Source organism: Varanus komodoensis, unplaced genomic scaffold, assembly GCF_004798865.1.
Source record: "Varanus komodoensis strain SLA01 unplaced genomic scaffold, ASM479886v1 scaffold25, whole genome shotgun sequence".
In the NCBI taxonomy this organism is placed as follows: Eukaryota; Metazoa; Chordata; class Lepidosauria; order Squamata; family Varanidae; genus Varanus; species Varanus komodoensis.
Window position 1 is genome coordinate 15,960,441 of NW_025335661.1, and position 71,801 is coordinate 16,032,241.

At 45.9% G+C, this 71,801-nt stretch overlaps 1 protein-coding gene across 1 annotated transcript; it reads left to right on the forward strand.

Annotated features, from left to right (window-relative positions):
* The first annotated feature begins 425 nt into the window (after window positions 1-425).
* Window positions 426-28,477, forward strand: LOC123024762 (TCDD inducible poly(ADP-ribose) polymerase). Its single transcript, XM_044432897.1, has 6 exons — window positions 426-862; window positions 3,517-4,508; window positions 23,975-24,143; window positions 25,520-25,701; window positions 26,544-26,813; window positions 27,728-28,477. Exons 2-6 carry the CDS (start codon window positions 3,598-3,600, stop codon window positions 28,173-28,175), a joined length of 1,980 nt encoding a protein of 659 aa, XP_044288832.1. The 5' UTR covers window positions 426-862; window positions 3,517-3,597; the 3' UTR covers window positions 28,176-28,477.
* Window positions 28,478-71,801: the final 43,324 nt, after the last annotated feature.

A 71,801-nucleotide genomic window follows, 5' to 3' on the forward strand; every position in this document is an offset into this window, starting at 1 on the left:
ATATGGGTAAAAGAGTCTTTTTACGTGCAAAGACTTTACTCTCTTTTCCTGCCTCTCCAAGGTGCAAAGTGACCCTTTGCAAACTAGCAATTCTTGCACGCACCCTCCTGCGTGCGTGTCCGGATGCTGTTTCCTCTCCACCCCAAGCCGCGTGGAGAATCCAGCATCCGAGCCATGCGAATAATTCCAGCTGAGCAGCACACAGTCTCCTCCTCTGCTCCCGCCCCGCTCAGGCGGGAGCGGCGAGGCGGGAAGCAGAGGCGGAGCCTGCTCTGGAATGTCGCTCCGGACTGGGAGCAGCACGGGGGGAAGAAGCGGAGCCCTGTCGGTGCTTTGCAGAGCTCCTCCCCCGAATCGTGCAGCTGCCTGGCCGAGGGCTTTTCAGGAAGCGGTATTTAAACGGCTCCGGCGGAACATGTGAGAAGCAGCTATCGGCGTCGCGAGGCTCGGAGGAGGAGAGTGCCGAGCGGGGCTGGCCTGGAATTGCTGCCGCTGCCGCCGCCTCCTCCGCCGGCGCTCTCCCGCTCTCTCCCTCCGCTGGCCGGAATGGGTGCTTTGTCACGCACGGGGAGGCGGAAAACAAGCAAGGCTGCTGGCCCAGCCTAAGCGGCGGCGCCGTCCTTTACAAAGATCGCGCTGAGAGAACAGGGAGACAAGGCTGCTTTTGCTCTCGACGCCGTCGCTTACTCTTCTTCCTCCTCCTCCTCCAGGCTTTTTTCCCATCTGTCGAGCGCGCCCCGAAGAAAAGGACACCCCTCCGCCCCCCTTCTTCGGGCTGGCTTCGCATTGTTTTAGCTGCTGGTGCTGGTCGCCGCGCAGCGGGAAAGTCGAGCGTCCTCCTTCCTTGCAGCAGCAGACTCGGGTAACTTTCCTCGAGGCTTTAGCTCGAATCCTTTCTTTTTTATTTCTTTAGAAATATAACATCCCTTTTAAGCGGGAGAAGGGGTGGGGAGTCTCTTTGTGGCTTGAAAAAGTCCTTCCTTGCTAAGGCTCTTCTGCGAGTTTTGTGTGCGCTCTTGCTCGGAAGCAAACGCCCTTGGAACGTGTGGGGTTTACTTCTGCGTAAAGATGCCAGGAATAGCCTGCAAAGCAACAGATCCGGGGCTGCGAAGGAGAGCTGAGCCCCGGTGGAACGACCTTCCCTCGGTGACCGTTTGTGTGTATATATGCATTTAACCACCCGATCCTGTGTACTCGACCAGAGAGCCCTTTTTGAAATTTATTACTTTGGTGGTAGAGCTTTCCAAGGACTGCAGTCTCAAATGCTTTTACTAGGAAGTCGAGTCCCATTTGAGCTCTGTAAGACTTGACTCCCAAGATAGAATGTGTGTTGCAAACTCCCAGTCCAGTGTGGGTTTCCTCTGACCTCCCCAGAAGGACTTCGCAGCTGCCTGTTGGAAGAGGGAAGTTACTGAGTCCCAGCCTTGTACGAGTGAAGTGCTCTAGTTCAGGAGTGAATGAAATTTGGAGCCATGTAAAATTGGAGTGTAGGTTATGAAGCTTAATCGCCCGATCGTGGCTTAGTTCGTAGCTCTCGCGCTATTCTATTTTCTTTTATATTCTAGAAGAATCACTGTTTTTTCTGCCTTCGTGCCTGCTAAAATCTGGATTAGAAACTTCACCAGTCTTCTATGGCACTCCAAAAGAATGGAAAAATACGAATTATTTTCATTTCTACCGCTCTTAGGCTTCTCTGATGTATGTTGCGGAGCAAAGGGGGGGGTAGCTAATTGTTTAATGATTCTGAGCTTCCGTTGCCAAAAAATAATAGATTCTCTTGCAATGTGGTATGCCTCTTCCCTCTGTTGTAGGAGGGCTCTCCCCAGGTCCATGCTTAATTCTCATTCTCTCCCTCTCCCTCTTGTGTGTGTGTTTAAGGAGCTGGTGGCAGTGTTCCTAGGTCTCCCCCTACTTATTGCTGGGAACTTCCTTGCATCAAAGTGATCTTGCATTGCCACCCAAGCTGCTAGACTCTTTGGGATTTGCATGGGGAGGCAATTTAGCTGGCAGCCCCTCAAGACTCAGACTGTTTGCTCTAGGATAGAACTTCATAGTTAACTTGGGTGTAGCTCACTTGAACGTTCTTGTATTTTCCGTATCATTATTTCTTTCCTTATGGTGATTGAACTCCTTGTGACTAGAAAAGGAAAAAAAGCTGGCAGGATGTCAAGCAATAAAGGCTAGTGTTGTGAAGAAAACATAAAGCATGTGTAATCTTTACCCTGATATTACAGATAAGGCAATTTCAGACATGTTGTTATATATCTGAGTCTAGGCAAAGACTTGGTTTGGGTGAAAAGTGAAGATCCAGATCTGCCCATCAAAGCTCCTGGGAATATGTAGTCCTAATTAATAGCATTGTGTCTTTGGATTGTTTCTAATGTGTTGGAGGAGCAAAGCTTTAAATGCCATAAAGTGTTTCTAAAACTGGCCTTTTAAATGAGCCCGCAAACGTTGCTAGCCTCTTGATGGGGGCTGGCAAAGAAAAAAATGGGGAGTTCTACCCCCCTTTTAACAGTTAATGCTTTGTCTGCTTCCACTCCTTTATTGAGTCCTCTAGCTACCAGGTGACCACTTAAGGACAAAGCCGGAGAAACTTGTTTGAATAACCTTCTTGCCTCCCTCCACCTTCACTTATGTGTCTGCCCATTCAGTGTAAATACTGAAGTTCTTTCTAACTGAGTGATTGTCTTTTCCCAAGCCAGGATTGTGGAAGAATTCTTGGCCAGCCCCAGCACATTTCACAGTTCCCCACTGCAAACTTTTGAAGGCTGCAGTAGCTACGTAGCCCGGTGGGTGGCAGGCGAGCTTACCCTCTGGTGCCATGCAATCAGAAGAGGCTGAGTTCTTGATCTGTGATTCAGACCAAATGAGTGACAGCATGTGGGAATGTGAAACTACTGAAAAGGGCTTGGCGCTTGGCGGAGGGAGTGACAAGGCAGTTCTGGTGCGCGTGAGTGACAGAAACAACATCTCTTTGAGAAACGAATCCATCTGAGGGAGAGCCTTTTCAAACAGTTTCACATTCTCACATGCTCTTAGTCATTCGTCCTGAATGTGATAACTTGTGAGGCTGGGGATCAGCCTGACTCTGGGGACATGTCTTTGTATACAGACACTCTGCATCTCGGTGGGTCCGGGGTGGGGGGAGTCAGTTGGCATGTGTTTTCTTTTGCCATGATGTGTTTCCTATCTCCATGAGCCTCTGGGAGAATGGAGAAGAGAGGACAACACAGCACATGCATATAAAAGAAGCCAGGGTCCTGTGTAAATAGAGGAGGAGCTGGAGAAAGGCAGGCCCAGGCCTTTTGGTGGAGGAGGAGAAGGGTGAATATGTTTGTTTGGGGGATTAAGTCTTGCATTTTCAGCTGCTTTCAAGTTTTTGTGTATGCAGGGGTTGCCCCAGTCACAGTAAAGATGGTGGAGTGGAGTGTCAGTTGCTGTCTTGGGGGGGGGGGTTGTTTTGTGTCAACCCTTGCAATGAAAGAGATTAACTGTCCCTTGCTTTTGCCTTAGGTTGGCTCTTGCACAGTACTGGGAAGTTGGAAGTGTCTCAGAAGGGGGTGAGACTGAGGGAAACAGAAGACTCCACGAAAGATGGAGACTGAGCTGGAACCTCCATGTGCTGTTCCGCAGGCTCACTGCCAGGAAATGCAGCACTCGGCCCCTTCAGAGGTCTTCCCTCCTCCTCTGAGGATCCCTGAAAAGATACCACCAGTCAAGCCTTGCTTTAAGAAAAAACAGCAGATGCAGAAAAGGCTGGATACAGAAGCACTCAGGGCTTTGCATCCCATCTTCACCAGTCTGCTTGGTGCAGGCACCTTGGATGCCATCTTTGTGCCCAGGGGGCAGAACTCTGACCATGGTAACCTCTGTGAGCCTGTTGCAAAAAAGAACTTGGGGATTGCGTCTCCGTGCCCACCACCGAATAACAGTGTGCCAGTTCTGATGCCAGGAGCTCCAGGAGCTCAGGGGCAAATATCCGAGGGTCCTCCTGAGCAGGGAGCCCAGCCCGGGGAGCAGAGCTTCCCCTCCGCTACCTCTCCAGCTAATGAGCCATTCCAGGACCGCTCCTTGCATGCTGCCTCTGGTGATGCTGCTGCCTTTCCTTTGTGCCCTGGGAAGATACTTGAAGGTTACCCACCTGGGGTGCTCCCAGACAATAATAGCTGCCTGGTCCGGTGTAACGGGAACCCAAGCGATAAGTTTGGAGCAGGGCTTTTCCAGAACAAAAGTGAGGAAGCTTCCCTTGACCTTGTGTTTGAACTCTTGAACCAGCTGCAATATCACACCCACCAGAAGGACAGGGTTGACATCTGTGTGGATTTCCTACAAGGCATGTGTATATTTGGCAGCGACTGCCCTAAGCATCACACAGTCCTGCCATATCACTGGCAGGTCAGGAGGACGGCTACCCAGATATGGCAGAGTGTGACCACCGACTCTCAGGAGCATCTGGAAAGACTCTACTGCAATCCGGACAATGACAAAGTCAAAATAAGATATCGGTAAGTCATAACCACATTACCGTACTTCAGGTGGGCTTGAGAATGTGTGCAGAGAAATCTTTGAATTTTGAAAGCACCATCTTAAAAGCACAGGTATCCTTGTATCCTCTCTTCTAGCTAGAGTTTTTAATCTACTGAATTTCTGTCTTCACTTGGTAACTTTTCAGGTGAGGTCTTTACATCCTTTTCTTTTAAAGCAAATAAGCAAACACACCAAAATATCCTGCCTTTAAAAGTCTCTTAAGTAACTGAGGGTGGCAGTAACAAGATGGTGCTGATTGATAAAATGATTCAAGTTTTTCTATTTGTCCCAGTTGATTGGTCCTGATAGCCTGTTTAGAAACAGTGCCCCCGTCAAATCAGCCAAACTGTAGTTTGATAAGAGTTGGGGGTTAGGAGGTGCATGTGCGTATTTAACCAAGAAGCCCATACAATAATCAGTTGATTCCAAGGGATATATAGTATGTATTCTTTCTAGTTAAGTTGTTTGCTCTGCTCTCCACAATTCCATGCAAATACAGTGGGGTTTTGAGGGGCTTCAAGCAGGGGTTGTTTTTTTTTTTTTTACCAAACTCTGGAGGCTGTCCCATAACATCTGTAATATGCTCAAGGCTTGTATCAACAACCAAATCACCAACCCAAAAGGCATGTGTTTAAGACTCACTGGGAGCAGACATCCCACCATTTGAGACTGGTTAGTTTGGTAGCATTTTGGAAGCAGAATATAAACATTGTTCAGATTCTTCCCGTTTGTGCCAGTTGTCTCATAGAATGGGAGAAAATGTCAACTCACCAGTTGTCTATTTCTCGCACAGCTGAAAGCGATATGGAATGTCTCTTTCTAGCCAGTCTCCAAAGGATGCCAAGAGAAACCCCTTGAAGCTAAGCAAATGTTTTAATAACTGAGCTTCATCTTTGCAAATACATCTCTGCTCTTTTGCTGCTGCAGTTGCCCTGTTAAGATGGCATTGCCTTATTGTTTGATTATTGCACCTGTTCGTGCTCCTGGGCTGGTGTGCAGAACCCACAGTTTGCTGGGCTTGACCTATGCGCTTGCACTGCTTCAGAGGAACTGCCCCATAAACAAGACACCTATTGTTTTGATTGGTAGAAGATAAGGTGCAGAGTTGGGGAAGGGATGGGTTCCACAGATGTTCAGCCCTAGCCCAGGGCATCTTGCCATATAAAACAGCTGTGCTGCATGATGGAAGCTTTGCTAAATGATGTCACAAGGATCCTGGGACATACCACTGGGATTGCGCACTGTCTCATAGGCACTTTTAAAAACGATTGATTTATTTCATTTTTATACTGCCCAATAGCTGAGGCTCTCGGGGGGGGGGGGGGGTTAACAAAAGTTAACATTAAACGAAAGTTAGAAACCCGCACATTAATATAAAAGAACAAGACTATAATCGTAATAGCAATTCATCCTAGAATCATAGCAGCAGTATAGGATGAAATGAAATATATAAACACAAATTTAAAGTTAAGCTGTTCATATGTTGGAAATAAAAAGGTCTTCACCTTGTGCCAAAAAGAATACAAAGTATCCCCCAGAGACACCTCTTTCAAGAGCTCATTTAAAAAGTGGGGTGCCACAGTCAAAAAGATCTCCTCCTTTGGAAGTGGCTCCCGAGAAGGACCCCCAAAGATGACCTCAGGGTACAGATAGGTACTCATGGGAGAAGGCGATCCTTCAGATGTTGCCATGAGCATTTGCTTTAGTTGCTTGTGCAGTTGGGCTGGTCATACAGGCACTGCTTGGATTCTGGACTCCAGTGTAAAAAGAGTAGCAAAGGAAATCCTACAGTACTTTTGCTGTTGAGGGAGGAGCAAACACTGGGGTTTAATATGGTGCAGTGATGCTTCTGAAGACAGGAGCGAGGAGGTATATCTGATAGTTGGAACAGCTGGGTGGCTGAACAGTTGTCTGGAGCTTTATGGAATTTCTCTGTCCAGATTTAAGGAGAAATAAGATGACCTTCTATTGGAGGTAGCTTGAATCTGAGGGGGGGGGGTGTTATGTGCCATCAACCCCAACCTTCCAAAATGTACTATGTGTGGGTTGTTTAACTCACGGATCATTGGGGTTGAGGAGCAGTGAGTGACTGCATTTCCCTGCATGCTCATTACTTCAGCTTTCAAATAATTTTATTGTAGTGCCTTTTGGGGTAGCCTTCTTCACAAACCTTACTTAAAAAACCAGCCCCCTTAATAACTCTTTGCATGTACTTAATGTATCACAGTTTGGCTTCTTCCTGGCTTGCAATGTTCTGGAACTCTAAACTTTGGGAGTCCATGCAAGTCTCTTATGCTGTCGTCTTGTCATTGCAACCTGACTTTGCCCTATCGTCCCAGATGGTGCTGCGTATCCTGGCAACTCCATGCAGATAGTGGTGTCCGCTGTGAGCTGCTTGAGCTTATTTGCGAGCCTCCCAGTTCACATGGTTACCACTTCTGTTTGGCTAAAACTATTAATCCCTTTTGGTCTGCCTAGTTTTAGGGGCCGCCTTCTAAAGCTTGCTTGCATGCAGCAAGGAAACATTGGGCTCAGCTCTCCTGAGGATCCAAGGAGGGACAAGCTGAAGCCAGCCTGGGTGGTAGCCAGCAGGGGGTAGTTGTTTGTTTCTTCTTTTGCATTGAATGCAGCTTGCATGGCACAGTGACCCATCGCTGCTCTCCCCACGTCCATAATATCTTCATTGTTCAGTGCCTCTAACAAGTTCATAGTCCTAAGCCATTGGCTCAAGCAGGCACTTAAGAACTATGCGGCCTACAAAGACCTCATATTTCCATAACTCTTCTTCCCTGCATATTCTAAAGTGTGTGTGCATTCACGTTTAGGTGGGCTTCCCCCCACACGTATCTATTAAATACAAGACCACCTTCCTCTTTCTGGATGACAAGTTCTGTTTGTGTGAGTAGAGTCAGAGGCATGTGTCCATCCAGGAATGGTGCTGTGAGTAGGTACTGCTGGGCAACTGCCAAGGTCCACAATAAATCTGTGGGCGTGCTGCTGATATGTGAAGCTTCCAGATTGTTCTGCTCCTCTTCTTCACTGTCATTGCCTGGTCGGCCATCCCTTCAATGGATTCTGGCAGTAGCAGAAGTGAGGGATAGTGGATAGTACAGCACCCTATGCATGCCTTGCACACATTCTCTCTTTAGATGGTCATCCACCATTTTTCATCGTATCAAGGTGCTTGCACTGTCTTGCCCGTCTGCCATTTTAGTCTCACAATAACATGCCAATGAGCCTATTAATTTTATTTCAGTTGAGGGTCACTGACCACCCCAAAGTTGCACAGTGAGCCGCATATCCAGGCAGGGACTAGAACCCATGTCTCCCAAGTTTCAGTCTCATTACTCTAACCACTGCACCATATGGGCAGTTATGCGGGTTGGGGCCAGAAGAAGAGGACCACAAAGGGATGAGGCGCACTGAGGTGCTCTTGCCCGTGCCTCAATACCTGGAGCTGCTCCTTTGTACATGGTTGATGCCTGTGCACTCTTGTTCATCATCCCCTTATTTCTGCAGTGTCGTTATAGCAGCTACTGTTTCTTTACAAATGTGTCCTCTACTATCTTAATACGTTTGGATAAAGATGCCTTCAATTGCTGCTGTTTGGCTGCTACCCAAGCAATATAATACATTTCGATGTCCTTTCACAATTTGTGTAGCTCAGAGTCACATACCTATGCAAGATAGAGGACCTTCAGGCATCAGTCCTTTACCCACTTACCTGGAAGTCACCTTTACACACAGTGGGGTTTACATTTGAGTAAAACAAGCATGCACATTTGGTGGATTTCAAAATGTCAAGTGTTATGTACAACCCTTGGAATACTAGTTAGTTAATGTTGTTTTTCAAATGCCAAATGCCTTTAGCCTATCTTGAGAGCTTAGGTTGCAAAATTCTGGGTTAATTCTCAGTGACACCATCAGTGTTAAGTTGCTCACTTTGCATTTCATCTGAAACCACAGTATCAACAATGTTCATCTGAAGTCTGGAGCAGTATAATCCGTTCTATCATTTTGCGATTCTTGCACCTCATTCTATTGCATATATAGGCCCAGTGCCATGTAAATCATTCTTCCCTGTTGTATTGGAACAGGAAGTCCAAAGGTTTTGTGCTAATCAGCTTTTCAAAACTGAATGTAGTAATTACATTCCTGGCAACATACAAAGGTGCATAAAACCACTCCTGTTGAGACAGTGAGTTTGCTATTTTAGCAGCAGGTGTCCTGATGGCTTCTTCGGAAAACATTCTTGTGAATAATGGAACTTCATTTTTATTTTTGTTTGCATCTGCTGCACAATATGTTTAGAGTCTGGCTGCTGTGACTGACACTGATGCTGTCTTTTCCTTGCTTCTAGTACAGTTTAGTAGGAAATACTAAGCATTTCTGGACCCAAGCATTTCTGGATCTGGACCCATTTCAGTCTGGCTTCAGACCTGGGTATGGTACTGAATCTGCCTTGGTCGCCCTGTATGATGACCTGTGCAGGGAGAGAGACAAGGGGGGTGCATCCCTGTTGGTTCTCCTGGGCCTCTCTTTGGCTTTCGATACCATCGACCATGGTATCCTTCTGGATAGGCTAGCGGGATTGGGGGTCGGAGGCACTGCTTTGCAGTGGTTCCGCTCCTATCTCAATGGCTGATTCCAGAAGGTGGTGCTGGGGGACTATGGCTCTGCACCATGTCAGCTATGCCATGGAGTACCACAGGGGTCCATTTTGTCCCCCTTGCTATTCAACATCTACATGAAACTGCTGGGAGAGGTCATTAGGAGGTGTGGGCTGCAGAATCATCAGTACGCTGATGATACCCAGCTCTACCTCTCTTTTTCAACCAATCCAGGCTGTACTGAACCAGTGCCTGGCCAAGGTAATAGGCTGGATGAGGGCCAATAAACTGAAGCTCAATCCAGACAAGATGGAGGTCCTGTTGGTAGGTGGTTCGGGCTTCGGGGTGGGGGACCTGGACCTTGTTCTGAATGGGGTTGCACTCCCTCTTAGGGACAAGGTTCACAGCTTGGGAGTGCTCCTCGACCCTGAGCTGTCTTTAGAAGCTCAGGTGATGGTGGTGGCGAGGAGCGCTTTCCTTCAGCTTTGGCTGATCCATCAGCTGCATCCCTACCTGGAGAATGATTGCCTGGCAACAGTGACACATGCACTGGTAACTTCCCGATTATACTTCTGTAATGCGCTCTGCGTTGGGCTACCCTTGAAGAAGGTCCGGATACTTCAATTGGTTGTAAAATATAGCTGCCAGGTTGCTGAGGGGACTGGGCGTTGTTCTCATATAACCCCAGTTCTCCGTCAGCTTCACTGGCTTCCCATTGAAGTCCAGGCCCAAGTCATGGTGTTGGTTATCACCTATAAAGCCCTCAACGGCTTGGGACCTGGTTATCTAAAGGAGTGCTTGTGTCCATATATGCCCTCCTGCCCCTTGAGATCGGCAGCAGAGGCCCTTCTCCGGGAACCCTCCATGAATGATATTAGGAGGGTGAGCACCCGGAGGAGGGCCTTCTCTGCGGTGGCACCCCACCTATGGAGTGCTTTCCCCAGAGAGGTCCGCCTGGCGCCGTCACTATTTGTTTTTCGTCGCCAGGCTAAGACCTTTTTATTTAAAAGTTATTTTAATTGTTAATTTATTGATTGTATTTATTGGGTTTTTACATTCGTGCTGAGATGTTTCCGGTTTTTTAAGTCTAATTATATAATTGTTTGTTTATGTTGTAAGCCGCCCTGAGGCTTATTGCGAATGGGGCGGCATAGAAATGGTTTAAATAAATAAATAAATTTCTGATGTGGGGGAAGGAAGCCTTTTGTATTTTTAAAAGTGTTGTTTTAGGTATAGGGGAGGTTTTTTTTTGCGTAAGTCTAACGTTATCCTAGTTCCAGCATTCTGCCAGGGTGCAGAGTTTGGCTCTGCTTTAACAGCTAGAACTAGTGGTCTGTACAGTTGTTGCAGTGAGGAAGATAACCTATTACGAATCAGAGTAGATGAATTTGACTTCAGCCTTGTGACTCCTGGGATGCTTCTTAGAATGCATTCAGCTGTGCGCTTTTGTGAGGAGGGGTAGGGAACGACTTGCGAAAGCAAGGATCTAAAGATTGCTAATCTCTGGTGTTATGAGTTTGTGTAAATTCTCTGGTTCCCTGTCTGCATTTACATTGGAACAAAGCAATTGACTTTTCTCTGCATTAGATTCTGTATAATTTTAGGCAAGTTGAAAGGCACATAGAAGCTGAAGGAGGGGTGAGTGATAGAAGAATTGTCAACAGTCTCCTATTTACTCCGGTTACTATGCAGATAAGATTTGGGAAGCAGCTGTCACCTGGCTTCAGGTCTAGGTCAGCCTGTTCTTTGTGTGCTAGTAATAAAAGTGTGCCATGTTTACAGGAAAAGACTGTATAGGTATACCCAGCAATCTGGCTTAACCCTTTATAAACAGTTTTTCTAAGAAGTCTTGATACACAATTTACTATAGTCTCTTCTTTGTTTTTAAGTGTCAGTGTTGTTGTGGTATTCTTAATCTAAGAGATATTAAGTGTGGTATTCTTAATCTGAGAGTGAAACAAAATGGGCTGGCAGCAGCTCTGTGTTTACAGATAGGCATCTCCCCCAAATGCATAGCAGGGGTGGTCTGTGTGGTGCAAAGCAAGAAGGGTTGCAGGGGTCAGGGGTTTACTGCCCCCTGCACTGAGCCTCACAAGTGTTCCTCACCCAGCCAGAGCCACTTCAGGTAGTGCAGCTTAGCTGGAGAGAAAACTGCCCGAGCACTGAGCTGCAGAGTGAAGAGAGATGAGCATGTTCCAAGCTTCTCACTCCATGCAAACAGTTTGCTGTTTAAAACTGGCCCTTCTCTCCCACTCGGTACAGTTGGAGTAGTTTCGTGTTCTCACTTCATAAATCTGTCATGTCATGCCACTGGCATCCCATTGTTGAGACAGGCTCTGGGTACCTAGTAGAAGGGGCATTCCGCATGTGTTTGGATCCTTGGTTTTCTGTTTTAATATAGGCCTTGGTTCTTATAAATTTCCCTTTCCTTTTTCCCGTAACGAGGTCTCAATACCTGGTTATTGAACAGCTTTGCCTAATTAGGAAGGGAAAATATGGCAGAGATTGGCAAAGCTTGAGTCATTTAACATTAGCCTGTACCTTTCTACCTGTATCTTGTAATTTTTAAGAGATCAAGGGTGCGACATAAGTTGTACAAAGTTGGGACACTTTAAAAAGAAAGAAGGTGGGATAGCCAGAATGGACCACATGGGATGGAGCTGACCTACCTTTAGACTGCTGGAAAAGCCAGCCTGGGACTTGGCATTGGCTGTGCTTTTTGGTCTCTCAACTAGAGAAATTGGTCATTGTTGGTTTATCATATTTTAATCTTAAAAAAGGATCATCCCAGATATTGGAAAAGTAATTTGTGAGTAACATGAACTCATTTTATGCACATTTCTATATATGTTTTGCATACCTTTTTGCAAGCAATTTTCTTAATTTAATAAACATGGAATATTTTCAGTAATATGAATATGTATATGCACTTTTGCCTAACATACAAATCCTTGTGCACATTTTTTGATTTGGCAAGCTCCACTGGAAAGTTTGGATAAGTAGACATTTTGAAGGGTTCCTGAATTTCAGTTCTCAGGTTGGTTTGAAGATGAGAAGCTAGGTTCACCTTGTGAATTGAACAAACTGTTTCCTCCATCTTTGCTTTCTCATATTTGGAAACCTGCATTGGGCTCTTGACTTCTGCCCCGAGCGTGAACATGAAGGAGGCTGTTCTTTGCATCAGATTTTTGGGCTCCACAAAACATGCAGTCTGCTGTGTACAGTGACCTTTGTGAAGCTCAAACAGGCATGTGTAGCAAAACCTGTATAAAGGTGAGTTTGACTTTAAATTTGGACAAGAACAGCTAGCAGAAGGAGACAACTCCATTTCTGCTCTGTAAGTGATTTCAATTAATGCTTTACATGTACTTTGTATACTATAGATGTGTGAACACCTATGTAAATTTGAGTTTGAATGATGGAAATACTGTGTCTGTAAGACAGTAATTTAATTCTTTAGATCTTTGAATATTTATGACTTTGTTGTTGTTGTTAGTCACGAAGTCGTGCCCGACCCATCGCAACCCCATGGACAACATTTCTCCAGGCTCCCCTGTCCTCCACCATCCCCTGGAGTCCACTTAAGCTCACACCAACTGCTTCAGTGACTCCATCTAGCCACCTCATTCTCTGCTGTCCCCTCCTTCTTTTGCCATCTATTGTTCCCAGCATTAGGCTCTTCTCCAGGGAGTCCTTCCTTCTCATTAGGTGGCCAAAGTATTTGAGTTTCATCTTCAGTATCTGGCCTTCTAAAGAGCAGTCAGGGTTGATCTCCTCTAGGACTGACCGGTTTGATCGCCTTGCGATCCAAGGGACTCACAGGAGTCTCCTCCAGCACCACAATTCTAAGGTCTCAGTCCTTTGGCGCTCAGCCTTCCTTATGGTCCAGCTTTCACAGCCATACATTGCAACTGGGAAAACCATAGCCTTGACTATACACACTTTTGTTGGCAGGGTGATGTCTCTGCTTTTTAGTATGCTGTCTAGATTTGCCATCGCTTTCCTCCCCAGGAGCAAGCGTCTTTTAGTTTCTTGGCTGCGCTCCCTGTCTGCGGTAAACTTGGAGCCCAGGAAAATAAAATCTGTCACTACCTCCATTTCTTCCCTATCTATTTGCCAGGAAGTGATAGGACCTGATGCCATGAACTCAGTTTTCTTAATGTTGAGTTTCAAGCCAACTTTTGTGCTCTCCTCTTTCACCCGCATCAAGGCTTTTTTGTTATTTATTTATTTATGTCTAGGTTATAACAAAACCTTGGCCAGATTATTAAAAAAAAGAAGTGGCTCTATTTATAGATGCGCTGTAACACCTGTATGGCTTTAGAAACTGATTTCTTGATTTGAAAACAACCTTTACTCTGGTGAGGTCTTTCTTCAAAGCAACTGCACCATAAACTGTAAAAATTAGCTGTTTCTTATTAGGGAATATTAATATTTATCTTCAGTATTTGTGCTTTCTTGTAATTTAAAGTATCTTGCAAGGTTGAAGAATTCAGGTTGGTTCATTCCTCCTACAGGAGAAACCATAAAGTTCCTGGGCAAACATAAATTTGGCAAATGAGTGTCTTATTTAATGCAGCAGATTGGGCAGCATGCTGCCTGGCATTTTGCCAGTGTCCTGGAAGCAAGAACTAAAACTAAACCATTCCTCCTTAAAAACAACAACTCCCCCCCTCATTACATGAAAAATTCACAGCTTGGAATTGTGCAAGGTGAGAACTCTGCTTGTGTTGCACGTCTACATAGTTACTGTTGCTAGGCCATAAAGGGTGAGGCAGAAGTAGAACAAAGGACTTAGTCTACCAGTTCCCCAGTGTGATTAAGCAAAACTTCACTCCTCCTGCAGTGTTTCCCCTATACTTCCCTCCAGGCCTCCGTCTGTTTACTGAGCACGCAGCAACTTGTGGCCCCTGCCAGTGAATCAGGGCACAGTCACTGAAATGCCAGATCAGTGTCAGGCTGTCCGAGAAGGAGCACCATGCCCTCCTGTCCTGACTCAGGAGCTTTCTAGCCACCAGACTGTGGTTAATGATGTCTGTGCCAAATGTACATGTGATGGTGGGCTGACTCTTGCTGTCTGCCCTGACTTCAGCCTTGTTCCAAGGGCAGCTTGTAACAGAGTGAACAAGTACAGGTTTTCAGCCATATACAGCTGTGAGGACTTTTTCCACTGAACCTTCAGTTGCCCTGGTTTGCATGTCATGACAACACAGAGAATGGGTTGCATATGGGTTATTGTATCATCGTGGGTGGCTTTTACTGTACCATGGGTTCTCTGTTCCTGGGTTATCATTTTGTGTGTGTCTGTATTATAGCTATGGCTCACTGAGAATACAATGTATTTGTGTTATACTTCTCTGAGTAGTCAAAGAACAACCATGAACAAAAAGTTCGTGGTTTTTCAACATGTCAGAAGGTTTACCTGACTGTTTAAATCTTGAGGTAAACCTGTGAGGTAGGAGAACGGCACCCCCATATTGTAGTGGAGACACAAAGAGCTATGATTTGCCTGCCAAGTCGGTTTGTGGTGAAACTGAGAAGTTGCTCGCATTCCTGCAGCTGGGTCTGCACGTCACGGCAAACAGTGCTGTGCCATTTCCACACAGCACAGATTTTTGCTTCAACTTACCAGTCAGGCAGTCGCTCAGACCCGCTGTTCCATCCTCCTGCTCTTGCTCTGCATCCCAACAGCCCCTGCAAGCAGCTTCCTCCACTGCACTGCCTTGTTCCTGATGACCCCGGCTGCCTGTTTAAAGCAAACAGCTTGGCCCCAATTCTCCCTTCTCCCTCCATGCATTCACCTTTAGAGAGTAAACAGTCATCACTCAGCCAATACAAACAAAGGGAGTGATGATGAGGGTTGCTAGGGAGCTGCAGGGGGTAGAGATCGGATGCCTATGGTGTTTCCTCATCACCTGTGGTAAAATGGCACTCCTGGGCCCAGATGTCATCTGTAGCTTCAGGGAGGCAGGGGAATGTTAGAACAAATTGTTGAATCTCTGTGACTTTGGGATACCAAATGTACCATGCTGAAATGCTGGGATTGAGCTCTGATGATGCCACCAACCAGCAAATTTATCATGCCACCTTGTGACATGAGAATCCAACCTGCATCTGCTCTACCACAAAATACAAATGGGCATGCTGGAGATGGTGCGAGTTGCAATTAAAAACACATCTAGAGGTTTGGGAAAGATAGTTTAAAATGCTTGAGCTTGCTGTCTAGGAGCAGGGAATTCCACACCAGTACAGAATGTCTCTCCTGCATGCCAGGTTCTTTTTGGGGCATGGGTATTTGGAGTTGATTCTGAAGTTTGCCGTGATGATTGAGGAAGGATGTTAGTTGTCTGCTAAATGTGCCAGGTTGAGCTTCAGAAGCCAACATCAGCTGTTTAAATTGTGACTGTTCTCTTTAAGCTTTCCGTGCTGAAAGTATACTGTGTATTCATAGAATGGAGCTTCTGCATTCAGAGGGCACAGAACTTGAATAGCAGGGTGGGCAACACATGACCCATATCGCAGTTCTTGTGGCCACCTGCCACATCTGTTCTGGCGAACCAAAAACATTCATTCATTCGAGCTCCATCTTGCCCCTTTAGCCAAAATGGCTCTCACAAATTCTAGCTTGCTACCCAAACTGAGTAGCAAACTGTTAGGGTGGATTAGTTTAGTTGGCTTAAATTTATCTGTTCTAAGCAGCACTAGCAGAGCCTTATCTGGACTGGGAGCTTGGGAAGAGGATTAAAATCTACTCTCCATATTGGGCTCCCCAGCAAGGGTTCCTTGTCCTTGCTGCATAGAGTTAGAGGAAAATGTGTGGCACTGGTGATTGTGGCAAAGACACGGGATGGTGGAGATGATGCAGAAGCCTGCTTACTGTGAAATCAGGAGCGGTGTACACCAAATGGGAAGTGCTGTATGTGTGGGCATGCATGTAATCAAAATTTAGCCTACTTTATGCAAATTGCTTTGGGACGTATAATTCTGCTAATCAGTTCAGGTTGTTTTGAGCATTTCGGTTTCCAGATGGGTGTGTGCATGTATGAATTGGCTTCTTTCCTGTTTCAGTTTCCTGTAGAACATCGTGTGAAGAAACAGAATATCCTGGGTGCTCATCTACGTTAGCTCACTACAATATTGACATGGCTTAGTGCATTCCTGGCTGTTGATTCCTTTTTTCCCCTGTCTCCACCTCACCCACCCAGCATGGGTTTCTTCCAGTGCCGCCCCTCTCACGCAGGTCTGCTGCAAGGGTGACGTGGAAGGATTGATTGTCTTAATGTGTTAAATTTTCTTTATGGCTCCCTAAGTTTACAGATGGCAAATGGCAACCTCTTGTGGCAATTTTAAAGTGAGCCGATGAACTTCAGCACAAATTGCTTCATCTCCGATTAAACAAAGCAGGCTAATTTCTTCAAAAACCATTGTATCTTTTTTTGAAGAAGGAGGAAAAGAAGACGAAGAAACGATCTACTGGGCTAGAGGAAACACAGCTGTTAACTTAGAGGTCCTCATGGCTTTTCATTTTCTTGCAGCTGCTCTGACAAACCCCTCATTGTTGGGGCATGTTAAGTGTTATGCCACTGTATTTTGGAGACAGTTTTTAACACTTGGTGTGCCTCTTTCCTACCCCCAAGCAATTCCCTTTTGCACAAAAGAACCATGTCCTCTCCCACTCTTTCCCAAGCACTTTGTTTAGATTTGTAATATCAGGGGTTCTCCTGAGAGTTGATTTAAGTACAGATAAACCCATTAAAGCAAATGCCCACAAAAAAACCAAGGAAGAAACTTAAAAGCTTGGGCAGAGTGAGCCTCCAAGCTTCAAAAATACGGGTTTTATATTGAAGTGTTGTCTATTCCGTTTTGTTAGAACACAAGACAGCTAGCCATTCTATCAAAGCTGTTTTCAATGCCCTCTCACATTCTAAACCAACCTTTTCATACCTGATGCCTTCCAACTGTTTTGGCCTACAAAGACCCAGGAAGCGTAGCTACTGCTCAGAACTTGTAGGAGGTGTAACCCGAAGCATCTGGGGTTACCACAATTCCTACTAGGAAGTGTGGCTGCACACTGGATTTGGATGACTTATGAACTAAGTTGATCTGATTGGGTTTCATCCAAAGGGAAGCAAGGGTCCCACAGATCGTACCAAATGAAAAGAATCCGTATCCTTTCATTTGGGAAGGGGTGCAGGGAACAAAGTGTATCTGCAAAAATGAATTTGTTTGTTTGTTTGTTTGTTTAAACCATTTTTATGCCGCCCCATTCACAAAAAGCCTTGGGGCGGCTTACAACAATAATAAACATAAATAAACAGTTTATACAATTAGAGTTAAAAAACCGGAAACATCTCAGCATGTACATAAAAACCCCATAAATACAATTCATAAATTAACAATTAAAATAACTTTTAAATAAAAAGGTCTTGGCCTGGTGCCAAAAAGTAAATAATGACGGCGCCTAGTGGACCTCTCTGGGGAGCGCACTCCATAGGTGGGGTGCCACCGCAGAGAAGGCCCTCGGGGTACTCACCCTCCTAATATCTTTCACTGAGGGTTCCCGGAGAAGGGCCTCTGCTGCCGATCTCAAGGGGTGGGAGGGCATATATGGACACAAGTGTTCCTTTAGATACCCAGGTCCCAAGCCGTTGAGGTGGAATATATTTCACCCGGATCCAAGCTCTGCATAAAAGGAAACTTGCAGCATGGCAGGCCATAGGGGAATGTAGTCTGGTGACCAGCAGGTCTGTCTTCTACCCAGGCACCGTGGCTTTTTACCACATCTCTCCTTTTGTCTTACCTTCAAATGACGTATGTTGTGGGCAGGATGGGGAAGGAATTTATGAGAGGCTGCTCTTGTATGTTCACTGCATTTTGGGATTTTGAAGAAAGTTGTACCACACAAGTACCATACAATGTTAATTAAATACAAATTGGATACAGCACAGCAAAGAACACAGCATATATTTAAAAAGAGAATAAGTTGTTTTCTAAAATGCACTAAATTTTACCAGCTCTCCAGCTACACTATTCACTTGCACACAAGTTCTGCACCATGCATAGGCTATGTTTTCTTGCAGTGTCATCAATCCTCTTCAGGGATAATGCATTTAAAATTTCTGTGACTTGTGCTGTCTATGAAGCAGCAAATCAATCTTCCCTAAAATGTTGTTTGTTTCCCATTGCATCTATTCTCCTGAAAATCATTTTACTTTTATTGTTCTAATTGTTCAGAATCATGCAAATTTACTTTCCCTGCTGTTGTGAGGTAGGGAAGGGAAATGCTTTTTTCTTTTTTCTTTTTTTTTGCCCCTCTGAACAAGCAAGTTTCTCTCATAAGAGCACCTGTAAGAAACATGTTATTTTCACACAGAAATACATACTTTTTACCCCAACTATTTTATTACATTGCACTTATATCCTGCATTTTTCCTCTTTCCACCTACAACAGATTTTGCACCTATTTAAAATTTGGTGGTTTAATCGACTTGGAAGGGCTTGTTCCTCCTGCGGATTACATCAATTTTGTTTGATTGCCCAGCAGTAGATAATGGGAAGTCATGGTGCTTTGACGTTCCAGGAGTAAGGTTCTGTTCTCCGCTGAAACCAGCCTGTAAAGCAGTTTGTGTTGAATTAAGCTGTTCCATTAGCCACCAAAATAGATTCGTGTGATTGGTGTGTACTCCTACCCAAAAGCATTTCATACATTTTGCTGTATGAACTTCTAAAGTTGGAATTGTACTTGAGCTCCTACTGTGGTTGCTGAGTTCCATATGTGTATGAGATGATAAACCTGTTTTTTTTTAACCTGCCTTCCCCACCTGCCCCATAACTCGAAACACAAATTGCAGTTGTTCCCTTGGAATGTGCAAGCGGATCAATATGTACGGAGCCTTACTAACACAGTTGTCATATTAAGTTCTTGAATACTCCGTTCAAGATGCAGTAGGTTTATAAATTATGAGGTCTTCACATATTTCTCCAAGCCAACTGCTAACAAATGAGACAATAAAATCCTGGTATAGTCTCTTCTTAATGCTCTAAACTGCTTCATTGGGGCTGCAAACACTTCAAATTGAAGTTTGGATAGAAAGAACCTTATAAAGGCAGACATCTAGAGTTCACTTGTGGAATATGCTACTCTAAGGTGTTCACTTTTATAAGAATTTATTATTGGGTAGTTTGGTCTTCTGGAAGTACCTTGTAGGAATACTAGAAATTTATCATGTTTTTATCCTACCCTTCTCCCACAAAGCTTAGGCTCATTTTCAGTCTGTGCCTTAGGACCTTTTTGAAAAACCATCAGCTGTTGCATCAAATAATACATGCTGGTCAGGAGCTGGTCAACAGTTGCTTATGGAAGGTGGAGATTACCCTCAGGTGACCAAGCAGGGAATCTTCCCCTTCTAGTTTGGTGAAGAATATATATTGATACGGCAACAAAAATGGGGATGTGTGGGCAGATGAGGAGATACCTTAGTTTGTTTTTGCACTTTTCTGTAGAATTATTTCCAAACAATTGCATTATGGAATATTCTTAATTCTGTTCCTCCTGAAACTCAAATACCTGTTTTAATTTAAACATAAGCTGCTGCTATTCACTTCGGTAGAACACTTGAGCTGGCCAACTCCGTTGTAATGCCAGTTACAAGTGCAACAGACTCAAACTACTGTATTTTTCACTCTATAAGACGCACCTGACCATAAGACGCACCTAGTTTTTAGAGGAGGGATCCATGGAAAGCTTCCTGATAATCACAGGCACATTCCCCATCACTTCCCCATGGGCTTCATTAAAAGACGGGTTGCCATTTGAAAACACCAACCTGTGATTAACATTTCTCACCTGCGCCGGAGGAGGGGGGCAGAGCAGGGCGTGCCGACCAGGTGTGGTGCAGCTGGGCCGGCAGTGTGCCGGCAGTGGTCTTCAGGCGGCGCGGCGGCAGGTCTTCCCAGGCAGTGGGGGTGAGCAGTCTGTCTCTCCGTGCAGCCGGCGGGTTAAAGCCTGCGGCGGCTCCTCCTCCGCACCGCTCCCCCTGAGCAGCACAGCTCTCACCTGTGCTGGGGGCGGGCGGCGGAGCAGGGCACGCCGAGCACATGCCGGCCAGGTGGTGCCACGTGGTGCAGCCAGGCCGGCAGCGTGCCAGCGGTGGTCTTCCAGGCGGCGCGGCGGCAGCAGGTCTTCCTGGGCGGTGGGGGTGAGCAGTCCATCTCTCCGTGCAGCCGGCGGGTTAAAGCCCGCGGCTCCTGCTCCACCCCTCTCCCCCTGAGCGGCACAGCTCTCACCTGTGCTGGAGGGGGGGTGGAGCAGCGCGCGCTGAGTGCATGCTGGCCAGGTGGTGCCACATGGTGCAGGCGGCTGGCAGCGTCCCGGGCGTCGGGCACACACACATTCGCTCTATAAGACGCACAGACATTTCCCCTTACTTTTGAGGGGGGGAAGTGCATCTTATAGAGCGAAAAATGCAGTATTTTGTAGCAGGGTTGACAAGCACAGATGGGCCTGCTAGGAGCATTGCAGACCCAAGCTGACTGGGAGCTGGTGCTGGGGAAGTAATAGCCAGCGGCAATTGGCAGCAGGAGTGGTGAAGTGCTTGAGTGGGGATGCACAACCCAGAAGCTCCACATAAGTTCCCTGAGCCTCCTGCTGTACATTCCTCTCCCACTAGTTTCCAGCAGTCCTGACCAAGATCTGTTTTGCCCCACCATGGCTAGGAAAGAATGATCTGGATCACTTCTGTGCATGCATCTGGGCTGGCTCTAGGTTTTCAGTGGGCTCTCTCCTTCAGCAAGTCTTTCTTCTCGTTGCCATTGTCTCTGGCTTCTATGGCTTGGCCTTTTCTTTCCCATCATGGCTGCTGAATAGACAGTACTATCAAGTGCTGCTGCTTCTCACCAATACCAGACCAACAGGCTGGTGAACAATAAGGTTGCCATGGTGAACAGGAGGGACAACTCCAAGGGGGTTCTTGTCAGTGGGCCCCTCTGGGGTTTGGATCCTCAGCAGGCACCCAGCCATGCCTACTCTTGATGCTGGTTCTGGTATCTGTACAGTGGAATCCAATCTAGCATTGCGTTCAGTCCTTAGGTTACAAAGGCTGTGCATTCCTGCTTTAGAGTTTTGGATGAGGACTTGCTCCGGATTCCCAGACTAGACCCCAAGATGAGCTGGGACAGCCACTGGCTTCTGGCTCAGCCTATTTCACAGGGTAGTTCATAGGGTAAAATGGGAGAAGGAGCCTATATGCCTTCCTGAGCTCCCTAAAAGAAGTGTGAGATAAAAGTGCAAGTCTTCCAACACGTATCTGCATGCTGTGTTCTTTTTATGCTCTTGGAAGAATTGGGTATCAGTTGGGGAGCTCGTCTCATGGAAACAATTGCTAAATTTCTTCAGCAATTCATAAGAGAGCCCAAGTCTTTTTCGTTTTGTAGATGGAGAATTATGATGCTGAAGTGTAGTGCTTGACTCATCAAGGTTGAAAAAAACTGCTGCTACACACTGATGTATTTATGGCTCAGTTCTGTGCATGTTGAGATGGAAAAGAATCCTGCAGCTCCCTGAATGACTAGTGAATGCTGGGAGTTGGCTCTTTTTTTCTTTTTCTTTTTTGCTTAATCTTGCTCAGGATTGCGCTATTAAGTTCCTGTTTTGGCTTACGTAACCTGTGACTGCAAAGGAAGGTATTTTTACAGAGATCTAAGGGTATATTGTGAGAATAAATACTATGGTTTTATATTTCATACTATATTTTTCATGGGGATCATATAGTATCATGGGGCCAGCATTTATACCTGGGGCAAGCTGTTTTATAGTCTTAAAGTGATCTTAAACAATTTTAAAAGACTTGAAACAGAACGTAGTTACTAGATAATTAGCCCCTAACATCTCAAAGCCCCCTTTCTCTTTTGCAAATTCCCACAAGTAATTTCCAAAATTCCTTGGAAATTTTGACTTTCAATGGTGGAGTACAAAGTTGATCTGAAACTCTGCTTAAATGCTGGGTGAGATTTATTCCACAATTTGAAAGTGACCTCATCTAGTTCACATTTCTGAACACTGGAAATTAACTAAGGTAAAAATACATTGCAAGCATTCTTGCACCAAACCTGCGCTGAATCTACATTTTATTCTCAAGTTATCTGGAAAGTCTCAGCACTATATATTCAGTGTTCCAGATTTTTCAAATAACATGCATAAAATTCCATGTTAAAGGATCGTAGGGGGGTTATATAGCAATCAGTCGGGGCATTCACTGTGGCTTAAATCTTAGAGAAAAATAAACAGCACTTTTTTAAAACTGTCCCAGTGGCCTCCTTCCTTTTCCTGCACAGGTGATAAAAGACAAGGGTGCAAAAAAGGAAGAAAAAACGAGCATCAGCAGCAGATGTCCTGTTCCTAATCTAGCTACATTTGCTCTTCCCTGACACCAACTCTTGCAGAGAGCTCCGTTATGTTGCCTCATCAGTCACTCACTGCTTTGGAAGTGAGGCTGACCAGTGTGTCTGCATTACGCATTAATGTGTGAGGGCCCTGAGACAGCCAGGCGATCTCTGGCAGGGCAGAGGTGTACACGGCGCCGTTAGTTCATCTAGTGTCATACCACAAATAGATGCCAAGGGTCATCTTTCAGTCACAGTGCACCTTTGCTGGACCCCGGCTTCTGTGGATCTGATGAAGTAGGCTGTTGCCTAGGAAAGCTCTTGCTCAGAGGTACAACACTTTGTCCAGGTGTTGTGCTTTGTAAGGATGCCCACCTCCGTTTTTTGTGCTCTTTCCAGTTCCAAGAAAAGTAGAATCCCTGCATTACACAACCTGGAACTGCTCTTATGTCTGCTACCATTTTTGGGAATAGCCAGTCCCTTTGCCTCATCTTCCTCCTGCCCTGCCTTACTCACGTTTTACTATCTCCTTACTAGATCTGGGAGGAATAGTGGTTCGCCCATTCCAAGGATTGTCTCTGTTGCGGGGAACCTTGCAACAGAATGCTGGCCTGTTAATGCTTGTTGGCCTCCCTTCCTGTAAATGATGGCCTCATAAATACCTTGCAGCAGTTTTGCTCACTAATTTGAGTAGGGTTGAGAGATTTGCACTCTGTGTTCCTTTCCAATAAGAGCACCTTGTTTCTTGTTTCTTTTGCCTCCAATGGATAATGCAGTCAGTCCACTGGGACAGCAGTCACGTGTTTCAGTGGACTGTCTACGTGACTGCATGTGGCCCTAAATCAGTATGTTCTGATTTGGGTGACTTTGAGCCAGTCACTCACTCTCAGCCTAAACCTACCGCACAGGGTTGCTCTTGTGAGGATAAAAAGGAGTGGAGGAGTTACCTTGGGTTCCTTGCAAGAGAGGGAAAAGCTTACACTGCATTTGTATCCCTCCACACCCCCAATGAGAATGGATAGGGAAGGGGTCTATTAAGCTAGCACAGGTCTTAGTGCTGTACTGTCTCGAGCAGGAGGTCTGTGCATCAGCAGCAGGAATGAGATTCTGTTTGCTTCTCTTTAGGACTGGCATGGTATGCAGATGGGCTGACTCTACACATTTGATCATGTTGTATTCTTCACTCTAAATCTGCACTGTTTGCTGCTTCCAATAGTTCACTGTGTGACCTTTTTTTTCAGGGGGTGGGGCCCCTTGCTGCTCCAAACCTGGCCAGTTTCAGGACCAAATTAAACAGACTAAGTTCCTGAGAGGCAGTGGATAGGCACGTTGTTTCTTAAAACGTGTGCTCCTGCAAAGACAGACAGACAGACGGACTGAATGACAGAAAGAACGAACGAACTTCCAGCCAATGGGGGGGAAACTGATTTGTCCTTCTTTTGTTTTGTCTCTAGTGGTCATGAATTCTTAGTAGATTTGAATACTTTGACATTTTATGATACAACGGAATTTGACCAGTTGAGGAGACTGTCCACACCCGTGTGTACGAATGCCAACTCCAACTACTACACGGTCTGGAAATACTTCTGCAGGGATCACTTTGGCTGGAGAGAATACTCGGAGGTAATTTGCCCGCTGCGGGGGAATGTTGTCTGGGGAGCAGGGTTGGGGAGTGCTTTAGAGACCAGAAACTTCCATAATGCATGAGAACTGAACATAGGCTCAACTGTGGCCTTCTGCCTGCTGCAGCACCTATTCTGTGCACAGGTTCACTCCCTGGCATCTGAAGGTGCAGCTGGAAGGGAATCCTGCCTGAAACTGGCCAGCCACTGTCAGCAACACTCGGCGAGAGAGACCAGAGGTCAGGCTCAGGATAAAACAGCTCCCAATCCTCCTTGATCATACGAAAGTGCCTATATTTGCTACTGTATATTTAGAAGCTTTTTAGACTAATTTGGTAATTTGGGCTTAGTCTAAAAATGTCACACGGCCATATCTTGCTACAGGCAGCAAGCACCTCTCCTCTGTACCCATCTTGCTTCCCTCTCTGTTTTTCTTTATCTCTTGGACTTCTCTGCTCCCTTATTCCCCTGGGTCACTCCCCTATCCCGCTTCTCTTAGCCTGATAACCTTTTCAGACCTCTTCCACCTCCTTTCTTAGATCTTTGCTGCTTCTATCACTTATTTCCTAGTCCCTTTGACCTGCCGTTCTGTCAAGTCAGGGTAGCTTAGCCAATCATTGCCAGAGGCTTCATCACAGAATCCACTACACTGCAGATAGTGGGCGAAGGGATCATAGCAAAATTCTTGACGTATTCAGAGAAAGAAGCCCTTGAGCTACTGCTCATTGGTCCTCTGAAAAACACAGACCGGGGCCAAGCAATTTGTTTTTGTGAAGGATAGATATGTGCGTGTATTCTCTTTGGCAGTCATAAAAAAGCCGTCAGCTTCATAATTTAATTGGGCTTTGGTTTTCCAGGCCAACATTCATATCTGAGGGAACTACAAATGATAATGTTGAAGCATTAAAGTAATGATATCTATCTGAGATAGTATCAGTGTTTAGATCAGCAGTTTTTTCTGTATGGGATTTCTGCTTTAAAAACATTTCAGAACAAAATAGCGTAAGAGCAGCTATGCTGGATCAGATGCAGGGTCTGTCTCCAGCCGCCCATGGGAAATCCACAAGCAGTACACAAATGCAAGAGTGCCATCCAGTTCCCAGCAGCCATGGATAGCCTTCTCCTCCAGGAATTTGTCCACTCCCCTTTTAAAGCCATCCAGAATCAGTGGCCATCTCTCCATTGTGTAGGAGTGAATTCTGCCATTTGCACTGTGTAAAGGAGTACTTCCTGTTAGCTGTCCAGAATCTCCCACCAGTCAGCTTCATGGATAATCCCAAGTTCATGCCTCCCCTTACTTACCTTTTTTCGAAGCTAAACAATCCCAGATAAGAATATTTGCATTGGTCAAACAGATTTTTCTTGCTTTCAAAACAGCCTGTTGTACGATTGATAGAAGAAGCCAACTGTCGAGGGCTGGCAGAAGTTCGGTTTGTTACATGGCACAATCGTTACATCTTGAACATTAAAGATGGCTTCCAGCAGAATGCATGTGTTCGAAGAGAGATAAAGAAAAGGCCGCTCTTCCGCTCCTGTGTGATCCTCATGCCCTTCTTGCAGTAAGTTAACAGGACGTTCAGTTCGTGGGGCGGGGGGGTTGTAAGCAGTGGGCTTGGGCTGGGGCAACAGATGTGGCAGCCCCGTCCCTGTTCTTTGTGCTCAAGTGCTGAGTTCATAAAATTCATTCCTGTCACTTCAGTGCTTATTGGGAGTTCCTGGCTGATCCATATGTTGATGAGTTGCTTGTTTATATGAACATTTTGTATTCCTCCCTTCTGGTGCGGATACATCACTCAGGGCAACCAGCAACAATTAAAACAATCCTGAATTGATTACTGTTCTTGTTCCTAATTAGGGTGTTCTGCTTTTTTGGTTTAGCAGATCGAAATGTTTTTCAGTTTTGTATTGTACACCTCCCTGAGAGTCTTTGACTAGAAAGCATGCAGAAATACTTGTAATAGCAGCAGCACCATAAAATTACTCCAACTCTCTAGGGGGAAAAATGTAATCAAATAAGATGGATGCTGTAGAATGGCTTTTGGATTCGGTGGGCTACATACGTTCTGCACTTGCAGCTATTGAATTCTCCTTCAAAAGTTTAAGTTAGGAGCACAGAGCCTAAGGCTGGGGTTAAATCCAGCCCTTCCAGGGCCCAGTCTAAACCTCACAAATTCTCCAAAATGTTGTGCCTCCTTCCCTTGCCCTCCCCCTTTCTCAAACCCCCGGATAATTCAGGGGATTCCTGGTGTTGAACAGATTTTTTCTCCTTCCAAAAGGTTGTAAGAGAAACCTTTGAGCCCTGAATGGCATACAGGGAACAATAACTGCTGTAAATAAGCTCTAAAGTTTACTTCTGATGCCATATTGAGCCCTTCTCTTTTTGAATTTCCCCGAACATTAGGACTCTTGGTGGCAACCCCACAGTTCCAACGACTGAGGCCATTCCCTCACAAGTCTTATCCCCAACAGTGGTTACCTCTCCAAACTTCTATCCTGAAACGTGGATTAGCATGGATCCAGTTCAGGACTTCATTCAAGTGCCTGTTTCAAAGGAAGACAAAAGCTACAGAACCATTTATAATCTTTTCCATAAGACTGTGCCAGAGACCAAATACAGAATTTTGAAAATACTGCGAGTTCAAAACCAGTTTTTGTGGGAGAAATACAAGAGGTGAGCCACCGTTTTATGAGTGCACTTGTCTTACTAATTGGGTGACTTCCTGCTTTTGAGGGGGCGTGCAGCATGATGGGGGCCAAATGTGAAATGCTGATTTATTACGAATGCCATGGAGTGTGCCTCCCCAAGCTTACTGACTTAAGAGTGAGCCCGTTTCACCAAATGATACACCCAACGCACAAAATCTACTTGAAGAAGCTTAAGCCAGGTCTTGTCATGGGATATACCAGCATTAGCCAGAATATTTTCTCAAACAGGATTGGACACACTGTGGCTAAGGCGACTGTAAGGTGGCCCTTGGCAAGCATGCTCTGCATCTTCTATAGAATATTGCTGGGTGGGAAGGAGAAGGTGAGAAAGGGTAGCCCGACTTACTTGGGGCTTGGGCCCAATTCGTCCAGCTCTCACCCAGTTGCCCCCAGTGGGAATCAGACCACAGCAGAACAAAAGATGGGCATCACTGTGCTTCTTCCAGATTAACAGTAGCTGTAAGTGTGCTTCGTGCCTGAGGCCAAGTGAGGTGGTGTGTTGTTAACCTGGTGGTACTTTTCGATACTCCAGTCCCCAGCCTTCAGTCTGAAATGGTACCTCCAGCAACGGGGGCCAAGTGCCTGCCCTTGTGCTGAGCTCTCCATCTCACTTTAGGACCCTTCAGAGTGGATACAGGGTATATTTTCAGGGCTTTACTGTTCAGTGGTACAGAGAAGTAATCCGATTAAGAAAGAGGAATTTTGCAATGTTGTTGCTTCATCCGAATAGTACCATCAGCACTTCCTTCAGGCATTACACCTCTACCCAGAGCAAAGATGAGATTTTGGAGGCTGGGTCTGGCATCGGTCTGGATATGTTGGGCTTCAACCACTGAGGTCTGGGCTAATGTCTTTAATAAGTTTTTCCCTCACTTCCAGAAAAAAGGAATATATGTCTAAGAAAATGACAGGACTTGACCGGATCATGAACGAAAGACACTTGTTTCACGGGACCTCGGAAGATGTTGTGGACGGCATCTGCAAGCACAACTTTGACCCTCGGGTGTGTGGGAAGCATGCCACCATGTTTGGGCAAGGCAGTTACTTCGCTCGCAAAGCCAGCTACTCTCACAACTTCTCCAAGCGCTCGCCCAAAGGGGTCCACTACATGTTCCTGGCGAAAGTGCTGACAGGCAGGTACACAGTGGGCAATCACAGTATGCGGAGACCTCCCCCTGTGAACCCCGCCAGTATCACCAGTGACCTGTACGACTCCTGCGTGGACAACTTCTTTGAGCCTCAGATCTTTGTAATTTTTAACGATGACCAGAGCTATCCCTATTTTGTTATCCAGTATGAAGAAGTTAGCAACACTGTCTTGATCTGAAAGATAGATTTCGTGTTGATAAGTTATTGTTTGTAACCAACTTTAATCTGATATTTGTAGAATGGACCCTGTTGTCAGGGAGAGGAACAACAATTGTGGAACTTTTAATAAAGATATGGGGGGTTTAGGGTGGGAAAATAAAACATTTTTAAACTCCCAAAAAGACCAATTGTGCATTTGCTATTTTTTGTGCAAACTGTACATATTTTTCCATTGTTTAATAGTTCAGAGAGGGTGGGGGGAGAAACTGTGCCTTTTGTTATAAACACTATTTATGTTAGTAAACGTAATGTTTTAAACAATCTTAACTATGTGATCTGATGTTGTTGTGAACATTTGTAGTCTGGCTTGCCAGTATAGTTTTCAATTCTAGAGTCGCCAACTTCTTGCCAGCCTTTGCTCCTGTATTTTGAGCAGCTGTTTGACTTATTGGCCCTTGACTCCTTGTCATGGAAAACTCTGCCTGGGGATTTTAGATGCAAGCGCAAGAGCAGGCCAGTTCTGGGCAGTTGGCAGTCAGAGGCAGATTCTAGTACTTTGGCAGAAGGACTTCCTTGCTATGAGCTCATCCCATTATCTGGCTCCCTGCAGTTGGGCTCCAAGCTAATGCTCTTTTCTCTTCAAATTCTGAGATTTGAATAGTCAGCAAAATGTAGAACGGACAGTTGGACAACTGTGTTTGTAACTCTGGAATCCAATTGCAAATACAGCATTAGACAAACACAGCAGTTTTGAACTTGTAAATGAGTGCTTGCCAACACGTCCTGGACATTTTTGGGGTTCTTAACATACATTAGTCAGCCGTTTTCAGTGCCTCTTTTTCTTAAATTTAAACAATTTAAGGAAGTATGTGCTGGTGTGTTTAAATGGTAAAAGTATTCAAAGGGGCATCCATGGGATATTTCAGAGTTCCCCTTCTGAGGTTTCCCTATGTGCCACTGCTTTGAGCATCAGGCCTGGCCTAGCAAGGCCATCCTCGTCAAGAGGGAGGAGGCGGCCCCGGTCAAGGACCTTGGGCATCGTGCGTGGCGTGCCCTCCTAGGGTTGCCAGAGGTGGCAGTGCTTTTCCCAGAGTCATGATGAGTTTGAAGGCAGAGTACCAGTGCAAGCTCAACCCACTTGCGTGAAGTGGAGAATGAGGGCCCTCACGGGCAGCATGAGGTAGAACATTCAGCCCATTGACTACTACGAGCTGATTTGGGCCATGAAGCGTCATGTGGAGGAGTGCCTCCACCACAGCATCACCCATATTTGGTCCATGGCCTTCCTCCCATGCAGCAGCAACCTCACCTCGATTAGACCTCTGACCTTGGGTGACGATGCAAATGAGGACAGGCTGGAGATGGACGGTGCCGAGGACTGCAGCAGCCTGCAGCCTGCCAGATCCAACAGATCCACCTTCTGCCTAGTTCGCGGCATGTTAAATATTTGGAGCACGGTGCCTCTCTGGAAAGCACAGGGTTGTACTGATTTCCCCCATCCAAAATTTAAGCCAGTTGTGATAAAATGGGACGAAAATAAGCCTGGGGATTTTTAGCTTTGTTTACTAAATAAGAGTAGAACAAGCATGCTGAGTTAGATCACTCGGGAGTCTAAGGAACAGAACATTTTCTGATGCAAAGTGCGAATGTTCTGATGCAAATGATGCCAATTTGCTTAGGAAAACTGTCTGGAAAACTTCCCAATTCAGTATTTTATCTAATTGGAAACTTATCAGCAGCCACAATACAGTCATACCCAGAGTCTGAGCTAAGAACATAGAAACTCATTGCAATGTGGCAGGTGCAGTTAAAGGAATAGGGTGGGAAGGGAAGAGAGAAGGGACTAGTTCCCACAATGCTCCAAGGTTTCCCTCCTGTCTGCTGCCACCTTTCCTCTTAAGGACTGAATATAGCTTTGGGTTCGCATGAATGAAAGAGATGATGACTGAGAGCCAGAGGCAAGAAAATCACATGCTGGGAGAAAAGAATGAGATCTATTTACACTGCTGCTTTTTTTCTTCCCCTCAAGTTCCCCCAAGCTGTTAAGTGGCAGCATGCAAAAGCAGACGCTGGAGTCAAAAAGTCCAATTTCAGCCTAGATGAGTGGCATCATGAGAGTTGCTGATGAGAAAAGGATCTAGCAATGAGGAAGTCTATGCATGTCCTGCTTGCATGAGACGTTTTCCTTTTTTCTGATGTCTGTCCACCCATTGAAGGGAGCATGTACACTTAGTGCTTCTTCACAGGGTCCTTAACTGTGATATAATTTCAAAATGGCCTTGAGTCAAGCTCTCCATCTGAGCTTGCATGTGGGCCACATTAGCTGTTCCTGTCACATGCATGGGATGCACCCTAGAAGCGCCAGCATCCCAAGACACACTGCAGTCCCATATTATCCAGAGCCGATGTAGGGACTGCACTCCTGGCAGGTCACTTTAGGATAGGAAAAATGGGAGCTATTAGCCAATGCATCTAGAGAGTGCCCACTGAAGAACCTAAGAGCACAAGAAAAGCTGTGCTGGATCAGACCGAAGGTCTACCTAGGACAGCTCCAGGCTCGCTCAAGCAGGATGGGTGCAAGACCTCCACCTGCCCAATCCCCTCAGCAACTGGCGTATGCAGGCATGCTGCCTCTGGTGAAGGAGGACGCATACAGCTGATAGGCTAGTAGCCACTGAGAGCCTCTTCCCTCATGAATCCGTCCAATCCCTTTTTAAAGCCATCCGGATTGGTGGCCATCCCCACCTCCAGTGACAGCAAGTTCCTTAGTTCAACTAAACATTGTGTGAAGAAGTATTTCCTCTTGTCTGTCCGAAAGCTTCTGCCAACCAGCTTCATGGGATGACCCCAAGTTGCAGTGTAATGACAGAGGGAGAAAAATCTCTCCCTCTCCATTTTCTCCACTCCATGCATCATTTTAACACCTCTTTCATGTCCCCTCACCTTTTTATTAAGCTTGCACTTGAGAAGGCTTTACATATATTCTTTGCAGCCTGCTTCCTAACTGTTGCATGTGAAGCCTACAAAGTGACTGTGCAAACTGAATAGTCTTCCAGCTTGAAAACCTATGATGAAAAGTGATGATCCAACAGTATCCTTGCCGGATCCTTCATGCAAGCCCATCCATACATCTTCCACCTCTTCAGAATGAAAGGGGGGATTTCCAATCTAGCTTAAGCTCTGCCTTCCGTTAACTGAGCTTGCAGGGCACTGGAAATAGAAGTGCTTCATTTTCCAGTTGCAAGATGACGTTAAACATTCATAAAGTGAGAACCATTAAATGGCTGTTCACTGCCTTCTGTTCTCCCTACCAAAATGTTTTCTCGGGCCATTATTCCTTCTGTATGGACGCTAAGGCTGTCGTTTTGTGAAGGAAAAAGAAACAGCTTGCACAGCTCTCAGCATTGTGGAACCTATTATCTCCTGCCTGTGTAATGTGTTTCCAACTGTGCATTAATTAGCAGCACGATACAATGCAGTTTTACCACTTCGTGCACCAATCTCATTTCAGCAATGCAGGTGTAAAAGGAAAGTTATGCAACGATACTGTACAAGAAGGGTTTCCTCTAACTCTGCAGTAGGTGCCTAACTGCTGTTTTGGACTACTATTTCCATAACTTTGTCCATCTCAATGCTTGCTGGGGCCGATGGGAGTCATCCAAAAGAACTGGAGGACACCAGTTCACCTGCCTCTGCCCCAAAGTAAAGGTAACCTTACCAAAGAGGCCATTTGGTTTGCAGGCCTGAAGATGATCTGTACACAGATTTTTTTAACCCTGGTTGAAGTCTGCAGGATTTCCACTCCAGTGGTTGATACCCTCAGTTGTGGGCCCTGGACAAGGAGCCACAGTCTCATTCTTGGCTGTTTTCCCACCCACAATCATGGATAGAGGGATCCGCAAGCACTTCCACCTCCTAGAACCATGAGTCAACTTGGCCTTGTGTGACCTCCAGATAAAGACGGAAGGAATGAGTGGCAAAGTGCACCTGGCTTGCAAATTCACCATGAAACATTCAGGCAGGCGGTTTTCTCCCTGCTCCTGCTTTCCCAGTCAATGCTGGCCTATCTGGTAGCTTTGTTGAAAGAATTGCTAGAAGGTACCCAAAGCCCTTGCAAAAAAATCTCAGGGACAGCATTGCTGTCCTGCAGTATCTTCAGCCTTTTCAGGCCTGGGATCATTTTGTGCTTAAGAACAAATGGCCATGCTGGTTGGGGATGATGGAAGTCCAATCTGGAGGGGACCAGGCAGGGGAAGTCTGTTTTAAAGGCAGGCTGAATGAGTACATCCTAAGGCAAGACTCACTGAAGAAGATAATAAAGAGCCAGTGGGGTGTAGTGGTTAAGAGCATGGGACTTGGCCTCAGATGATCTAGGTTCCAGTCCCCGCTCAGCCATGGAGCCAACTGGGTGACTTTGGGCCAGTCACAGACTCTCAGCCCAACCTACCTCACAGGGTTGTTGTTGTGGGAATAAGATGGAGGAGGAGATGTAAGCTGCCTTGAGCCCTTTGTAGGAAAAAGGCAGGACATAAATCGAAAAATATAAATAAATAAACAAAGCTGGAGAAATTCAGAAAGGAAGCCACACCTCTGAGCTTACAAGAGCTGAGCAGGGCTATCAAGCAGGGCACTTGTTCATAGGGTCATTTTACGCTGGGGATGACTTGAAAGCACATAGCAACAAGAAACGGTGCAGAACAGATGCATATGCAAATTCATGTGTACAGGTGCAACTTTAGAAATAACCGCTATATAAATAGAAACACCTGTCAGTTCACCACAGCAGAGAGACCTGGCTAGGTAGCCTGTGTGTCCACTCAGTCTCCTGTCCAGGGGCTAATGGTGGCTCTACAGTTCCAAAGCCCATCTTGTTTTCATGGTCCTTGATCTTAAACTGCACTTGGACTAGACAGACCGTCCAGCAGAGGATGCCTTCAAAGAGAGGGCTGTCCTCTGCCCGCTCTCTGAAATAGCATGCTCTGTAAAATAGGACACCTGGCCACCCTAGTCCTCTGAGTGGTCTCCCTGGGAACAGCCATGCCGGCATTGAGAGAGACAATGAATAGGCTCTTCTGTCTTTGTATATGTGATACTGTGCTCTGACATCCAAGGAACGTGATCAGCCAATCCCGCTAAGATAACTTCCTGCTGGTGAAGGACACCCTATAATCGACACTCCCCCATGTAAATGCCCCTTTGAACATTTTGAAAAAAAAGAAGACTCTCAGGGAAAGGGGGTGGGGAGATCCTGTGCATAAGGAATTTCTCTTGCAGAGGAGCAGTGAGAACTGTGGAACGACATTGCCTCAAGTTCCTTGATGTCGGGCCTCCCAGCCCGGGAGGGGACCACATGCGTCTGTTGATCATGCCGTTCCTCTCTTGGGGAGCCAGCTGGAATGGGTTTGCACCAAGCTATAGATGAGACCCACCAAGAGGCAGCTGCCATTCCATCCGGATCAGAGAACTACAGGAGTCTAGTACCAAAGGGCCGCTGAGAGGTGTTCCTAGACACCAAGAATGACCCTGAAAACATTGAAAAAAGATCTGGGGGGGGCTGCCTAATGCTTAGACTTCATGTGACAGGCAAAGACATCTGGGTCTCCTGGCCTGAACAGATACGCGTTTTGATGTACAACAGCCTTTCCCAAACAGGTGCCCTCCAGATGTGTTGGACTCCAACACATCTGGGGAGCGCTGGGTTGGGAAAGGCTGATGCAACTCGTGCAGCACACGCACATCTGGGGCCACTAGTCGACTAGGGCTGGTTCAGCTCCAATTTCCTCTTCACTTCCCTGCAGATTCTTTCCTCCTGTCATGGGCATGCACACTGCTAACGCTGTTGCATTGGGTGTTCCCCATTTTCCTGACTATTCTAATACATTTACTACATGCTGTCCGCCAACCCTGCACTTAACAGTCATTGCCTCTCCCTCTCTCTTTCGTGTAATATGCTTCTTACCAGCATGTTATCTAATGATTGCACTTGTTTAATATTGGGGAAATTAGTTTGTAATGACTTTTCTGAGAATAGCCCTGGGCATACACGTGCTCGAGCAGCTAGCACTCAGTGCAGAACACCTGGCTTCTATTTTATTACTTTTCAGTTCATTTCACTGTTCTCTGCTTTGCCTGAAATGATAGCCCTCCATTTCCTTCATACAGAAAACAGATTGTGTGATAGATGGGTAAACCGCCATCTGTAATGATTCTTATCTTCATTTCCCACACACAAAAGGCACACTCTACACCTAGGAAAGGAAACACTTAACTTTCATCGCTAGAATGCCATTTCTCAGTGTTCACAGGGTGTAATTTTTGCCCAGGTTAAAGATAAGGGGAGAGAGCTGTACTTTTGTGTAGAAAATGTTTTCGTAGCAAAGGTTGTTAAAGGTTTAAGGTAAATTTTAACCAGGCAGATGGTTAAAAAAGAAGCAGCTCTCTTTCTCTTTTTATTGAGTAAGCAAAGTGCTGACTGGGTGCAGTAAAATAACCTTGTTGGAACAGGCTGCTGAGGAATCATTGCATTCTGATTCACAGACTTTTAAATATCACTATTGTTAATGTGGTCTTCCCCAGTGGGGTGCATTCCCATTGCATAGGACTACAACTCCCTACATCCCCTGCAGCACCTGCTTGATCTCTCCTCCCAAAATGAGGGATACTGATACTTTACAGTGGACAGTCTTCTGGATGAAAGCTACCAAAGGACCCTTCTTCTGTTTGAAGGGCTGTCCTGTCCATGTTGCTTAGCAACGGGCCAGCAGTTCGAGCAGGTACATGGCTCACCTGGTCACAGACTTGCAAAGACAAGCTGCAACAGATAAGGAGGCCCACTGACATAGGAGTGGCCAGCCTCCCCTGAATATAACCTAGAAAGCTCCGGCTGGTGCTGGCGAATCTTGTGTCCCTTGCAACTAGACAGTCAGGGATGGCGCTGCATTTCAAGCAGAAGTCTCTCCATGCCGAGGACTGCCCACTGGAGAGGACTCCATCACAAAGGACAAGCTAGAGCAATGGCTTGATGTTCTTTGCAATGTCATTGACCATGAGGAAAGTTTCTTCCTCTTTAAAGAGGAACAAGTGTTTGTTCCCTGCTGTACCAGCTAGTCTAAATCATGGTCATCGCCCTTTATTTGCATACCACATTCCCCAGTGCACATTGTGCTCAAAGTGGTTTGCAAAACAAAAAACAGAATCAACATGCTCTCCCTCAGCCCTTCCTCCTCTCAAACAGCAGGGACAACATTTAGATGGTTGAAATTAGCAGGCTAAATGTTTTTTTGAGGTGATGGCAGCATGGAGGAAATTCTGGATGCTACACTCCCTCTGTGCTAAATCAGACACCTGTAAGCTTCCAAGTCTGGAAGGTTGCAGGCAGCCACATAGGAATGTGTCCTTCATAATTCTTCAAGAATGTTCTAAGATGGTGGACTGAGTGGGTCTACCCTGAGTGAAGAAACTGGTGAGGGCAGCTTTGCCAAGGCAAGGCCCTGCCTGGCTTTGCAATGCCATATATTGTGGTCCTTGCTTGCTGCCTTCTGCAGTAACTTCCCCACTGCAATATGATGGGCTGCAATGACCATATTAATTATTAAAAAAACTTACCTTTTTGCCCTGGCTTTTCCCAACCATTAACATGACTAACTTTCATAATGCTCTATTCTAAACTTTTCTATAAACCACTTTAGGATTGTCAGAATTGGTGAACAGTAGATAAATATTCTAAGTAAATATATGGAATATCATGAGTTATATTTTCAGAATACTTCTCCCATGCTTTTGATAAGGCACCATCTTCCCCATGAAAAAAGGGGGAAAGAACTAAGGGGCTGCTGCTAGATTAGCCGGCTTAGAAATGTGCTGTAGATCAGCCTCCAATTTCCATTCAAATCTTCAAGAAAAAAAAATAATGAGTAGCACTATGTGCTGTCTGGAAGTGATGGGAGTTGCACTCCAACACACAAGGCTGTGAATGGTTGGTGGTGTGAACAGAGGCAGAAAACAGCATCAGCATCAGCCAGAAGCACAGCGCAAGAATTCTGCAGCACAGCAGCTCTCTCCCATTGGCCCATTGGTGCAAACCACATCCTGATAAGATGAAGCAACCACTGAGGAATGACTGACCAAGACCATTTCTGAGAGGTGGTTAGTTCATTGACAGATAGAAGCTGCACTCTGCTCCCAAACACCTGAAGGTACCTTCTAAGGAGCCCAAATTCAGCCCTACCCTGTCTTCCCAGGCAAGGATACTTCAGAAACCCAATTGCCGTTGCCAAACGTGTAGCAAATATGAGTGACCCAGGTGACTCAGGGTTTCTCCAGAGCTCTAATTCAGTCTACAATTGCCCCCAGAAGAAACAATGGTGAATACATTTGGAATGCTTTGAACCTCTCTTATTATGTAAAGGATTCTGTGTGTTCTTTAGACTACTTCTTCAGCTCTATTCCACCGGCTCACGTGACTCACCAGAGTTCCTGAGCAGCTGGATTGTTTAATCTCTTGGTCATCCTGAGTTTAGGAATCCTGTTAAAATGTATTTCCATTCCATGTCCTCATAAGGCATATGATGTGGGATCTCCTGGATGGAACAAATTGCTAAACGTTTTACGCAAGGGTTTTTTCCCATGATAGATGTGAAAGAATGATTTGAAACAAGGGAGTAAAGAGATTTAAAAGGGTAACAAAGAAAATTACTTAGCCCAAAGGAGGGGAGGGGCTAAAATCAGATAGCACAAGATATGGGGAAACAGACACATAGGCAGGAAGGCCAAATACTTCTTGATTGTTTTGGCAGAGCAAAATGAGCCTATTGCAGCCCACCAGGGGCAGGGCTGGATTGGGAAGAAGGGCCGATGTTGGGGCAGCGCAGAGTAGGCGGGCAGAAAGAACGTAACTCTCAGTACCCTATTAGCCAATTGGGGAAAGGAGGAGGGAACAAGCGGCCAGGAGCAGGGTTCAAAAGGGGGGTGTGAACATGTGCTCAGGTGAACAGAAAAGTGGGAAGGAAACCATTCTTTTCTGTTCCCTTCATTGCAATAAAGTTTTAAAAAGAACTCTCGGCAAGCCTGGAATATTTTTCTCTTCCGACGGAAAGGAAAGAGTGTTCATAACACCTGGAAGATGCTAACTTTAGCAACAAAAATATGATTTATCTTTTTACCTTTCCCTCCTCCCCCTCTCTCTCCCACATTCACAAATTTCAGTGGAGAATTTTCAGCACCCTGTAGATCAGATCCCAGCTTACCAATGGGAAGGACGGGTCTCAGTCCAGAAGTTGTACTTTGATTATGCTACCAACAAAGAAAACCATTGGTAGAGCAAAGGTTCACAAACCACTTGAAGTCTATTTTTCTGACAATGGAAATCAAGACTATTTTGCTCAGGGCCAAATTATCAAATTAAGACCTGTGATTTTCATAACAGGGTGTTTTCCTCTTGTTAAAAAAAGCCATTAAAGGAGTTCATTTTAGCAGACTGGCCTAGACCTGTGCCTTTCATAATACAACAATAGTTTAGATGAAGATGCCAACACCATCGTATGCTTTTTAGTTATACAGCAACAAGTCTCTGAAGTGACCTTCCAAGACATGCAAGAATGTTCAAGTGACCCAAAGCCTGAATAGTGGTTGGCTTTGGCTTTTTTAAAAATTCAGAACAATAAACACAGAGGTGGCTAGAAGTGAAAGGTGTTACTGAAGAGCAAACTGAAATAGCGTAACTAGTACTGAGCAAAGTAGATCACTTCTCCTTTCAGTTCTCGGCATCTCCAGATGAGTGGCAACAGAGAGAGACTCCAGTCAAATGGCCAGCATGCAGCACCTCTGTGGTCCGGGTCTCCATTGAAATTCCATGTGGGCAACAACTCCTTCAGCTCCATGCAGGTCCAGATATCATCCTAATTAATCACACCTGTCTTCATGTCTCATGATGTGTCTTCCCCAAAAAGATAAGCTAGACAGTAGCTAACATTATCAATGCAGACGTCCTCCCACATTCCAAGGTCAATCTCCAGCAGTCAACTAAATCTGACAGACAAAAGTCAAGCCATGAGGCTTGACAGCCTTTTAAGAGTCTGTCAAGTTCTGAAGGTTCTTCAGGAGATACAGGCATGAAAGAAACTGTTTCTGCCATGTCTACCTAACTCCTTGAGATACAACCATCTTCCCATGTATTTCCCATACATTTAAAAAGGGAAAGAATCACTGCTGAAGCAGAAAACAAATAATCCCATCTGGTAATGCCTTTAGTCGGCTGCTCTATATGAAGGTGAGAAGACTGGGAATGGGGCACAGGACTTGAGAATAATATTAAGGCTGGGGTAGGACTAAACTTGGTGATACAAGTTTAGGAGAGTTGAAGCTAGACTCATTTGGCTAGAGTCATTCAGCAGTTAGGAAATAAGCAACAAAATGCATGCACACTCATGATTAGCTTCGGCTTTCCATGAGAATCCAAAAATGTGTGGGGAGAGAGAAGGGGATAAAGAAAAGGAATACTTCATGCTGGAACAACAGTCAGTGTCATCGATGGTTTCCTTGTGCAAAATACTTTGCTCTGGATCTACAGAATTATTTTCCCTTTCTATATGTCTTAAGGAACAATCCCATACATGTTTAGAAAAAAAATTCTATAACTTATTTCTGTCTAAAGATACCCAGAATGGTGTCCTTAATGTCTCCTAATATTCTACTTACTTAGTTTACAATTCTTATGAATCTCCTTTGTGGTTTTCCTCTTTTTGGTTTGTTTTTAGAAGTCTCTTTTTAGTTAAAGTAGCAGCAAGGCACAGCACAAAAAAGCATGGCGAAAGGGTGAGTGTTGTGTTGTTTCCATACCAACGTCTCCGGAATGTATCTACCATTTTGCAAACTGTGATCAAATTAGCAGTTCTGGAACAGATGGCAACCAAGTTCCACTTCTGCATCCAAACTGAGAGACAAATTTGCCTCTTGAAAATAGACTTGCCTGTGGTATGAATTGGGGCCCACACAATCACAGGCATGAATCTTTGATGGTCATAACCTTTAGGAATGCATTGGAAAATCTGGTTTTGAAAGACATCTGCACACTCCAATCTGCGGGGAATATTTATCTGCTTAGGAACAGATGCAAGTGTTTGGTACAGAAAAGACAGCACTGTTGTCTCTAATCTCTCTCTGAGAGAAGCAAGACGTATCTTTCTGAGATTGCAGGGTGGGTTGTGGAACATTGTGATCTGGGTGTGATGCAGACTGCAAGCTGGTTCTGTGTATTGATCCAGCACAGATGACTGAGCTGTGTGCACTCAACCAATTGGCCAGCAATTGCCAACAGAGGTTTCCCACATATCTCAAATAGAGGGATGCAGAATCCCTTTCAGCCAGAAAGCCGAATTCAGCCTCAAGGGCTGCATTCCAGTAGTGGGTGAAGCTGAAAGCAAAAAGGGCAGGGCTAAAAAATACCATCCTATTTTAGGGTATGGGGACAGGATCTGAAGAAGGGAGTGTGGTTGCTCTCGGAGACCCAGGAGGATTGGACTGAGACCCCAGAGGGCTGGAGTAAAGGTTCTGCACTCCCCAACCCCATGGAGCACGTCTAAAGCACATGATCATTCCACATGCATGGTGCCTTCTGCTGCACATACGGTCATATGCTTCAAGGGACCTGCTAAGCCACCACGAACCACCCCTCTGCCTTCTTTTGCGTAAATTACATGCTTGGCTGCATCTCAGCTGTGTCTGCCTGTGCCCTGGGTGCATCATACATAAGAAAAGCTGCAGACTTTGGCATAATGTTTCCTTCCTGACTCCCATTAACATGAATGACTTTTCTTATGTTTATAATCAATTTTAACTGCTATGCAATCAGTGTAGCAAGACCAGCACAGTTGCATCTTTATGACCATGGCCACATCTTTGTATTTCAACAGTGGAAAAGCTGGCAGTGATGATATGGATGGGAAAGGGGCAGGGGAAGAATTATGTCAGAGAAGAGGAACACAGCAAAGTAGCTGGAAAATGTTAGACACTGGATTCACATCGCAACCCTAAACATGCCACTCGGTAAGAGGTCCCAGGAGGTTTAATGGGGCCTATGTCCCGGTAGACTGATATCGGATGGTTCCTTGATGGTCTTTCAGGGTGGATTCTTTTCAGATGGTGATGTATATTGCTCTGGAATGCTATGGGCATTCAGGATGCAGATGGACAACAATATGCTAGGAGTGCTTTCACTTGGAGTCCTGTACTGAGCGGGGGTTTGGACCAGATGGCCTATTGGCCCACTCCATATGATCCTCTAAGACAGTCACAAGGAGTAGTTGTTGGGTCTAACTGCTCAAGTAGATGTCCCTTTCCTATCTGAGGATGTAGAGCTGAACCTGACCCAATACATTTTCTGCCTGAACTAACAGTCAAGATGGCACCTTCCCATGCCAACTATGGCAGCTAACTGTATTGGTGGTTGACTCTGACTTCAGCAGAGGCCATAGAACAGTGTCCTCTACTGTGCCCAAGGGCAGCAGGCTAACTCAGTGGGCTCATGGGAGGCTGGGTGGCACTCTCAGCTTTGTCCTCAAACTGTGGGGGATGGTTGAGGGACATGGGATCAATAATTTTATCTATGTTATATTTTATTGTATTTTATCTAAGTGAGCCGTCCTGAGGCTTTTGCGACAGGACGGCATATAAATACTTTAAATAAATAAATAATAAATAAATGGGAGATTTTCACCACTGCTTCCCAGGATATACTCTTCACTCTGCCTTCTGAGAACACTGGCACAACCGTTAGACATAATGCAATTATCACTTGATGCCTCCAAAGGATAACCCTAATAGGTTTCAGCAATACATATAACTTTATCAAGAGGGTGTTCCCATCAAACTTCAATTGCAGTTCCAGCCTTGTGGGAAATTGTGCAAAGAACGACAGACTGTGTGTGCATTTGGTGGAGACGAGATCCCAAGAGACTGGGTGTGAATTGCAATTGACAGGGCCATCCTGTGTATCCAGCAACAAGGGAGATGATGTCATTGGCTTGATGTTTCAGCTCTCTATTTCTGGAAATCAAAACTGATAGCCTAATTTAAGGACTCAGGGAAAATATCCATCTGATGGTCCATGATAGTATGTTTGAACAAACCCTGCAAAATTACTCTCACATTCCTACTCATGGAATCAAGAGGCACAGATCTTACTATTGCAAATTCCCATTGAAATGAACATGAAAAACCAGGAGCTCTGTTCTTAGAAATGAAAATGAAGAAGACACAGAGATAGAAGCATCAGTCCATGCTTTTCTCCTTGGGTTAACAAACCCAGGGACAAGACTCAGATTAGAGAGAACTGCCTGGAAAAAGGATACATAATATTCAAACAAATCATGATCCTGAAAAGTTTGACAAGAAATGAAACACTATAGAGTACTCACTAATGATATCCATCAGGTAGAGAAAAATATATTCTTTAATATGATTGTTTATTGATATGAAGTTGATGATTGATCCAGCTGTTTTTACACTGGTAGGAAAATTTCCTGTGTGGCATTCCACTCAGAATGATCCCACCAGCAGGATCAATTGGATCCTTAAAAGTTAAGAAAAAATATCCCATAGGAACTAGTGAGAACCCCCTAAGCAAGACTGAGCATGCTCAGTGGCTTTCTGCGCTGCTTCTTTTATTAAGGGGCCTGGATTCTTCATTTAACCTACCTAGTCTCTCCTAATCATAGGATTTCATGACTGGTAAAGTATTAGTATCATTACACATGTACACCTCAGTTCTGATTGGTTTCACGCAGGTGTTAAAACTCATGCTAGACACTTGGAACTTGCAGTACCCACAGGCTAACAGCCATAGGGTGGGACAAAAGCCCCCCAAAACCATCTTCTCAGACTGGTCCTCGAGGAAGGATGAGAATCAGTTTAAAATCATGCCACATCCAGATACACAGTCTTGTAGAAAATCATGGTTGATCATATAGAAAGGCACTGAGAGGTTCAGAAGAACCAACAAAATCACGCTTCCCTCACCATCCCCTCCGTATCCATTCCCCAGCATAAATCAATCAGAGCAACCAATGTTGTTTTCATCCCATAATCAGGTCTGAAACCTGACTGGAATGGGTTTAAAGAATCAACAACATCCAACACTGCTTGGAGTTGTGAGGCCACCACACATCCCAGCTCTTTGTTCAAGAATCTGATACCAGGCAGTGGATTTTGTTTCTTCAATAATGGCTTCACCGCTGCTTCTTTCAAAGGCGCTCCAGCTGCCCAGACGAGCTCTTGCGGATTTCACAAGCCAGGATTAACAAGGTTGCAGGGACACAAACCAGGTTGGCATGCTCTTCCCTTATAAGGTCAGAGATGAAACAACTGCTTCCACTCTCTGACCTGGTATTCATCAGCAGCACATTCAGACTATAAGGGTCTGCAGGCAAACCATCAGAACCATCAGAGAAAAGCATGTAGGTTTTTCAGCAGCCTTCTCTTCTCCCATTGTTGGTACATCTCCCACCACAGCACCCTCTGCCCAATATAACAATATTGAATGAGCTTCCTTTCTTCTTTTAATTTGATCTGGGTCTTACTTTAGAGTAACACAGTCTGAGCTCCCTCAGATACTCGGGAAAAAATGAACTAATACGGTAAAGGCACAGCCCTATGCACATTTCGATAGAAAAGGGCCCCACGTCCCTCCCGTGTGTCCGGTGCATGGAGCAAGGCAGAGCAGTGGCTTCCTCACTGCTGCCATGCCTTGCCCCCTCCACTTCATCTGTTGTTGATACGAGCCCTCGAGTCCCCTCCAACTTATGGTGGCCATTTGAATGGATCCAAAATGTCCTGTCCTTCACAGCCCTGCTCAGCTCCTGCAAATTCAAGGCATTGACTTCCTTCATGGATTTGATCCATCTCATATTTAGTCTTCTTTTGCTTCTTCTGCCCTTGACCCAAACCTCCCCACCTCCCCAGCATGTCCCTTTTCCACCTCTTGGAGGCCCCTTTGCAACCTTGGAGAGGCAGCTGGCATGGTTCATGACAGGGCAGGGCAGGGTGGGGGGGTCTTCCGAGTCCCAGCATCAGGGTGGCTGGACCTCAGAGCTGGAACTTTGAACCATCTATGCCCCACCCCAAACAATGATAGGAAGCCCCTGGACTGCACCCTCCATTGATTAAGACTGCACTCTTAAGGACAAGTATGTGATATGGAATCAAGCCCCATTGAAAACAGGACATTTCCTCTGAAGAAACATATTGAGGAAATACACCCAGTACCAAGTCCATGTATTCCTGTTATGGGAGATGCCAATACAGCCATTAAAAGGAACAGTGAGATCTGGCTGCACAAGTCTGAAAGTTCACAGCGCCTTTGAAGAAAATCCATGTTACTGTAAAGCTGTGTATAAGGCTGGCTTCAAGAACAAAGTTGTATTACACAGGCAAAACAAGGGAAGAGAACGTATCGGGAGAAGGAAAATAGAACTGCAACTCTGGCAGAAAAAGATGGAACTGAACAACCTGTGCTATTCAATGCACAGCTTACCGTGACTCTTTGGTGTAAGTGTTTTGACATTGTGTGGTCTCTCTATTATCTTGTCAACAGAAAGAACTGAGCAGGCAGGATAGATGAGAACAAAGAACACACAGATCCAATAAATACTGGGTTCTGAAACCTCCACCCACTGTTGCTAAGGTAACTTATAATTTCACCAAATGATGTCAGAGTGAAAGGTTATGACAAAACCACTTGCTGGTGTTTGCAGAAAAACTGGAAGGTTGTTATGGCCTCAAAACTTTCTTTTATGTATCATTTTCAGTAGAACGTCCTGAAGTGTGGAAAGCACTCAAACCAGCAACAAGCAAAGATTTTCCAAAGCGAGATTTGGCAGGCACTGGGGAGCGGGGGGTTGTCCCTACTTAGTTCCAGCTGTTCTTATGTCTTATGATCAGGAAGGCATGGACATTATTTTTAAAATTATGCAAGGCAGGCGAAAGTGGAGAGAGAGGGGTTTTTCATCTGATAATACTTAGCTGCTGTCTGACCAGCCATAGGGAAAGGTGGAGTTCCCACTGCAACTCAGAAAGGCCTTCCAGTTTGCAGGGCGGGGGGGGGGGGGGTCTGCCTTTGAAAGTCTCCTTCACCCTCTCAGCCAGCACTGCTCTTTCCAGGCCAACTGAAGTCCCCAAGATCGAAGATGGTCTTCAGGACAGAAGGCCATCTTTGTTGCGTGTTGCAGGGTGGTGGTGGTGAGGTAACACTGGCTTTTGCCAAACTCACAAGCTGCCTCAGCTGCTCCTGCTTGCAAGGAGGGAAAAATGTTTGGACAGTCAAAATTAGCTGTCTAAATGCTTTTCAGGGTGAGAGGAGCAAGGAGGTAATCTTGGCTGCCATGCTGTTCCTGCACTTGATTGGATGCCAGTAACTTTTGGGTTTGGAAGATTACAGACTGCACTCAAAGGATGCTTCCAGATGAGGTTGTTATTATGCAATCACCTTGTTGCATTTGCAAAAGCTTACATCAGGTCCAGACACTGCCCTCTTCCATTTGTAAGCTTTCCGTGTCCTCCCTGCCACAGTTTTATCCTTTATTTTTCACACGCACAAAATTGTGAAGATGGAAAAGAAACATTGCAACATGAAGAGGCAGAAATTTTTAATTGATGCAGAGTTCCCTCATACTATATACTGAAAAACTATTCTCTACAGATGTTGGCTTGTTAGATATGTTACTGCTTGCATGTTTTTATAAGTTCCAAATCATTTAAAAATAGAGGGGAAAAGAAAGAAGCTGACTGGGTATAGATCAAATCCCCTGAATGCCTGAGGAATAAACAGGAACAAATGGGGAAAGACAGGAAAAAAGGGGAGGGGATTCCCCTTGTTTTATCCCAACAGAGTTTTGGAAAACAAATGGGAGGGATTTGTTTTACTGAAATGTTCTGAATTACTCCCACTCAAGTTTTGCCCAAGCCTTTCCCAAACTCAATCTCTATTCACTGCCAGAGTAAATGAAGTAATGGCCACTGGGTAAGATGTCTTTAAGAGGGAATTGGACAATACAGAGAGGAGAGGTCTAGGCATGCTTAAATATTTTGGTCAGAGAGGGCATGTCCCTACCCTGAATCTCCTCCCCTCTCACTCTGCCAACTTATTTTCTTTTCCATGTGAACAGAAGAGGGAACACCATATAACTACCCAAACCAGATGCTTCCCAGTGCCTGTCAGCTACCTCCCAAGGTTCAGTTTAAAGGCTGCTTTGCCACCTTCTTAATATTATGCACAAGCAGTCCAGTTCCACTTTGGATCAAATGGAGCACATCCCTCCTGGTCAGCCCTGACTTGTTCCAAAATGTTCCCCAGTGCCTAAAAACCCGGAAGCCCTCCTCTCTGCACCAGCATCTCATCCACACAACGAGTCTGCTCAGCTGTGTCTGGGAACCAGCAGCATTTCAGAGAAAGCCACCTGGGTACTGGATTTCAAGCATTTCAACCATTGCAAACTGGTCAGAGTGCCACTGGCTAAGCAAACGATATAGAAAAGCGTCTATAAATAAGCAAATGAACAAACTTTCTACCTAGCAACCTATGAGGTGTGTCCAGAAGGTAATGAGAATCAAGTTCCTATGTTCGAGAAGGAAGAAGCTGGCCAAGGTCACTTGGGGTGGGGTACCAGGTATACGTTGCATTCTAGCCCTGTCTGAGTCGAGATATTCTGAGTCGTGACACCCTGTTCAAGTGCCTCGTATTAAGAATAATGCAAGCGAGTTTGGAACAGTGGCATGCGATAAAACTGTGTGAAATTGGATAAAAGTGCATCGGAAACTTTGGAAATGGTGAGGAAAGCTTATGGAGTAGCTGCACTAGCATCTGCACAAGTACACCGATTGCACAAGGCCTTCAAAGAAGAATGAGAAGGTGTTGAAGACAAACAATGATCAGGACTCCAGTCTTCATCAAAAAAGGAACAGAATGTGGATGCAGTGAGGTCTGTTCTCAACCGTGATTGACGGCGGCTCCTTATCAGAATGATTGCAGAGGAAATGGGATTACCAAGTCAATTGTTCATGAGTTTGTGACTCAGGGTCTGAACAAGAGAAAAGTGTGTGCAAAACTTGTTCCAAAGAACTTGTCACCTGATCAGAAAGGACTCCCTTCAACTCATTTGTCAAGACCTGTTGGACCATTTGGAAAGAGAGCCTTTTTTTTTTTTTGAGTTGAGTGATCACGGGAAATGAATCCTGGGTGTTTGAGTACAATCCCAAGATGAAGAAACAAAGTTCAAAATGGCACACACCCTCGTCACCTCACCCCAAGGAAGCTTGAATGAGCAAATCAAACATCAAATCAATGGTCATTGTTTTGCTTTTGTCTTTTTATTCACATGGAACTGTCCATAAGGAATTTATCCCTACTGGTCAAACTGTGAATCAAAGATTTTACCTGGAAGTTCCTGGTCACTTGAGACAAAGAGTTGTTCATGTGCATCCTGAGATAGGCTCAGTTTGGATCTTTCATCATGACAAAGCACTGAGTCACAGTGCTTCAGCTGACCGAGAGTTTGGGGCTGAAAAACACATGACGGTGCTTCCCCATCCACCCTACAGCCCCAACTTGGCTCCTTGTGACTTTTTCGTACTCCCAAAGACGAAAAATGGTTTGAAAGGACACCATTTTGGTAGTGGATAATGCCCAAAGAGCCACTATGCAGGGTCTGAACACCACCCCACTTGAAGACTTCCAGGGATGCCATAAAGAATGGAAAAATTTCTGGGAGCGTTGTGTACACTCACAACGTGCATACTTTGAAGGAGACAGTGTTCAATTGTAAAAATTTTTCAATAAAAGAATTTTTAAAATATCATTCTCATTACTTTCTGGACACACCTTGTAAATCTGGCTTTCAGGACCTCATGGGCACATTTCCCCACATCACTGGTGCTAACATGAAGCACAAACATTGACTCCACCCCCACACCATCTACAAGACTATCGAGATGCCATGTGATATCTGCAACCCTCACACCGAGTAGGCGATTTACCATGAGGTCTACAGGCTGTTTATATGTCTAATGATTGAATTCCCCATGATCAGAAGCCACCATGCCCTGGTGCACCACCTCAGTGCAAGAGGAGAAATGCTCACTGTCCAAGGAATGAGTCCCTTCTAAGGGATCGTGTCCCTCTTCTTCAGAATGACATCCTCCTTCTCTGACACCTCCATTCTACATGATGGCAGTGGAGCTGTCACCCAGGGACTGGGAACCTGCTATTTGGTTCTAAGAGGTCTCATCAGCCAACCTTACTAGTACTCTTTGCCTCTCCAGGACCATAACCTTGGCTTTGAGGGAAAGCATTGTTCCTTGAGAACCAGGAGCTCATCACACCAGCAACTTCTGCATTCAGTGCAACACTGAGGTAAGTTCTCCCCTACAGGCTGCAATTCCTGCCCACCTCCCCACAAGAGAATGCGGGGAAGATGCAGGTTGGTGTCATCCCGGAAGCCCACGCCCACTCTGCTCCATACAATTTTGTGAAGGAGGTGAGGCAAGGGCATGATAAAAGCCTAGTCTGAAAGCACCCCTGGTCATTTATGGTCACTCTGTTTGCAAAAGCAATTTGTCTACTGAGGAGGTGAGATAACTTCCTGAAAGAAAAGGTACCCATGCAACCCACCCCTTATCAGTCCGCTCTTGATCTGCTATTTGCATCTGTTCTTGAGGGGATGGCGAGCCATTTAACCCTTTCTTCCCAAGAGGTTCTTGTGAGAAGATGATGTGGCGGCAAATGGGCTACTGAACAGATTAAATGTTAACATTTCATTGGCATCTGCCATGGGGAACCAATAACAAATACTATGATGTCTTTGCTACATGTGTTTGGATGTGTATGGACTGAAGGCAAATTGCTTGTATTCATGAATGGATCCTTTTATCTGGGCATAGTTATGCTACCTGCCTGCTAGGAGTTCTATGCCACTTTAAGGATCATGACTCCCATGAATGAATTCTGGGGATTGTCATTCAATGGCAGTGTGCTATGAACTTTCTCTTAGAACTCCCTTGACACCCCCCCCCCCCCGTTTACTGTGATAAGAACAAAGGAACTGGGCTATTTTTCATGATGGGGTTTTAGCTGGGGGCAGCCTGCCCCTTCATGCTTCAAGCACCAGCTAAGCTCGCCTTCAGCTCAGACTCACTCAGTTTCCAGCCTGTTACAGCCTCACTGGTGGGTGATCCCGGTCACAGACTTCTGATGCTCAAGGTGTGGCACCCAACCACTGAGCAAACACAGCCAGTTTCCCAAAATCTATGCCTTCAAGCAAACATTCTGGAACAGAGCATGTAGACTAGCTTGAAGACTCCTCTTTGTAGAAGGTAGCTGCTGCCCTGAAGGAAGAATTACAGTCAATTTGACCTGACCATTAATACGCCCACATGCTATAATTTTTCCTGCATAGGCAAAGACAACTTAACCAGAGAGAAGACATCTAACCATCTAACAGGTCTGTTAGACATGCAAATTCAGGAATATTTTAACATGGGGGCGCATTATAAAACCGCCTCTCACCTATGAAAAGACGGGAGCACAGACTTGCCCGAGAATTCAGTTCCACTCAGTTCATGCATAGCAACAACAGAAAAGCTGTGTAGGATCTCGGATCAGACTCATCCACATGCTCTGAAAGTTGGTTGGCAATGAAGAGAGGAGTGTCATGCCTTTCTTTCGGAGACGGGACCACAATATTAATCTAAACGCTGACCTTTCAAAAGCCTGTGGACAGAACAGGCTAGAATTCCAAAAAGAAAAAAGAAACAACGGAGAACTAGCCAATCCCCTTGCTAGCCTGTGCTTTTCCCCCCTCATGCTTGGTTATACAAGGGCGGATTCACAGGAAACCTTTGCCATTTGTGATTATTTAAGATTGAAAGCTTATATCACCAGCTGCCTGTGAATCTCTGTGTTGTCTGTTTCTTGGCTACTGTTGCCAAGCAAATCTTTATTGCAAGTAATGAGTTGGGACTGGGAGCACTGGGGGATGTGACCACTCTCTATCTTCACAGGGACTTCTGGTGGCCCGCAGTGGCACAAACCAGTGATGTCATTAGCTACTGCTGTGTACCTTAGAGACCTTTCCCTTATTAAGGGTGGCCTCTTCTGCATCACCAAAGAAGAGGACACCAATTTGCGTAGCATTTGCACGTGCCAACATCGATGCAATGGGGCAATTTTAAAAATAATAGCTGTTAGCTCAGTATCAGGCATCTCTTCTCACCGTGCTGGAGAACACTGACTAGATGAATTGGGCAGTTCTCCACAGGCAAACTGTGAATGGGCAATTTCAAAGCCCTCTTGATGGTTCTTTGAATTTAAACCAGACCTGGACTAGGGAGCCAAATAAATGGAAGAGACCTTCAATGGAGGACCATTCCTAGTAGTTCTCCAAAACAGAGGAGTTTCTTCTGCAAAGACACCTGGGCATTCTAGCTCACCTCTTGGGAGTGGCACCTGTAGTGAACCTGTTATCTTTTCTTCAGCAGCATTCTGAGGTTCCCAGAGCAGCTGGCAGGAGCAATTAGTGAGAGGAGAAAGGTGCAAAGGAGAAAGTAAATACAGCTCCTCTCTCCCTGCAGCAATCTTTGGGAAGGGACCATGGCTTTGTGGCAGTGTTGCAAGCAAATAGCCCTGGGGTCAGGCCCAGGTATTCAGGGTTAGCACCTGGCTTGAATAAACAGGGTGGATAACAAGCCATCTGGAGAGAAAGGAGCAATGCCCCAGGGGTGGGGAGGGGGCAGGCTGGTTAGCTTATGGCTAAATATAGCTGCATTATGCTCAGAATCCTACCAGCCAGGCTCCAGCAGTAGGTGGACCGAGAACTGCCAGAAGGACAGGCAGGATTTCGAAGAGGGAGAGGAACTAGAGATCAAATTGCCAACATACGCTGGATCATGGAGAAAGCTAGGGAATTCCAGAAAAACATCTACTTCTGCTTCATTGACTGTGCTAAAGGCTTTGATTGTGTGGATCACAACAAATTGTGGCAAGTCCTGAAAGAGATGGGAGTGCCAGACCATCTTATTTGTCTCTTGTGAAACCTGTATGCGGGTCAAGAAGCAACAGTGAGAAGTGGGCACAGAACCACTGATTGGTTCAAAATTGAGAAAGGAGTTCAGCAAGGCTGTATACTGTCGCCTTGCCTATTTAACTTATATGCAGAGCACATCATGAGAAAGGCGGGGCTAGATGAATCACCAGTTGGAATTAAGATTGCCAAAGAAATATCAACAACCTCAGATATGCAGACGATACCACTCTCATGGCAGAAAGTGAAGAGGAACTAAAGAGCCTCTTGATGCAGGTGAAGGAGGAGAGTGCAAAAGTTGGCTTGAAACTCAACATTAAGAAAACTAAGATCATGGCGTCTGGTCCTCTCACTTCCTGGCAAATAGAGGGGGAAGAAATGGAGGTAGTGACCGATTTTATTTTCCTGGGCTCCAAGATCACCGCAGACAGGGACTGCAGCCAAGAAATTAAAAGATACTTGCTCCTGGGGAGGAAAGCGATGGCAATTCTAGAGAGCATACTAAAAAGCAGAGACATCACCCTGCCAACAAAAGTGCGTATAGTCAAGATCATGGTTTTCCCAGTTGCAATGTGTGGCTGTGAAAGCTGGACCATAAGGAAGGCTGAGCGCCAAAGAATGGAGGCCTTTGAATTGTGGTGCTGGAGGAGACTCCTGCAAGTCCCCTGGACCGCAAGGTGATCAAACTGGTCAGTCCTAGAGATGATCAACCCTGACTGCTCTTTAGAAGGCCAGATCCTGAAGATGAAACTCAAATACTTTGGCCACCTAATGAGAAGGAAGGACTCCCTGGAGAAGAGCCTAATGCTGGGAACAATTGACAGCAGAAGAAGAAAGGGACGGCAGAGAATGAGGTGGCTAGATGGAGTCACTGAAGCAGTTGGTGTGAGCTTAAGTGGACTCCGAGGGATGGTGGAGGACAGGAAGGCCTGGAGGAGTGTTGTCCATGGGGTCGCAATGGATCAGACATGACTTCACGACTAACAACAACAACAACAACAACAACAAAATATAGCTGCAGCTGCAGCTCTGGCCACGTTCTTTTCCTCAGAATGCTTTTGGGCCAGAGGCATTCTGGGGAAAGGAAGCTTGCAGCTCTGGCCTGTGCTGAGGTTCATTGTATATTCATCACCTTTACTGTTATTTCTGGAATGTTGGTCACCCGCATCAGCTCCAGGGCCTCCCCTACCCCAGAGCACTTGACAATACACCCCACCATGCTGTGCATCAGTGGCAGGTTTGCTGGACCTGCCGTTTGTAGATTAACAATTCTACAGAATACCTGCCAGTCAGAGCAGACAACACTGATGTAGATGGTTAAAGCATCTGACCAGGTATAAGGCAGCATTCTATGGGCTTATCTTTCCTGCCATATATTGCAGAGCAGCAGCTGAATGTTACAAAACAACCCACAAGCACATGTTTTAAAAAGACGGACTGTAGAAAAGAGAGAGCCCTCTGCAGCATGATGTTCTAGCCTGAAGATGAAGAGGTATGGTGGCCGAGCACCATCAGATACCCAAACGGAGACCTCATCTGTTGTCACAAACATCCATGCTTGTGATGGCAACTGGAATAATCCCCTGGCCTTTTGATGGGAGGTTCATGGAAACAGTCTGTCACACAGAGACAAGGCTGAGAAAAAGCAAGCTGCTACAGGTGGAAGATAAACTGTAGAACTGGCCATGTGAATCATCTCTGAGTTTAAGGAATATTTCTTCCCGTCCCATCCCCTCGGCCTCACACTCATTCCTGGGTGTGGAACTTTCCTTCCTCCCTTCACAGGTGCATTCCCTCCGGTGAAAGTTGTAATAGCTGCATGCCAACCCTGGGCCAGGCCACAGCCAAGCCTATTCCTGCACACTTCCCATCTGTTTGCTCTCTTTTTCCTCTTTCTCCTCTTTTCTGCTTCAGTTCCTTTCCCTATTTCTACCTCTTTTTTGTCCCCTTCTCCCTCTTTGACCATTCTCTCTCTCTCTCTCCTTCCTTCTTTTCTCTCTCTTCTTGTCTCCAACCATTTGGCTTCTCTTGCCCTGCCTCCCCCCCCCCCCCCCCCCCCCCCCTTTCCCCCCCCCCCCCCCTCCCTCTTTTTTCCCCCCTTTTTTTTCCCCCCCCTTTTGTTTTCTTTCCCCCCCCCCCCCCCCCCCCCCATCTCTCCCCTTTCCTCCCCTGCCCCTTCCTTCTCTTTTCCTCCATGCTTAGTCAGTCTCACAAAAGTGTCCTATGCTCTTGCAGGGGAGGCGGGAGCAGAGTCTGGGGGGGGGGGTGATGGGATTAGAAGCTATGTGCTGCCTGCAAAGTCTTGGGTTTTCAAGTAGTAGTACATGTCACTTGGCCAAGCATGACCTGAAACAAATGTGCATCTGAAAGTTACTGAAGGAAGGGTTTGTCTTTACATAATAAGAGCGAGTGCTCCAGCAGTCAAAATCAAACACTGAATATGCCAGACTCTTGTTTCAGTCAGGCTTCCAATGATTTGTAGAAGTGTCATTCTGTCCCAGCTCCCCAAAACTGTGGGAATAGGTCAAGACGATCTGGGCATTCTTCTCTGCATTGGCACGGCACAGATACCCTGACCGCAAGGTAGCTTTGTTCCTGACAAGTTCAGGTGGTGACTCACTCAGCTGCTGCCCCCCCCCCCCCCCCCCCACCAGGCAGCCTTCCACAGAGTTCTCCTTTCTTCAAGCTGGCAAGCATTTTTTCCCTTTGCAGAGGCGCAGGATGTAACCAGCAGCACCCATGATGGAACAGGTTTGCTCTGCCCAAGAGCTTTATAAAGAAAGAATTTACAAGGGAAAACTGGGTTTCCTGCTATTGCTGAGCTCAGCTGTGATTGCCTGCAGTCATCTGGGGAGCCACAGCCAGCTTAAGGCTTGAGTAGCTGCTGCTTTTGGAGGTTTTCCTGCCCCCCCCCCCACCTTTTTGCCAACTGACGAGAACCTGCTAGTTTGACGTACCTTCCCCAGTGTGCGTGCATGGGGGGAGTGGGGGGACTCAAACAGGTAGGGTGGCCAAGTGTGAATTGCCAAAAAGGAGGGCACACTTAAAATCTGCATGTGCTGCTGCATGTGTGCAAGTGGGAATGTGCAAACCACGATTATAACAGAGATGCAGTCTCTCACCAGGGTGAGGAAGACAGTGAGCAGGGGACCCATGTGCCTGCCTGCTGCCCACCTTGCTGTCCAGATGCTAAGCTGCTGTAGCTCTTGATCTTTAAAATGGAATTGGACAGGATATCCCGTCAAACAGAGGATGCCTTCAATCACAGGATGGTCCTCCGATAGCCTTCAAAGAGAGGACTGTCCTTCATGAAGGAAGACACCTGGCCACACTATGTACTGCTTGGTGTTTGTGCAAAGGTCTTTGTTGACCCCATCCAAATCCAGATTCTGCGGACAATTTCTATTGCTCTGAAGCCATGTTTGAACCCCCAGATGGCTTGATTGTCTTTGATTCAGGGTGACAGGCCCCCCACCCTTTGTTCTCACCTCCCTGGGGTTGCTGGGAAGATACATGTTTAAAGGAAATGCATGTTGCATTAGAAAGCCATTCAAATGATTGGCTCCAGGTGAATTGAGGTCCCTAGAGGGACATTCTAGCCCCCTTTTCATGGGTCATCTACCTTGTGGCGATGCAGAGGAAAGCACATGGGGATAACAGGAAGTCAGGCTGTTGTGGACCACAGTGCTGTTGTTGGCACCACTTTTAAGGCAATTGAATTACTCACCAACACTTTAAATGATGCAGAACAAGTCAAACAATGCAGAGTGGTTTATCTGCCTATTTGGTAAGCACATAATTTGCATGATTGGCAAGAGATTCAACCAGGGCCAGATTTCTGAACAAGCTAATAGATCTCTGGCCTAAGACCCATGCTTTCTAGTGCAGCCAGCTAATTTCCCCCCAAATATTTACCAGCCAGCATAATGCTAGCTAGGGATTGATGGGTTTTGCACTGATGCACTCTTTACATGGAGTGAAGATTTGTGCTTAGGCCACCAACAAACCAGGACAAAGGGCTCAAAAGGCAGCATCTCTCCAGGGATACGGGGCTTGGCATTCTGGTGTTGAAAGACCAAAAGAAAGGGAAAGAACTGTTCCCATGGCAAACACGAGTTCCTGATTCTCGGAAGAGGTTCCGAGTGTTTCAGAGGAACTGATCTGCTGCCTCAGTGCTCAGGCAGCTGGTACTGCCCACCCTGCGCACCAGGGTTGCAGGAGAAAGAGAGCACTAGTAGCAAAGGACCAAGGGACTGGCACCTGCCTCATGACAGCCCTGCTCTGAAGACCATCCCTGCAGTACCGACCTCCTTGCCAATGGCACATTATGCAGTTTGCGAGTTGGACCAAGCTCACTGGTCCTCCTTGCATTTGGTGGAATACCTGGGAATGTTTCTGCCCTTGCAGAGCTGAGTGGGCAGGGTGGGGCCTTCAGTCATATGGAGCTGAGGAGGGGTCAGGAAACACAATCAGACTTCCCCTGCTAAATCTTCAGTAGAGACATGGCGGGGCTGCTAAGAAGGACTCTTGTGCTCCTAACTCTGCCCTCGTGGCTGATCGCAGCTGCTATCCATGCTTCCGAAAGAAAGGAATGATGGAACCCATCAATCCGTAGAAACTCTGGAGGGAGATGGCCCATTAGCACTTCATTTTCATTGCCATATGTTCCACGAGGACCAGCTTTGCCTATGTACAGATACACGCATGCATGTACACACAGGTTTTCTGAATTTTGAGCCATGTTGTTAAATCACTGAAGGCAGTCATGTGTGTTCACCTGAAGTGCCTCTTTAGACAAAACTATTCCAAAGCCAAGCACCTTTGCATGTATTTAGCGGCCACATGTTTACAGGTAATATTTCCTATCGCCATGGTGATGACATCATCACCACCACCACCACCACCGCTGTACCAGGTGCTCATGTGGAGTGCTCTCCTTGAAGATCCAGCAGGCATATCTTGTTTGCTTGCTGGTTATTTTGCAACACCAGCCATCTATAGAAACAGGAAACAGAAGTGATAAGAACTGAAGCTTGCCTGTGAAGCCGCAGAAAGCTTTGACTTAATAACAACCATTCCTAAGGTCCAAATATATTATTCTGTGCAGTGTAATGTTTATATATTCAACTATTTGTGGGAGCATGGAAACAGAAACTTAAGGAGGGGAAATCTTGTCAAATTTAAGTCTTTCATCTGTAAGCTAAACCAGGAAATGATCCATCTGTGGCAACAGGACAGCTCCAATCCCCATCCCAAGGTCTGGTCTACACTTTGGCAAACATCAGGCCAAGGGCATGTCCTGCTGTATGTGCTGAGTCCATAATGACTTGAGAAAGTGCCATGATTTCCACAGCTGGCACAGTGATCATGAATCCTGGAGCTGATCCTGCCAAGCAGGAAGACTGAAGTCCCCAAGGACAAACACTCCAAATGTCTGAAGGACCCAGCTTAGTTGATGTTAAGAGCAGGGGTGTGAACTTCCTTCCAAGCAAGGAATGAGATTCATTTTGAAGAACCTGTCAGGGGCTGCATTCCAGGACTGGGTAGGGTTTTAGCTGGATAGATCACTCCTAAGGCCCTTAAACATTGTCTAGAGGGTCATAGGATGCTTTCAATCCCCAGATTCGAGGTTGGCTCAGATTGCTCTCCTTCCCCACAGCATAACCAACATGGAAAGAACTGTAGTAGCTGCTTCTCCAAGGTCATAAGAACAGCCCTGGAGAACAGTGAAGAGGGCATCCCTAGGCTGGGGAAGAGAGGAGACTGGGGTGGCACTCCTGGTGTGACTCCAACCTTTTTCCTTTCCCATCGGAAGTGCTACTGATATAAATCTGTAAACCGACCTGTAGCTGATTGGCAGCATGGAAAGAGTAAGGAGGTGAAGATTGCCTCCATGCTCCTCTCCCTTTACACAGGATGCCCGTCAACCTCTGAACTCAGAATCTGACAGGCATCTCCATTGGATGGCACCCTCCTGCTGTCACGACCAGTACCTAAACCTTAGGAGAGACACTAAAGCTAGAAAACGTCCAAACAAACATGGTCTAGGGAAAGGCAGGCAGATTACAGAAGAGGCCGTCGCCCCTGGGGAACCCCAGAGGGCCAGGCCAAGACTTCAGATAAGCTGAAATTGCCCAGTAGGCTCAGGGTTGTGCACCCCATTCTGGAGGGATCCAGGTTGGAGTAGCTGATTTATTGGTAGTCATTCTAGAATGGATCTTTTACTATTTTCATCCCACACTGCACTGGGCTCTTCATGGTAATGCATAATACTTATCTATTAAGTTGTTGGACTTATGGGTTCCAGCTCATGGATATCACTGTCATCATTTGGTTGCAAATGCAGAATACGATTTTAGCAATAATAAATAAAGCTGCCAAATGTGGAGAATAGTCATGCTGCCATCCACAAACCAATATTTTTAAAATTTATATCCCATCTCTTTTCCTATTGCAAGGATCCTGAAGTGGCTACATAATCCTCTTGCTCTCCATGTTTGCCTTCCAACAACCCTGTGCAGTAGGTTAGACTGAAAATCTGTGACTGACCCAAGGTTGCCCAGTGAGTTTCATGGCAAAGTGGGGATTAGAGCCCAAGTCTCGCAAGTCCCAGTCCCAGTCCACACCAGAGCGGCTAGGAATATATTATGTTTTAAGTCACTGTGGGATGCTTTGTTGTTTTAATTTTATATAAACCCTTGGTTTTAAAGATTTAAAAATAATCATCAACATGCTGGTCATTCTCCTTTAAAAATATAAATGTAAAATGAACAATAACAGACACAAATTAGAAAGAATGAGAGCCAAAAAGAAGGGGAAAGAGGAAAATAATGTCTAAAAGTATCATAAAACATATCCATGACTAGCCATTCTACTTCATTAGTCCATTAAAGATTACAGAGTGACACCACCAACAATGACAAAATCTGATTTAAAAACAAACTTGACTTCATTCTGGGCTTGTGTATTTCATCAATGTAGTTTCACTCTACAGCCATTTTTGGTGTATGCAGAAAAAAGTTCCGGGTGTGCATAATGCCTAATTAACCCATGACATGAATTTTAATGGGATGCTGTGATGGTCATTAACATGAGGATTGGAACTTCTTTTTACAGGACAAAAAAGGAAAAAAGGTTTGATCTTCTCGATTAGCTGCAAATAGAATCTCCATGTTCAGAGATGAGAGTTCCCCATAACAAACCAAATCTGATGGAAAACGTTAGCGTGCTTTGCTTCTGAATTTCCTTCTATCATGTCTCATGCCAGTGAGGGGGCAGGAACTGCTTCTGTGTGACTGGGGCTAGCCCCCCGCCCCCCCAAGACACAGCCCTTCAGTCACTCAGTTTGCACATGCAATGAACATGGGTTATGTGGTGGCGAAGGAAGCTCTGCTTCTCCTCATGCGCATGCACATTTGATCATTTGAAGAGAGACTGCGCAAGCAATGCGTGGGTTTTGAATGATGAAAGGGACGCTCCCTGGGATGGGAGACAAAACAGATCCTTGTGGGAACCTCATGGCATGACAGTTAAAACTGATTTGAATGCATCCCTAACCATTGGATATGCTGGACGGGTCTTCTGAGAGTTGAAGTCAACATTTCTGGAGACCAGCCTTCTATTCACCCCGGTCTACTCCAGGCTTCTCCAGCCTGGTGCCCTGCCCTGAACTGCCACCAGTCTCAGCCATTACAGTCAATTATCTGGATGCTGGGACCATCGGGAAGGCACCAGGCTGGAGGAGGTGAACTTTTTTTATTTGCTTTATATCCGACTTATTTTTCCTTGCGAGGCACTCAGGATGGCTCACGTAAGTCTCCTCCTGCATTCAATCTTATCCCCTGTGTGAGAGTCACTGTTTGGGTCAGTGACCGGCCCAAAGTCGCCCAGGAGCTCCATGGCTGAGTGGGGCCTAGTACCCGGATCGCCTGAGTCCCAGTCCCATGATCTTAGCCACTACGCAATGAGTGACAACAGCTCTCCAGGGTATCCAAAAGGAGACTATCCCAGCTATTTACAAGTTCATACACACCCACCAATAAGTACTGGTATGTTATGCAGGTAATATATGAGATATATCACTGACCCAACCCTAGTGATGGTTCTGACACTAGGAGTAGGAAAGTAACTTATTTCCATGTGCGTGGGGTGGGGGTGGAGGAGGGAATTCCCTCAGCTTCCTTGTAGCAATGTTTATGTTGGAGCTATTTCTCCCTTTGCCCCTGACCCAAAAGAGTCTATAGTATTTCTGTGGGGCATATATGAACTTTCCTGATACCATAAATACAAATTATTCAACACCTCCACCATTCCCACACACACACACAAAACACGCACACAGTATAATGTGTTATTTTCATTTTCAGCTGTAGAACATCAGCTGATAACATCTCTGAAAATGAAATTATCAGCGAACATCTCCTCCTATCTAAGTCCTGCCTGCATATCTAAGGGAATTAATCACCATTAATGTTGCATATCTCTTGGCAGTAACATGAAAGATTCCAGCAGGCAAGTGAGCCATGACATTCCTCTATGCAAATTTCATGAGTGAGTCCCAATCAGAGTGCATTTCCTCCCTTTGGAAGCAGAGGCACTCTGTGCCTAATTTAGACTGAGCCAATTTACTGAGTGGTACACTAATTCAGCTATGGCTTGGCCAGCCATCTGCTGGGGAAGCTCCATCTCTGGATTTCCTGAATTGATGAGCAGGCCAGAACAGATGATCTCCAGCCTGTGGTGCTAACGCAAGGGGTGTTTCTGGACAGAAGGAGCCATGCATGCCTCTCAAACACATTCAATAAATAAGAATAATAAAATAATGAGGAAGCATCCTGTAGCTTTTCCATCTTTCCTTCCTTCAGAGGCAAGCCTGTGCATGTTGAGACAGAAAAAAAGGTCTGCAACTCCCAGTATGCAGGTCTTTTTTTTTTTGTCTCAACACGCCTAGGCTTCTTGCCTGAATGGATTTTCTGTGCTAAGAAAAAAGGGGATCAAGTGGTAGGAAATCAGGGGGAAGTGTCTGGACAAAATGAACAAAAGCTCTGTCATAATATGGCTACCGAAAGCCTGGCACTGTAAGAACGTCTTTAGACTTAAGGTAGGATCTTGCATGTTGCAAGTCTTGTTCAGCAGGTGCACCTTAGATAGGCTGATGAATTCCTGTCCTAAAACTTCTTCCTTTTGCCTTCTTTCAACCTTTTGTTTTTACTCTCATGTGCCCCTAGCAAAGAGCCTACTTGATCTCCCACCCTCCTCCGAACTGTGTACATAGTTAACAGACCATAAAAGCCTCCTGTACAGACTCCATTTTCGTAGTCCCTTCAGGGGCTGCCTACACGCTACATGTATTTCCTGAATTTCTGAATAAACTGTCATTGTTTTTTGCTTGCACTCCCCCAGCATGCATTCTCTGTCTCTTGACAAAGGCTGCAAGAAGACGCACCCTGGAAGATGCCATGGATGAGGTAGGCTGGATGAAGCACACCATCAATGCCACAATTTGAAGCTGCATACAAAGGGTCCGGATGGAGAATTGGGTGATGTGGACAAGAGAGACTTTGACACAGTCCCTCTCATGCACTGACTGCATGGGGGCGTGGGTATTGTGGCCACTGAATGTGAAGCCTCTGGGAGACACAGCCCACACATGCACCTTGGCTTTCTTTCCACTTGGGAAGTAGGGGCATCTGAATCTGTTAAGTCAGACTAATTTTTGCAGAAGATTGATGCAGTTTGCCTTTCGTCCTTTGTTTTATTTCTGTTCTGCCCAGTAGCTGAAGCAATCTGGGTGCTGTACAAAAATTAATAAATTACAATGGGCAAAATAAATAACAGTGAAAACATGATAAAATGTCACTCGACATTTAAAACCAAATTGTAAATGATTTAAAAACTAAGACCAGGTCATACAAGTAAGCCTGTTCAAACAGCTGAGATTCCTCCCATTTACTATTCAGGACCATTAAAGGGCTCAGCACAGAGGGTAGTCTTAGCCTGGCACCAAGCAGGCCTCAGTAGAGAGCAGGTTCCATAATTTGGGGGCTGCCACTGAGAAGGCCCCCTTCTTCGTTGCCACCAACCAAGCCTCCATTGGAGGAGGCACTCAGAGGAAGGCCTCTGATGTTGAACACGGTGCTGGAGTAGATTGTTCTTGGAAGAGGCGTTCCACCAAGTATTGTGGTCCCAAGCCATGCATTATTTGAATGCAGCCATATTCCAGGAGTGGTGGAGGAAGGAGCTGCGGCTGATGGCAGGAGAAGCCAGTGGCACCAAGGATCTGTGAAAATGGGTCACCCCGCTTGCCGCTTTGTCAGAGTGGTTTCTCCCCCTTGTAGCAGAATATTCAGAGCAATGTGATGTTGCTTTTCGTGAGGGCTGATGCTTGTTTTCATCCCAGTAGACCCCATGTAACTTCAAAGTGACAAATAAGTAGGTATTAAAAAATAAAGTGCTGCAGAAATGGATGGCAAACACGGGAGGGCACAGCTGGAGGCAGTGCCCCGGCAGGCTGGAAGTTGCTTCACTGATGGATCTGCTGGTAGATTGTCGAGCGGTTTTCTGCCTGAAAGATGACCCATAAAAAGCAGAGCCGCACAATCAACCGTGGCTGCATCAGGCACAAAAGAGCAGGAGACTTTTTGGAAAACAGCTGTGGCAAGGGGAGGGGAGGGAGGTCTCATGGTGGCAGTTCAGGGCTCACATTTCCAGGCAAATGTGATTAACTATGGCTTATTTTCCATCGCACTCACACAGCGATTTCTCCCTCTTTTGTAAACAATGTAAATTGTGCCACTGACAGAGAGAAAAATAATGCCTTTGTTTTACCTTAAGTGGGCAAAGGACGTGGAGAAAGCTAGTGTCTAGAGCAGCATCCTCTGACAAGGTGACATTCCGATGTGTTGGACTGCAGTTCCCATCATTCCCAGCATCAGCCATCAAGGCTGGGCTATCCCTTTCCATGAATGGTAGTGGCAAACCAGCTGAAGTTGGTAAAAGGCACCCTGGGTTGTCCAAGACAGCCAGTGTGGTGTAGTCTTTAGTTGGTTGAACTGAGACTGGGGAGATCAAGGTTCTAATCCCCACCTGGCCATGAAGCTCACCCAGTGACTTAGGGGCAGTCGCTTGCTCTTAGCCAAACCTCCCTTACAGGGTTCATGTGGGGATAATATGGAGGAGGAGGAGGAGAATTATGTGAGCCACCTTGGATTCCTAGCAGGAAAAAAGGCAGGATAAACATACAACTAATTCACAAGTGAATAAATACTTGAACCTCAGGTAACAGCTGGGTGGAGAGAGACATTCAGGCTCCTTCAAGGGAAGTGCCACTCCTACTACAATAAGATGGAGCAGTCTTCCCATGCATGAGACCCATCTATCCACAGTGCTTTCGCTTCTCAAGGTATGGCTGTCCTTCATCCAGCCCCCTCCTGAGTGCAGATGTTCAGTGCCTGCAAAGGCTCCCCTCCCTCCAATGGCAAGGAGAAAGAGAGCTGAGGGTTATTGATGACCTTGCACTACAAACCTCATCCAGCAGCTTTCTGCAGATGTTTAAAAGTTGGGGGGGAGGTGGACCTACAGAACCTTACAGGACTGCACAGCACAAGTGCCATGGCGCTGAAAAGAAACCCCTTCCCCTAAGCTATTTTCTGACCCTGAGAAAGGAGGAGGAGAAAGGGGAAGGTGGAAGAAAGCTAGCAATAAAATTCAGTGGTAATTCTAAGTTGTGCATCCTCAGCAGTACCATTTGTGCTTCTGCTAAATGCATGCGTGCTTGTGCCACATCACTGCTAATGACACAGGAGCAGCCTTAGCCAGTTTTCCAGGCAGGTGTACTAGGGCAAAACGCTTTGCTTACGGAGGGCCAGTTTCAAATTGGCTGGGCAAAGGGTTCTCTAGTGCCTTCTTCCTCTCTCAGTGGGCCTTGGTGGGCTTATTAGGCTGCAGGGGGAGATCTTGTACCCATGGGCACCTAGTTATGGGTGCAAATCTGGTGCCATGGTGCCAGCTGGTACCAGCCAACAGCATCAAGACTAAAACACACCCAGTCCCCTTTGCGTTTAAGAACTCTCAATCCCTGGCCAAGGATCCCAGTGGGGACTCTTGGGTTTGGGTTTGGGGTTGTTGTTGTTTGCAGCCTTCCTGTGTTCTTAGGAGAGCACAGTTTAAAGGCTTTGCTCAGCACACTGTTTGTCATCTGGTCTTTCAGCCCGTGTTGGCATGATCTCTAACACTGATTGCTCTTTGTGAGATTCTGCCCTAGTATCGTCAAAGCACATAGTCTGGATTTTGGTGAAAGCAGGGTAAAAAATTTATTATGGATCAGAAAGGTACAAAATGAAAAAGGGTCAATAATTTTCAAAGCACAAAGCAATAAGCAGTTTTAAGTGGCGAGACAGTGGCAAAACAGGAAAAACTTGGTTTAGCTATTCACAGTCCTGCTGCCTGTCTGGTCCTGGTCTCCATGGCACAATTCTTCTGGTACCGTGTTAGTCCCACCCTCTCTTTCTGTGGCGCCCACACTCTGGCACCTGTACCAAAGAAAAGACCAAGGAAAAATCCTGAACCTCCTTTCCCAGGAGACTATGTCTCTTTGGGTCACACCCCCACCTGGGTGGTTGTCAAGTCATCTCCCACTTATGGAAACCAATGAATGAAAGCCACCCAAAATGCCCTATCCATGACAGCCCTGCTTAGCTGTTCTAAATTGAAGACTGTGGCTTCCTTTATGTAGTCCACCGATCTCTTATTTGGTCTTCCTTTTCTTCTCCCGCCTTCACTTTTCCCCACAATGATTGTCTTCTCCAGTGAGTCTTGTCTTTCCATGATGTGTCCAAAGTATGACAGCCTCAGTTTTGTCCTTTTTGCTTCTAGGGAAACCTCTGGCTTGATTTGATCTAGGACCCATATTCCCCCATTCTCTAGGTAATGCTCACCTTCTGCCCAGAGATGTGTTCTGAAAGATTCCACATTGTTTTCTGCATTGTGGAATTTCCCAATCAGTGGGCTGGCCTAAGTGGAAGTGCTTGGATGCATCAGCCAGGGCATCGCAATGCCAGCATCTAGCGCTAGTAACTAGAATCTCTTCTAGAACCTCTAGAGGAGAGCTGCCATCGATTGCAAAATGAGGGTTTCTTCCTTTCAGAACCAGGAGTCAGTATGCTGTGGCTGGGTGGGCCACTTTTGGCTGACCATTACACTGGGTCATTGTGCCTGGCCACCATAATTTCCCACAATGCATCATAATAATGAATGTCAGAGGCATTGTGGTCATTTATGGCTTATGCTGGCCATGAGCTTAGATGTCTAAGTGGCTCTGGCAGCCATCTTGTTTATCTCTATAACCATGTGAGCTGTTCCACTGTGACCATTTCAGTTCCAGACCAAATCTTCTACAGTAGTGGGAAAAGTTCTTATTTTTAAATGCACCGGAGCTGAGCCAAGGCAAAAGGAAATAATCCCAAACAGAAGTAATAATATTTCATAAAGCCTTACATGTAAAATCAGTGTGCCTGGATTGAAAGTAACATATTTGCATCCGCTGATTAATAACAGAAACATTACTGAGTATGAGCAGCCAGGGAAGAGAGGAAAACTGGCTTCTACATTAATGGTGGAACTGACGAGAAATTGGAAAGACCATCTACCTTGCAAGCAAATCCTTTTGCAAAGAAAACAGTTTTTTGGGCTTGGCATATCCTTAGGGTATTTTGCCATGCACCATCCCCGTTCAGCCTGGGTCAAGTTGACATGAGATGCGACGCAACGCAACCCACAGAGGAGCTATTTACACCGAGCTGTCTCCGGTTCTCTGGAAACATGGTGTGTCTCCACAATAATCACAGCTCATTAGGTGCATATGCTCTAGGTTACTGAATACCACTGCTTGAAAGGGTAACAAGACCCCATAGATCTGATAAAAGACTCTTAAGTTTTAAAGGCCCATTAATTTAAGGCAGTGACAGCTGTTTGCCCTTGAGAAAACAAGGCAAACTACAACATAGCTCGATTGTGAATTTTGTGAAGTTCTGATACACTGTCTGTTGTATCACTGGGCTAAGCCAGAGGTAGGCAACTTTTGGGAGTTGTAGTCCAATGTATCTGTAGTACCCCATTGGCCCCAACAAGTGTGGCCCATGTCTGGAGGTCTGGGAGTTATAGGCCCAAACATCTGGAGGCCATGCGGTTGTCAACACCTAGAGGCCATTGTCTTCAGTAGTGAGGAAGATTTAAAAAGGTACACTTTAGACAGCACTAGAGACCATCAAAATGGCTGCTAGAATTATTAAAAAAACTGTGACAGCAAGGTGGCTATTTGTCCTATTTTACAGAGGACAATTCTCTGTTTGAAGGTATCCTTTGTTTGAGGAGCTGTCTGGCCCAAGATAGTAACCATACATCTAAATTAGCAGCATTTGGGCAGCAAACAGAGTAGGCCCATAGGTCACTTCCTTACAGCCTTCCCTGTCAGAGTGAGATGCAGTGGGAACACCCAGAACCTTCCATTACAAAATGCTCCATCCACTAAAGATGGAAAGATGGATTTTCTGTGCACCCTGAGAGCCACTGTGACCTAGTGGTTCGAATGTGGGATGGGGGATTATTATTATTATTATTATTATTATTATTATAGCATTTCTATGCCGCCCCTTGCCGAAACCTCGGGGCGGCTTACAACATGATAAAATACATTGAAATACAATAGTACATAATAAATTACCATTAAATATAACAATACAAAAAATACATTGATTTACAAATACAAAATTAAAATTATCAGTATAAAATAAAAATATAGGAGGAGAAAGAGAAGGAAGAAGAAGTTGCCCAGGCCAGATCATATGTTTTAACAATTGAAATGATGTTTAAATAAAAAGGTCTTTACCTGGCGCCGAAAAACCAGTAACGATGGTGCCAGGCGGACCTCTTTGGGGAGTGAATTCCATAGGTTGGGCGCCACCGCAGAGAAAGCCCTCCTCCGGGTACTTACTCTCCTAATTTCTTTCATGGAGGGTTCCCGGAGAAGGGACTCTCCCGCAGATCTCAAAGGGCGGTCGGGCATATACGGACGTAAGCGCTCGTTCAGGTAGCCAGGACCCAAGCCGTTTAGGGCTTTGTAGGTCATAATCAACACCTTGAATTGGGCCCGGGCTTCAATGGGAAGCCAGTGAAGCTGACGGAGGACTGGAGTCATGTGAGCATAACGCCCCGTCCCCGTCAGCAACCTGGCAGCTCTATTTTGCACCAATTGAAGTGTTCGGACTGTCTTCAGGGGAAGCCCCACGTAAAGCGCGTTACAGAAGTCTAGGCGGGAAGTCACCAGCGCGTGTGTCACCGTCGCCAGGCAGTCGTATTCCAGGTAGGGGCGCAGCTGATTAATCAGCCGAAGCTGAAGGAAGGCGTTCCTCGCTACCGCTGTCACCTGAGCTTCCAAAGAAAGCTCCGGGTCGAGGAGTACTCCTAAGCTGCGGACCTTATCCCTAAGAGGGAGTGTTGCACCATTCAGGACCAGGTCAAATCCACCCTCTCCGAAACCCGATCCGCCAACCAACAGGACCTCCGTCTTGTCTGGGTTGAGTTTCAGTTTATTGGCCCTCATCCATTCCCTTACCTCGGCCAAGCACCGGTTCAGCACAGCCACTGCCTCATCTGGGATCTGGGGGCTCCAGGTTCTAGTTGCCACTCAGCCATGGAGTTCAACATGTGACTTTGGGCTAGTCACAGACTCTCGGCCTAATCTACCTCACGGGGTGGTTGTAAGGATAAGATTGAGAGGGGAGAATTACGTAAGCTGCTGTGAGTTCCTGGGAAGGAAAAGAGGCAGGATATAAATATAATAAATAAATAAATATAGACTAGGAACAACTAGGCGCTCCTAATCAAAAGATCTTGTTCATAGCAATTCCATCTTTCCCCCCATATCAGATTTTCTGCAACAAGAAAAAAAAGTGGGGGAAAGGGGTGGGAAAACACAGGCAGGGAGGAAAGTGGGAGACACGTCTAGACCATCCCCTGTCCTGTAAAATTCTGAGACTCAGGCAGGGTGGGTGATTGCACAATGGAAGCCTTGTCCAGGAGCTCCCCTAATGTGGGGCACAGAATGGGAGAGGAAACAGACCGTGGAGGCAACAGGTGAGAGAGTTGAAGGCTCTTCCCACTTCATTTGGGCATGTCAGCATCTGCACAGCCAGGCTCAGTGGGCAGCCCTCCAGTCCTATTCGTGGCTTTTATTTATCTGTCTTTTATTTATTAAAAGCTTTTCTATCCCACCCCCTGCAGAACATCTTGGGATGGCTTAGAAGTGAGATTTTGGCTCTCACTTGCCACATTTTCCCTTACCTTCTGCCATCCTTCTAGGGGGCTGCTTATACATCACCCGATAAGTGGACCAAAGAGGACACCATTTGTGCAATATTTGCATTTGTACATTTGTATGTACAGGCACAAATTTAGCAATATTAACAAAAATGTACACAGAAATACAAGATATCTCATCACAAAAGAGGATCAACTAGGTAACCTGTGTGAATGCTCCTTCCACTAGGCAGTTCCTAACTGTTGACAGCTAACTTCAAGGTCTCTCCTTATTGCTTTGAAGTCCTTTGCCTTTGAAGCAAACTTAGACTGGGCAGCCCATCAAATGGAGGACACCTTCAAATGAGGGCTGTCCTCTGTCAGTAGGACACCTGGCCATGCTATGACCCTTTAGGGTAGAATCTAAATTTAGTGCTCCAGGAGATGCTTTGCCTGCAAGACTCCAGATGAGCTTTCAGACTGCTGGCCTGACACGCTGAGGCTGCAACCCTTGCGCCAGGAAGCTCTACTGAATCTTCTTTTGGCTTGGCTTCACTGGAACCACACTGGAGTAAGCCTTGCCAAGAGACAATGCAGCTCACAATACACAACAGCAAGATTTATGCCATTTTCCAGTGCCTGATGGGTGAACAAAGCTTCGTCTAGTAGGCAATAGCAGAGGGAATATATCAGGTCATTTACACCCCAAATTGCAGGTGTGCAGGCTGTAATTTAATCAGGCTGGAGGCAGAAATAATGCATATGCATGTCAACTTCAGAGCTGTTGTGACAGTTCTTTGCTAATACTGTCTCCCCTTTCGGTTTTGCTGCCTGGGTAGCACAGTATTTATAGGATGGTAAACAAGCCATCCTGTGCAACCTGCCAGAGAACAATTATACTGAAAAGTGGTTGGGCTGGCTTCATGGCGGAATCACATCCATTTATATATTTATTTACTGGTTGTCCACTCCCCCCCCCCCGGAAAACTCTGTTCCCACGTATGGCAAACACAGCTGGAGGAATGAAGGGAAAGGGAGGGTGAGTCTGTGCTAAGGGAGTCAGCTTGGGAAATTTGGAAGCCGTTCTTCTTTTTCTCTATTATTGGTTGCTAAATTATGGACTGATTGTCCTTTCCTACCTCACATCTGCCACTGAGATGAGGTGGCCATCATGCACCATCATCCTTCCTCAGTCTGGTGCCTCCAGATGGGCTGGACTACAACTCACAGCAGGTGTGCTTGCCATGATTTGAATTCTCTGCATTCTGCTTCTTATGGAGCTGAAGCAGAGCTGTCCAGCCAGCAGAATCTGCAGTTTTGGGGGAACTCCAAGTTTCGCAGGAGTATGTTTTTTTTTTTTTTTTTTTTTTTTTGCTGGATAGCCCAGTGCAGACTCTGCATGCTTAATCAGCAGAAAGTGCTGGCTGAATGTTTTGGGAGGAATGAACATGTGTGTGTGTGTGGGGGGGAGAGAATTAAGTGTCTGGCATCCAGAGGGCGGCGGGGGGGGGGGGGGGCAAACCAAACTGCATTTTTCCAACAGGTCTCACTTGGTTTTTTTCTATTGCCAGGGTTCAGACTGTGAGGCTCTTCGCTTGTGTAGGCAAAATGGTATATCAGCCATGCATAAGAGGGAGATATTAGCAGGCTTGGAGACCCCCCAATTTTTAGGAGGACTCCCCCAAAGACCCACATGTCCCCCCCAAAACATCATTATGAGGATCATGGCCACTGAAGCTGATTGACTGCTGAGGATGGGGTAGCGGATTGGAGTGGAGTGGCTGGAATCCTGCACCACTATATTCTATGCTGCAACGTTTTGTTGCAGGTCCTGCTCGTAGGTTTCAAACAGACAGTAGGGCCAGATTAGAAGTTGTCATAAAAGCTGCACCTGGCCCAGGAATGTTTGGCTACCCAAGCTGGACTTCAGGTACTATTTCAAGTGTTCAGGTGACACAGATACTAGAATATCTGAATATTGCTGCAATAATTAACTTTGCACACTCATTCAACATTCCTCCAGGTTCTCCTGTCCTCCACCATCCTTGAGTCCACCCAAGCTCACACCCACTGCCCCAATGACTCCATCTAGCCATCTCATCCTCTGCCATCCCCTTCTTCTTTTGCCATCTATTGTTCCCAGCATTAGGGTCTCCTCCAGTGAGTCTTCCTTCTCATTAGGTGGCCAAAGTATTTGAGTTTCATCTTCAGTATCTGGCCTTCTAAAGAGCAGTCAGGGTTGATCTCCTCTAGGACTGACCGGTTTGATCGCCTTGCGGACCAAGGGACTCGCAGGAGTCTCCTCCAGCACCACAATTCAAAGGCCTCAATTCTTCGGTGCTCAGCCTTATTTATTTATTTATTTCGAAGGCTTCTATGCCGCCCCATTCGCCGAAGCCTCAGGGCGGCTCACAATAATAAATAAATAAACACAGTAAAAAACAATATAATATGAGTCAACCTGGCTCGAAAAATAAATAAATAATATTAACAATGAAAGTGATGTTTGAATAAAAAGGTCTTCGCCTGGTGCCAAAAAACAAATAACTTTGGTCCAACTTTCCCAGCCATACCTTTGCATGGTATGGAGTTGGAATGATGAGGAACGAAGCACTTGCTGGATTCCTTACACATATGCTATTTCTCAATACAGGCTAATGCATCTCTTTTTTAAAAGTTGGGAAGAGGAGACAATGTAGATCATCACAGTGTCCTTGAATATTAGCAATTGTAGGGAGGAAAAAAGGTAATAAGTATTAATACTTTAAAAACCCTGCAGAATTTAATATTGCAGAAATCACAACTGGGCTAGCAACTTTTCTTTTGGCTCCTTCTCTAACAACTTTAAAATAAATTTACCTGCAGATATTATCAAATTTATTCAATGTTGTTTTTAAAAAAGCTGCTGGTTTATGTAAGATCAACTTGTTAAAAGTTGATCTGGTCAGCCAGAAACCTTCAACTTTACTAATATACATACAAGTCACTCTCTATCCCTGTGACCCTCCAGATATTGGAAGACTATAAATTCCATCATCCCCAACCATAGCCATGCTGGCTGGAGCTGACAGGAGGACCACCTGTCCTAGCCACATGCAAACCATTGTTAATTCCAGACCTGCACCAGTGGCTGCCGTATCCTTTTTAATGACTGATAAGCCCAACACGCACAGTAAGACTTTACAAAGATTCTGTGGAGCTTGTGCAAACAGCTTGAGGCATACAGGGAGATGAGAGGAAAGCAAAAACAGCAGTGCAAATGGTTTCTAGTCCAAGGACTAGAAACCCAGTGTGTTGCAGACTGTGTGAAAGTAGTTGTCTGTAGAAATCTAAAGATATACAAATCTAAAGATATACAAAAGGATCTGGACAGGAGAAGTGGGCAGGAGACAACAGGATGGCTTTCAATGTGGATAAGTGCAAGGTCTTGCACTTGGGGCATAGGAATAAGTGTCGTAAGTACAGGTTGGGGGACAAGTGGCTGGAGAGCAGCACTTGTGAAAGGGACCTCGGGGTACTGGTTGACTGCAGGCTAAACATGAGTCAGCAGTGTGATGCGGTGGTCAAGAGGGCGAACGCCACCCTTGGTTGCATAGCCAGAAGTGTGGCTTCTAGATCAAGAGAGGTATTACTACCACTCTACACGACTCTAGTGCGCCCGCAACTGGAGTACTGTGTTCAGTTTTGGGCCCCTCATTACAGAAAGGATATAGCCAGGTTGGAGTCAGTGCAGCATAGGGCCACAGGGGATGCCGTATGAGGCGAGACTGAGGGAACTGGGTCTCTTCAGCCTGGAGAAGAGGAGACTCAGAGGGGATATGTTGGTGACATACAGGTATGTGAGGGGATGTCACATGGAGATGGGTAGAGACCTGTTCTCCCCTGCAGAGGAAGGCAGAAGGCGCTCCAGCGGAGCAAAGCTCAGGGAGCCAAGGTTCCGTTTGGATGCCAGGAAGCCCTTCCTGACAGGCAGGACCCCGAGAGTGCGGAATGGGCTTTCACGAGAGGTCGTTGAGGCCCCACCGGTGCAGGTGTTCAAGGATAGGCTGGACGTCCACATGGTGGGCATGTCGTGAGCGGAGCCGGCTGGTGCCGGAGGTCAGACTAGATGGCCCGGGAGGTCCCTTCTGACTCGCTCTGTTTCTATGGTTCTATATGAGTGACACAGGACTGCACAGAAGGGCAAACATTGACACAGTGCATTAAATGTGATGGAAGAAAGTTTCTCTCTGCTCTTAAGTTTCTGCTTTGTTCATGCAGCTCTTAAAAAGCACAGGAATGTTTTTGGTTTCCCAGAAACCAAAAAATAAGTACCGATTGTGTGCATTTTTAAAATACGTGTTCTTGCATTCCATGTTTTTATACACATCGTAATTTTTCATTAAGTCTTACTGTAGGGTTTTTTGTAGTGTTTCAGGAAAAAAAACTCTGAAAAAGCTACGAACTGGGCCTGAAGATAGAGTGATCTGCAGCTGACCAGCCCAGGGGATGTGGCTGGCATCCATTGGTGTAGCATGCATATTTTTCATGAGTTTCCTCTCCATGGGAAAAACGGTCGGCATCTGTGTGCTGCAAAGCATATGACATTGATTTCCTGCAGAATTTTGCCAGCTTCTCTCTGCAGATGATACGTCCCCTAAGAGATAGAGTACTGTGCATCCTCTCACACATGGGGCAGTTGTATTTGGGCAGTGCGATCCAGTCTGAAAATGCCCTTTTTCCTTGTAACACTCCCCAGTGTCTTATACAGCAGTGGAAAACATTCAGGTCCCTCATGCCCTTTGCAATAAAGGATCTCTCAGACGGCTGCAGGTGTGCTTTGTGGCATGATGAGACGGACTCTCTGCCTGCCACAGTTTCGCATGGGGCATGTGACACACACGGCGGCATGACTTTCAGAAACAATCCCCCTCTGTGTCTTTTGTCAGTGCAGGAAGCGAGTTCAAAGAAAGAAAGGGGGAAATAGCAGTTCAACAAACGAGTCTGAAACAGTGAGAGAATAAAAACTGCTGGGTCTTTCTGTTCACCGTTTGCTAGTATTGGTTACTCCTCTAGTCTGAAGGAGCAAATGGTGCCCAGGTTAAAGGGAAAACAGTTTTTAAGACTGAAAACGCATCCTTTAGAGAGACAGTCTGCTTGCTGTGGTGTTGTAAGTAGCAGTGTCACAGACTCAAGTCAAGCGACTTGCTCCCAAGTCGATTCAAAGTCCCGTCGGCAACTCAGTTCGGGAGCAGGAGCAAGTGACCCAACACAACTCAACTCGGCTGTTTCTATGACTGAGTCGCTCC

Bases quoted from the DNA above. Each gene is read 5' to 3' on its own strand.
- LOC123024762 (XM_044432897.1), top strand. From the start codon at position 3,598: ATGGAGACTGAGCTGGAACCTCCATGTGCTGTTCCGCAGGCTCACTGC. The intron at 24,144-25,519 runs GTAATTTGCCCG...CTTTCAAAACAG, and splicing joins GCTGGAGAGAATACTCGGAG to CCTGTTGTACGATTGATAGA. The intron at 25,702-26,543 runs GTAAGTTAACAG...CCCGAACATTAG, and splicing joins ATCCTCATGCCCTTCTTGCA to GACTCTTGGTGGCAACCCCA.